Here is a 72,089-nt window from a genome sequence, read left to right on the forward strand (position 1 = left end):
GTTACAGATTTTTTTGAGTTAATCTTGTATCCTGCCACTTTGCTGAAGGTCTCTATCAGCTGTAGGAGTTCCCTGGTAGAGTTTTTTTCTGATCACATATGTAAACAATCATGTCATCTGCAAATATTGAGAGTTTGACTTCTTCCTTTCTGATTTGTATTCCCTTGATCTCCCTTTGTTGTCTTATTGCTCTAGCTAGAACTTCAAGTACAATATTGAAGAGGTATGGAGAGAGTGGACAGCCTTGTCTTGTCCCTGATTTCAGAGGAATTGCATTGAGTTTCTCTCCATTTAATTTGTTGTTGGCTGTTGGCTTGCTGTCTATTGCTTTTATTATGTTGGGGTATGTTCCTGTTATCCCCGATTTCTCCAAGACCTTTATCATGAAAGGGTGTTGGATTTTGTCAAAGGCTTTTTTGGCATGTAGTGAGATGATCATGTGGTTTTTTCCCTCAGTCTCTTTATATGGTGGATTGCATTGATGGATTTTTGTATGTTGAATCATCCTTGTATCCCTGGGATGAAGCCTACTTGATCATGGTGGATGATTTCTCTGATATGTCTTGGATTTGATTTGCCAGGATTATATTGAGAATTTTTGCATTAGTGTTCATGAGGGATATTGGTCTGTAGTTATCTTTCATAGTTGTGTCTTTGTGTGGCTTGGGTATCAAGATTATTGAAGCCTCATAAAAAGAGTTTGGCAATGACCCTTCTACTTCTATTGTGTGGAATGCTTTGAGGAGAATTGGTATTAGCTGTTCCTTGAATTTCTGGTAGAATTCTGCACTGAAGCCATCTGGCCCTGGACTTTTATTGGTTGAGAGACTTCCGATGACTGCTTCAATTTCATTAGAGGTTATAGGTCTATTTAAGTTGCTTATCTGTTCTTGATTAAATTTTGGTAAGTGAAATCTATCCAGAAAATTGTCCATTTCCTTTAGATTTTCAAAATTTGAGGAATATAGGTTTTTGAAGTATGACCTGATGATTCTCTGATTTCTTCTGTGTCTGTTGTTATGTCCCCGTTTTCATTCCTGATTTTATTAATTTGCATGTTCACTCTCTGCTGTTTGGTAAATTTGGATAAAGGTTTGTCTATCTTGTTGATTTTCTCGAAGAACCAACTCTTCATTATATTGATTCTTTATAATGTTCTAGTTTCCATTTTATTGATTTCAGCCCTCAATTTGATTATTTCCTGGCATCTGCTCCTCTGTGGTGTATTGGCTTCTTTGTTTTCTAAAGCTTTCAGTTTTGCTGTTAACTCTCTAGTGTTATTATTCTCCTGTTTCTTCATGTGGGCACTTAGTGCTATGAACTTTCCTTTTAGCACTGCTTTGAAAGTGTTCCATAGTTTTGGATATGTTGAGTCTGCATTCTCATTGAATTCTAGGAAATCTTTAATTTCTTTTTTATTTTTTCCTGGACCCATGAATTGTGCAATTGGGTGTTAATTAATTTCCATGAGTTTGTAGGTTTTCTGTAATTCGTGTTGTTGTTGAACTCTAACTTTAAAGCATGGTGGTTTGATACTATACAGGGGTTATTTCAATTTTTTTGTACCTGTTGAGGTTTGCTATGTTGCCAAGTATGTGGTTGATTTTAGAGAAGGTTCCATGAAGCGCTGAAAATAAGGTAAATTGTTTTGTATTTGGATGGAATGTTCTATAGACATCTGTTAAGTCCAATTGGGCCATAAGTTCGATTAGTTCCTTTGTTTCTTTGTTAAGTTTCTGTCCAGTGGTGAGAGTGGGGTGTTGAAATCTCCCACTTAAGTGTGTGGGGTTTTATGTGTGATTTGAGTCTTAGTAATATTTCTGTTACAAACGTGGATGCCTTTGTATTGGGGGCATAAATGTTCAGAATTGAGACTTCATCCTGATGGATTTCTCCTGTGATGAGTAAGAAGTGACCTCCTTCATCTCTTTTGATTGATTTTAGTTTAAAGTCCAATTTGTTGGATATTAGGATTGCTACTCCCATTTGTTTCTTGGGTCCATTTGGTAGGAAAATTTTTCCCCAACTTTTAATTCTAAGGTACCGTCTGTCGTTGAAGTTGAGGTGTGTTTCTTGTATGCAGCAGAAGGATGGATTCTTCTTATCCATTCTGCTAATCTGTGTCTTTTTATAGGCGAGTTTAAGACCATTAATGTTGATGGATATTAATGACCATTGATGTTTATTCTTGTTTGTTTTTGATTTGGTGATGGTGGAGAAATTATGTGTGGGATTCTATCCCCCTTTCCTTTTGGCTGTTGGTAAAGTGGGAATATCTATTGCCTTTTTTTCTGGTTGTAGTTAACTTCTTTGGGTTGCAGATTTCCTTCCAGAACTTTCTGTAGGGCTGGATTGGTGGATATGTATTGTTTGAACTTGGTTTTTCATGGAATATCTTGTTTTCTCCATTTATATTGATTGAAATCTTTTCTGGATATAGTAGTCTGGGCTGGCATCCTTGGTCTCTTATTGTAGGTAGAATATCTATTCAGGACCTTCTGGTTTTCAGAGATTCCATGGAAAAGTCAGGTGTGATTCTGATAGGTTTGACTTTATAAGTTACTTGACCTTTTTCCTTTGCTGCTCTTAATATTTTCTCTTTGTTCTGTATGTTTGGTGTTTTGATTATTATGTGGCGAGGAGACCTTTTTGTTTTTGTTCCATCTATTTGGTGTTCTGCAGGCTTCTTGTATTTTCATTGGCATGTCTTTCTTTAGGTTGGGAAAGTTTTCTTCTATGATTTTGTTGAACATGTTTTCTGCACCTTTGAGTTGGATTTCTTCACCTTCTTCTATACCTATTATTCTTAGGTTTGGTCTTTTCATGGTATCCCATATTTCCTGGATATTTTGTGATAGGGATTTGTTGGACTTAAGATTTTCTTTGGTTGATGAATCTATTTCTGCTAGTGTGTCTTCAACTCCTGAGATTCTCTCTTCCATCTCTTGTATTCTGTTGGTTATGCTTACATCTGTAGTTCCTGATCGTTTACCCAGCTTTTCTATTTCCAGAATTCCCTCAGATTGTGCTTTCTTTATTATCTCTATTTCAGCTTTTAGGTCTTGACCTGTTTCCTTGAGAGATTTTGAAATCTTGTATTTTTTTTTTGGTTTGTTTTTTCTTCCATTTTTTTAAGGGATTTTCTCCTGTCCTCTTTGAGGTCCTCTATCATTTTCATGAAGATGTTTTTAAGGTCATTTTCTTCTGCTTCATCTGCATTGTGTTGTTCAGGTCTTGCTGGTGTATGGTTCCTAGTCTCCGTTGGTGTCATATTGGGTTTTCTATTGTTGAATGTGCTTTTACCTTACTTAGGAAAACACACACACACACACACACACACACACACACACACACACACACACTAAACAAAAAAAAAACACCTGATAAATCTTACTCTGGAGTCTGTCAAGGGGTAGATAGATTTCCTTCCTTTTATGCTGTATGAGCCTGCTCTACTCCATAAGGGAAGTAGTCACACCTTACAAGACTATGTTTGGTAGACCTCCTCACTGCTTCCCTGACTTTTGTGTTTGCATAGAATGTTCTATAGATATCTGTTAAAACCAGTTGGGTCATAACTTCTGTCAGATCCTGTCACGTCCACCCTTGACCAGCAAGAACGACGCAACACCAAGGAATCTTCTTCAACACAGTTTAATCGGGAACTTTGCTTTACAGTGAAATGGTGGCCCCGGGTAGAGGAAGACGGGGCCTGATATAGTCTACATCTACCAATCACCTAACCCTACGTGGTGCACCGGATTGGTTGTCTCCAAGCAGAATTAAGAGGATACATGACCTTTACCAAATTAGGAGTTGTTTACCACAGAGAGCACTCGCTGGCGGAGGGCAGAAACCGGCGCCATCTTTTGGGCGCAGTACTTTGCAGCTCCCAACAAGATCCTTTGTTTCTTTGTTAAGTTTCTGTCTGGCAGTCCTGTCTAGTAGTGAAAGAAGGGTGTTGAAGTCTCCTACTCTAAGTGTGTGTGTGTTTTATGTGTGGTTTGAGCTTTAGTAATGTTTCTTTAGTAATGTTTCTTTTACAAATGTGGGTGCCTTCGTATTTGGGGCATAGATGTTCAGGATTGAGACTCCATCTTGATGGATTTTTCCTGTAATGAATATGAAATGACCTTCTTCATCTCTTTTGATTGATTTTAGTTTGAAGTCTAACTTGTTAGATACTAGGATAGCTACCCCAGCTTGTTTTTTGGGTCCATTTGATTGGAATATCTTATCCCAACCCTTCTTCTCAGCACCACATGGCACCTTCTCTAAAACTGACCACATAGTTGGCAACAAAGCAAACCTCCACAGATATAAAAGAATTGAAATAACCCCCTGTATCTTATCAGATCACCGTGCTTTAAAGCTAAAATTCAACAAATTGCAGAAAACCTACAAACTCGTGGTAATTGAATAACACCCAATTGGACCATTCCTGGGTTTAGGAAGAAAAAAAAGAAATTAAAGACTTCCTAGAATTTAATGAGAATGTAGACACAACATACCCAAACTTATGGGACACTTTGAAAGCAGTGCTAAGAGGAAAGTTCATAGCATTAAGTGCTCACATGAAGAAACTGGAGAATAGATGCACTAGAGAATTGACAGAACAACTGAAAGCTTTAGAGCAAAAAGAAGCAAACACACCAAGGAAGAGTAGATGCCAGGAAATAATCAACCTGAGGGCTGAAATCAATAAAGTAGAAACTAGGAAAACAGTACAAAGAATCAATGAAACAAAGAGTTGATTCTTTGAGAAGATCATCAAGATGGACAAACCTCTATCAAAACTAACCAAAAAGGCAGAGAAAGAGAGCATGCTAATTAACAAAATCAGAAATAGAAAGGGGTATATAACAACAGACACCGAGGAAATCCAGAGAATCCTCAGGTCATACTTTGAAAACCTGTACTCCACAAAATTCGAAAATCTAAAGGAAATGGACAGTTTCCTGGATAGACATCACTTACCAAAATTAAACCAAGAACAGATAAGCAGTTTAAATCGACCTATAACCCCTAATGAAATAGAAGCAGTCATCAAAAGCCTTCCAACCAAAAAAAGCCCATGGCCAGATGGCTTCACTGCAGAATTCTATCAGAAATTCAAACAAGACCTAATACCGTACTGCACAAGTTGTTCCACACAATAGAAGCAGAAGGGATATTACCAAACTCTTTTTACTAGGCTACAATCACTTTGATACCCAGGCCACGAAAAGATACAACTAAAGAAGAGAACTACAGACCAATATCCCTCATGAACATTGCTGCAAAAATAATCAACAAAATATAGGCAAATCGAATCCAAGAACATATCAGAAAAATCATCCATTGTGATCAAGTAGGCTTCATTCCAGGGATGCAAGGATGGTTCAACATATGAAAATCCATCAATGTAATCCACCATATAAACAAACTGAAAAAGAAAAACCACATGATCATCTCACTAGATGCTAAAAAAGCCTTTGACAAAATCCAACATCCCTTCATGATAAAGATCTTGGAGAGAACAGGAATAACAGGAACATATCTAAACATGATAAAAGCAATAAACACCAAACTAACAGCCAACATCAAACTAAATGGAGAGAAACTCAAAGTGATTCCTCTAAAATCAGGAACAAGACAAGACTGTCCACTCTCTCCATATCTCGTCAGTATTGTACTTAAAGTTCTAGCTAGACCAATAAGACAAGAAAAGGGGATCAAAGGGATACAAATCGGAAAGGAAGAGGTCAAACTCTCACTATTTGCAGATGATATGATAGTCTACATAAGTGACCCGAAAAAACTTTACCAGGGAACTCCGACAGCTGATAAACACCTTCAGCAAAGTAGCAGGATACAAAATTAACTTAAAAAACTCAGTACAGTTTTTTAAAACTCAGTACTAGTATATACAGTTGATAAATGCAATGAGAAAGAAATCAGAGAAACATCACCCTTCACAATATCCACAAGCAACATAAAATATCTTGGGGTAACACTAACTAAAAATGTGAAAGACCTGTACAGTAAGAACTTTGAGTCTTTAAAGAAAGAAATTAAAGAAGATACCAGGAAATGGAAAGATTTCCCATGCTCTTGGATAGGTAGAATAAACATAGTAAAAATGGCAATCTTGCCAAAAGTAATCTACAGATTCAATGCAATCCCCATCAAAATCCCAACATAGTTCTTCACAGACCTTGAAAGAACAATACTCAACTTTATATGGAAAAACAAAAAGCCCAGAATAGCCAAAACAACGCTGTACAATAAAGGATCTTCTGGTGGCATCACCATCCTGACTTCAAGCTCTATTATAGATTCATAGTTCTGAAAACAGCTTGGTATTGGCACAAAAATAGACAGATAGACCAATGGAATCAAATTGAAAACCCTGATATTAACCCACACACCTATGAACACCTGATTTTTGACAAATATGCTAAATCTATACAATGGAAGAAAGATAGCATCTTCAACAAATGGTGCTGGCACAACTGGATACAGACACGCAGAAGATTGCAGATAGATCCATATCTGTCACCACGCACAAAACTTAAGTGCAAATGGATCAAAGATCTCACCATAAATCCAGCCACACTGAAACTTCTACAAGAGAAAGTGGGAGATAACCTTGAATGAATTGGCACAGAAGGCTGCTTCCTGAACATTACACCAGTAGCACAGACATTGAGATCTTTAATTAATAAATGGGACCTCCTGAAACTGAGAAGCTTCTGTAAGGCAAAGGACACAGTCAGTAAGACAAAATAACAGCCCACACAATGAGAAAAGATTTTTAGCAACCCCACATCTGGCAGAGGGCTGATATCCAAAATATAAAATGAACTCAAAAAGCTAGCCACCAAAACACCAAACAATGAAATTAAAAAGTGGGGTGCAGAACTAGAGAATTCTCAACAGAGGAATCTGAAATGGCTCAAAGACACTTGAGAAAGTGCTCAAAACCCTTGGCCATCAGAGAAATGTAACTTGAAACAACTCTGAGATACCATCTTAGACTGGCCAGAATGGCTAAAATAAAAAATACCAATGACAATCTATGCTGGAGAGGATGTGGAGAAAAAGGAACACTCCTCCATTGCTGGTGGGAGTGTGAACTTGTAAGACCACTCTGGAAATCAGTATGGTGGTTGCTCAGAAAAATGGGAATCAGTCTACCTCAAGATCCAGCAATTCCTCTCTTGGGCATATACCCAAATAGTGCATGTTCATACAACAAGGGCATATGTTCAATCATGTTCATAGCAGCATTGTTTGCAATAGCCAGAACCTGGAAGAAACCTAGATGCCCTTCAACTGAAGAATGGATAGAGAAAATGTGGTACATTTATACAATGGAGTACTATCCAGCAGAAAAAAGCAATGGAATCTTGAAATTCACAGGCAAATGTATGGAACTAGAAGAAACCATCCTGAGTGAGGTAACCCAATCACAAAAAGACAAACATGGTATGTACTCACTCATATATGAATTTTTAGACATAGTGCTAAGGAATACCAGCCTACAATTCTCTTCCCCAAAGAAACTAGGAAACATGATGGACTCTAGGGGATAAATGCATGGACCCCAGGAATGGGAAGGGGCAGGAACTCCTGAGCTAATTGGGAGCATGAGTGTAGGGGACAGGGAGCTGACAGAATGAGAGGAGGAGAAGAGGAGAGGAGAGGAGGAAATGGAGAAGCAGAAATATTGAGTTGGGGGAAGAATAGATGAGAGCAGGATGAGAGATACCATATTAGAGAGAGCCATTATAGGTCCCAGGAGAGATCTGGCACTAGGGAGATTTCCAGAGACCTACAAGGATGACAGGAACTGACAATCCAGGCAATGGTGGAGAGGAAAACCTAAACACCCTTCCTTAAAATGAGATTGATGACTACTTTTTATGCCATCCTAGAGCCCTCATCCAGTGCTGATGGAAGCAGAGGCAGACATCCACAGATATACACTGAACTCAACTCTGGAACTTAGTTGCAGAGAGGGAAGAATGACAATCAAATGGGTCGGTACCAGGCTGGTGAAACCCACAGAAACAGCTGGCCTGAACAGGGGGAACACATCGATCCCAGATGCTGTTTGGGAGGCCAGTACAGGACTTATCCAGACCCCTGAACATGGATGTCAATGAGGAGGCCTCTGCACTCCAGGGGCCCCTAGTAGTGGATTATTATTTTTGCCTGGTGTAAGAAGGGACTTTGAGAGCCCATCCCATGTGAAGGGATGCACTCTTGGCCTGGACACATGGGATAGGGCCTAGGCCCAGCCCAGGATGATGTGGTGGACTTTGCGGAGCCCCCATTGAGGGCCCTACCCTGCCTGGGGAGTGGAGGGTGGATGGGGTGGGGAGTACATCAGGGGTGGGCGAGGAGGGATGAGGGTGAGTGGAGGGAGAGGGAGAAGGGATTGACATGTGAAACAAGCTTGTTCCTAATTTGAACTCATAAAAAATTTTAAAAATTATTATATTTAAACTCACAGATTGATTTCAAAACACATATACATATGCACACATGGATAATGGATGATTTCAATATCTCATTATTATAAACAGGCAGGTCATCTCTAAAAAATGAAATAAATTATGGATTGTAGTCTAGTTATCCTTTGCTTTACATCTAGTACCCACTTATGAATGAGTGCATACTGTATTTGTCTTTCTGGGTCTGGATAATTTCACTCAGGATAGTTCTGTCCATTTGCTTGCAAATGCCAGTTTTTCAGTTGAGTAATATTCCATTGTGTAAATGTACCACATTTTCTTTATCCATTATTTGATTGAGGGGCATCTAGTTTGTTTCCAGGTTCAGGCTATTGCAAATAATGCTGCAATGAACATAGTACTCTTATGGTATAATTGAGTAACCTTTGGGTATGTGCCCAAAAGTAGAAATGCTGAGTATTGAGGTAGATTGATTTCAAGTTTTCTTAGAAACTGCCATACTGATTTCAAAAGCGGCTGTACAAGTTTGCACTCCCACCAGCAGTGGAGGAGTGTTCCCTACTCCATATCTTCTCCAACATGGGCTGTCATCAGTGTTTTTGATCTTAGCCATTCTGACAGGTATGGATGGTATTTTAGAGTTGTTTTGAGTTGCATTTCCTTGATGACTAAGGATGTTGAGCAATTCCTTAAATGTCTTTCAGCTTTTGAGATTCTAGACTACAATCCACAGCTCCAGAGAGACTAGGTAACAAGGAGGACCCTAAGACGAATGCAGAGCTCGCCCTGGGAAGGGGAAACAGACGAGATATCCTGGGTAAACTGGGAATGGGGAAAAGGGGATGGGGGTAGAGGAACATGAGGGAATGGTCGAGTTGGGGGAAGGACAGAGGGGGAGAGCAATGAAATAGATATCTTGATAGAGGGAGACGTTATGGGGTTAGGGAGAAACCTGGTGTTAGAGAAATTCCCAGCAACCCATGGGATGACTCCAGCTAAGACTCCTAGCAATATTGGAGGGGTGCCTGAACTGGCCTTCCCCTGTATTCAGATTGAAGCAGATACAGAGATCAACAGCCAAGCACCAGGCCAAGCTCTGGGAGTCCAGGGGAAGAGAGGGAGGAAGGATTATATGAACAAGGTGGGGATCAAGATCATGATGGGGAAACCCACAAAGACAGCTGACTCAAAGTCATGGGCCCTCAAAGACTCTAGACCAACAGCTGGGAGCCTGCATGGGACATCACTAGACCCTCTGCATGTGGGTGACAGTTTGATCTGTTTGAGGGGCCCCAGGCAGTGGGACCAGGATCTATCCCTGGTGTATGAGCTGGCCTTATGGAATCCATTTCCTGTGGTGGGATGCTCAGCCTTGATATGGGGGGAGGGGAGTGTCTTGGTCCTGCTTCAACTTAATGTCCAGGCTTTGTTGACTCTCCATGGGAGGCCTTACCCTTTCTGAGGAGTGGATGGGGGTTGGGTTGGGAGGAGGTTGGGGGAGTGGGAAAAGGGGAGGAAGGGGGAACTGTGGCTGGTATATAAATGAATAAAAAATTTTAAATAAAAAAGAAGTTGAAAAAAGAAATTCTGGAGTTAAATGACATATAAATCAATTCTACCTCTACACGGAACACACACTAGGTACTTCTGAACATCTGGATAGGTTACATATTTCCAGTAAGGATTTTTGTTCACTAGGTACACAATAGTCTTCAATAAACTGCTCACACAAGACAATGATTTTAAAATCTCTTCAAAATCTGATCATTCTGAATAAACTATAATGTCCCCATTTTTGAGAAGACAGTCATTCTTAGGAATTTTAATACAAAATGTAGAAAATGGATTAGTCTACTTCTGTCACACACTGGCAATCTATTTCACATATAGAGGCCAGGTGATGTATATTATGACTCCTTGTCTATTATATACACTTTGGACATAGCAAAGAAAAACAACATGAAACATTGGTCCCCTTCTTCACTGGGAGCACAAGGGCTTAGAGTCTACATTTCTTTCACCTGTGAATGACCTAGGGCATAAACCCAATTTGGAGAACTTGAGAGGAATCTGCACTGTAGCTAAATATTATTGCTATTCATTTTTACAAAATGTGCTATTTTACTGCTTCTAATTACAAAGTGTATCTGACTCCTAAGAGCATCTAGAAAGTCTGGATATTTCAATAATGTAATTCATCTAACTAGCTCTAGCTACCTTGGATCTTTCTATGTAGGCTTGGCATTGAGCTCAGAGAGATCTGCCTCTCTCTACCCCCTAAATGCTGGTATTTCAGGCAAGATCCACCAACCCCTCAAGATACCTGTTTTTTTGTTTGTTTGTTTGTTTGTTTGTTTTTGTTTTTGTTTTTTAACAGTCAAGATTTTATTTTCCAGTTTTATTTCACTTGGGACCCCCTAGGATAATTTCCCTAAAATGAACTCTGATAGCCAGGAAAGATCTGTGTTGGGCTTCTGGACTTTCCTGCATTGGTCCTGAGACTCTTAGACTGCACTAGTGCTTCTAGCAGGCTTGACATGAAGAGCCACTGTCCACCGAAACAAGCTCTTAATCTATTCTAACTCTGTACTCAATCTACTTTTAACTTAAAAGGCAGGCCTTAAAATAATAGGTTGCTCTAAGAATGTTCTTACCTTTGTTCAATTTTTGGTAGAGATATGAATCTACAAGGCTCAACCTGTAGCTTCTGGCCTACAGTGTTCAGAGAGAGAGAGAGAGAGAGAGAGAGAGAGAGAGAGAGAGAGAGAGAGAGAGAGAGAGAGAGAGAGAGAGAGAGAGAGAGAGAGAGAACATGACCTCTGGGAAGGGAGCAGCCCGTATTTCTGTTGGAGGATGGCTGTAGTGTTTTCCAGGGCACAGCCTGGGCAAATAATGGTAAACTTTCCAGGCACAGATAAGTCAACCACAGTAGAGCCGAGGCGGCACTCAGGGCTCTGACTATTCCCAATCGGTCCACCATCAATGACCAGGGACAAGTGAGGCCAGAGGTCTTGAAACTCCTCAACACTCAAAGAACTGGTCTGGGAGCTGAGGTTGGCACTGGTCAGTGCAAGTGGTCCCTCAAACATTTGGGCCAAGTCCTGCATGAAGGCGTGATTAGGAATCCGGATGCCAACAAGAGGCGTAAAGGGGTTCAGGTCTTTGTTGAGTTCCTCGGAGCGCTGCATCACCAGGGTCACTGGTCCTGGCAACAGGTCCTCCAGGAGCTCCTTGGGTCCTCTCACCTCACAGTACCTGTAGACGTCGGCCACGCGGCCCAGGCACACGGCCAGCGACTTGGCCTCGCTGCGGCCCTTGAGGCGATACACGCAGTCCAGAGCCGCCGAGCAGCTCGCCGAGCGGGCCAGACCCTACAGCGTGTCAGTTGGGACCGCCAACACGGCGCCGGCGCGCAGCTCGGCCACGGCGGCCCGCAGCGCCTCGGTCCAACCGGAGCGCTCGGGGCTGGCGACCTGCACGGCCCCGCTCTCAGGGAGCCGCAACAGCCGGGCCTCCGGCATCGCCGGGGCGGGCGCGGGCGGGCGCAGAAGGCGGCATCTGAGGCCAGAGGCCGCTGGCCCGTCGCTCAGCCCCATGCCGGCCGCCACCGCGGCCCTCAGCTCCGCACATGGACGCGCAGTCAAGATACCTGTTTTTGATAACATGGTACACTATAAAATGTACAATCAATATGTCATTGGAAATTTAAAATGAGGAAGACTATTACATACTGTAATTTCATAATTGCACATTTGTACATATGATTATCATCCTTTATACAAAAATAGATACAGATATAATAATGTTTAATATATTCTAATGTTGGCTCTATTTTTATGAACACATAGAAGCATTACTGTGAAATCTGGCAATGTGAATAAAACTGGAAGAAAGTGCTTTTTCTGAAAAGTATAATTTTGAGAAGTAATTATGAATAATATTTTAGGTAGGGTGAAAATGGTACCAGAATAAACAAATTTGGTAGTAGGAAAGGATAGGGGACTTAGATACATCCTGTGTGTATTTCCAAATGTTGCCTATTCTGTATTCTTGTCACTCAAAAGCAGAAAATGCATAATAAACTACTCTGGTTCCTAACTAAAATTAATGAAGATAAAGCACTATATAATTTGACATTTATTTAAACTCATGATTTTCATGAGCAATTAAATCCTGTGAGTCCAAATTATTACTAAAGTTGCATGTTATAATATAATTGATATGACTTTTTCTATAATTGTTGGTTTGACCGCATGATAAGAAAGAAGACTAAGAAAAAAGGTTGACTGACTTTTGTACAAGTGAAATTTAATATTATTTTACATGCTTAATACAAAATGTCAGTGTTTAAAGTAAACATCATAAGATATCTTCAAACAACTGTGACCATGTATCTAAGACCTTTATTGTAAAATATGCATAAAAAGAAAATATATACAGTAAAAAGAAAAATATTAAAATCTAAGTTACCAATGAATATATTCTTCTAATACATGAATTGTGCTCATGTTATTAACATATAAATGCAATATAATTGATGCAAAACAAAATTTTACGTATATAGAGTCAGCCATACTTTTGCATAAGCTTTGAAGTAAAGTATTCCCATACACAGGCAAGAGAATTATCAGTAATTATTTTTGTAGATGAATGTTAGCTACCCTGAATAAAAGACTTTAACATGTGCATAAGCATGAACCAAGCCATGTGCTTTGGTAAATTAACTTGTTGTAATCTGACAATTGATAAGGTATTTTTTATATTTTGAACCCACCAAATTTGAATTTACCATCCTTCTACTTATGACGATACCAAAGTAAAATCCACTTAGAAAACTGGATCACAGAAAAAAATGTAATTGAAGACAATGTTGACCCACAGATTATGATATTTTGTAGTTGTGGTAATGAAAATAAATATAGTCGAACAACTAGAATTTGAGGATATTTAACTGGAAAGTGAAAGAAAAATCTTTTCAAAATTCACCTCACACCTATGTAAAGATTTAATCAAAAGAATGAGAATAGTTTTTGAGTCATAAAGAATATATGCCTTTATGTGCCCCATTTCTATGAAAATATGTTCCATTGATCAGTTACATTAATTTAATCTTTTATAAACAAAACAAAGCTTTTCCTTGTCATAAATGTATTACCTTTCATTTCTTACTTTATAACATGTTAGATTGTCCTAAAAGATTGTTATCTGCTTATACATATTAGCCCAGGTGGACACTGAAATCTCATGCAATTACAAGTGTGTCCTTTGTAGGCATAGGTTTCCACAATCTGGAGTGAGACTCAGGCTGATGTACACTAGTGCTTGACTTGTGAATATGGGAGAGCATAGGAAAGGGGGAGTAGCAGGGACATCACCCGGTGGAACAGTCTACTTCCGGTATGCAAGGTGCAAACATCTGCTAGAACACAGGAGATGACTTTGTAATCTTACTTGAAGTAAAACATGATCCCTCGGGCCAATCAATTCTCTTAGGATACATTCTAACTAGATGTTAAATTTTGGATTTATATGCTCATATTGGATATGTCAATTTAAGGTCAGCTGTCTTAATACATCCTTAATATTGAATGGCATTACACACCTGGCCATTTCCCCTCATCCACAGTCTCTGAACTGATGACTTTCCCATAAAGAAGTATCAGCAAAGACACAGTAATGCCACCTACATAATAATTCATCATCACTCCTATGTTTCTTTTTATTAATTTCCCATCCCTTGTCTCCAACTTGAGCCATTAACATATATTTCCTTTTTCCCTTGTTGTGTTCATAACTGAGGATGGGCTGTATCTTCTGATTCTTATTACATTGGTTCCTACAGCCATGTGAATATTTGCACAGTTTAAAAGACACCTGACTGAGTTTATAAACTAGCATACATGATTAATTTCCTTTATCATAATCAAAGAAAATTATTCCTTAATCTTGCAGACTTGAGAATGTCCAGAAACATCCCTTAGAGTCTACCATGACAATCAATGTGTACAGATGACCACATTTATGAGAAATGTGAAAATGCATGCTGGAACCATGAAACAAGCATGTAAATGTGGTTAAATGAACTGAGAATAAAAGTGCTAGAAAACAAACACATACAAAAACACTAGACAAGTGAGTACTTGGTAGAGCAGAGATTAGGTCCAAATTTGTAAAGCCAACGTTTATGCTCCCAAATCCACATTAGCTAATACAGACAGCACATGCCATTTCCAGCTCACATAGGAAAATTCCTGGTCACTAGTTTCAGTGCATCATTCTTCCTCATAGAAACACAGCTTACTTCTAGAATTTACTCAAATACTTCATCAGTCTTATTGTGTAATCATTCTCCTGCAGATCTGAAATTGAAAGCACAAAGATCCCAAGGAGTTACAGGCATAGCAGAAAGGATGGGCAAATTCCCAGTATCAAATGTGGAAAATAAAATGAATGAACCTCAGGTAAGTAAGTAAGCAAGTAACTAATAAGTAAGCAAATCACTAATTATATTCTGTAATTTAGTAAGACTATATTGCAGAAGAGATCTAGGAATGAAAAAGGAAAACCAGAATGAGTTAAAGAGGGAATAATGATGTTTGAACCCATATTCCCACCAAATATATCAATGCTAATTTGGAAAAGGAATAAATGGAGAGTGCAACTTACTGGACCATAAAATCTCTGACAAATTTTTGCATACTCCAATCAGCTGTTTTGTTGAGTGGGTAGATGGCATAAGCAGGGAAAAAACCAGCAATCATCACCTTTCCTTCATGGTGCAAACGGTAATCATTTCTGACTAAGCACTCACAGCTGCCTTGTGAGGACACAAGAAAGGGAATCCTCAGGAGGTAGGAGATAAAAATCCAAGACAACATATTAACAGCCCTGTGAAGCCACGAGGCTTGTGGAGGTTGATTATTTATATAGATATGCATATATATTGTGTTTGTGTATAATTTTATTGATGACTGAAGTCATTACTCAACTCATTTAATTTCTTTCTGATCTGACTTGTCACTCCCAGTGGAATTTTGGGACACTTTCTTCCCGTAGGCTCTACCTTCAGCCCTGGATTCAAAGTTAAAAAAAAGCTGAAAAACATGTTTGTAGAACTCCACAGGCAGCATGATTACATCCAAGATCACAGAGAACTAGTCTGGGGGAAATGAAACCCTCCTAGTGGATTTGGCCACAGGTATGGATGAAAAAATTGCTTATGCAAAACCATTTAGGATAATGCAAACATGTGTTACACCAGAAGTTGCAGTGCTCGGTGATGAGAGACAACACTCAAGCCACTCATGGCCTTGTCATGACAGCAGAGCACCACACTGCCTAGAATGGAAGACAGTTAATGTCAGTTTTACTTGCTAGGGTTTCCCAAAATCATAGAATATTTCTTTTTCTATTCAGGCATGTCAATATAACCAATATTATGTCTATGCTAAAAGTTTATGTCTTATTTTTGGTCCTGCTAAATTCAGTGCCAAATTAGCAATTTTATTTAAATGCAGAAATTACATTTTCTATTTGCCTCTGAACTTTAAAATTTTGTAATACTCTTAATAGATACAAAGTCATGGTATTTTCCTAGACATAAAGGGTTATTTTCACTTAATACTTTTTTCTGAGAACATGGTGATAGTTAGAAATATAACCACTTATACATACAACTGAGATATAACATATATCTATATGTTTCCATCACACAACACACTGAGGACACTGAGGACAAAGGTCAGGAGAAAAGCTGTGTTTTCAAAAGCACAGGGATGAGCTATATCAAGGACGATACTGTGTGTGACTCTGTAGCCATGACACGTTAGTGTAAATGTGCCCACAATACACAACATGAAATGTTGATCATTGTGAAAATAATGGCCCTTACTTGATAGTGGTGAATCAATATTACTTTGTCCATTTGACATGGGCCCTGATAAGGTAATATGACAATACAGGGGAACGTTTAAGATGGTGTTGGTATGGGACATATTTTAATTATTAGTAAGTTTTAATCAAATATTCTTTAATCCTGATAGGGCTCTGAAAGCCTTTTTGCTTAAGAAGAAACATATTCTAAGTAGTGAGTATTTGAAATGTAGATAATCTTAAAAAAGTAAATAGCTGGAGTGAGTAGGAATTACAAGAGGAGCTGGAAGGATTTATAGGAAAACAAATGTTTACACATCACTCACAATTTCTCTTTTGTTCTATGGTTGATGCCAAGACATTAGATCTGTTTGTTTAATTAACCCATACAGCAAAGATAAACTATGACACTGATCCTAATAAACAATGGAATATTCCCCCAATATATTTCATTGAGTACATGCGAGCAGAGTTTTCTCCCTTCTGAAAACAACTAATTTACTGAGTACATCCAATTTTCTGTATCTTCAGGAAGATTATTGGTGCCTCTTTTATCATTTCTGCCTTTAGACTCTATGGAACTTCTAATCCCCGATACCTACAATTCCCATTTAGAAATAGTCACTTGAAATAAAATCAAGATAAACCAATTGTGGTAGAGCCCAAGATGACTGGAATACTGTATGTTGACAACTGCCCATGTCATGGTCAAGATAATGAATGAAGTACTGCACAACAACCCAGTCATTCTTGAGACATTTCAGAGTGTGAATGGCTCCATAAACTGTCATCACTGACTTTCTCTGTTCTAGAATGTCTGGTATTTTAAGGCATACATTTTTGATTGTTTGATACATCGATACTAGCCCAAACCTTCAAGTATATAGATGAGTGCCTTGTAGGACACATTTAGGAATAATATGCTCTCCTGTAGTCCACAATGAAACATAGAATTACTTCTGTATAATTCACATATCTTTTGTTTTGTTTTCACTTACTAGTTTGTGTCTGAAACTGGTTATTTCATATTAGCTCTGAAAATGTCAATGGGTGTAGCTTCTCACTTGAATAGGATACAAAAGCTCACAGCAAATTCCCTGATCCTCTGGTTCATGTAGTCTTTCTGCTCCATCTTTCTTTTTTCATTTTTTTATTTATTGATTTTATTTTACATTCCAACCACAGTTCTTCCTTCTATCTCTCTTCCTACCCCACCTTACTTACTCCCACCTTCCCTCACCTTCCCCTAGCCCACTGCCAGTCAGCTCCTCATTATGGGTAAGGGCTCCCATGAGGAGTCAACATAGTTTTGGCACAATTGGTTGGGGCAGGGCCAGGCCCCTCTCCCATGTATTGAGACTGAGCATGGCATCCCCACATAGGGAATGGACTTCTACAAGCTATCTCATGTACTGGGGTTATATTGTGGTACTATTGCCACTGAGCATGGCATCGCACCCTAAGGAATGGGCTCCAGCAAGCTACCTCATGACCAGGTTTGTATCATGGTCTTAGGGCCCCCTCTGATAGTCCAAGCTTCACAACTGTCTCTTGCATATGGAGGGCCTAGTTCGGTCCCCTGGAGTCTACACAATTGTAGGTCTAGAGTTCATGAGTTTCCAGGAGCTTGGTTCAGCTGTCTCTGTAGATTTCTCCATCATGATTTTGACCTCCCTTGCTCAAATATTCCATCCTCCCTCTCTTTGACTGGATTCCTAGAGCTTGGCCTGGTCTTTGGTTGTGGTCCCATCATTACTGGATGAGGGCTCTATGATGATATTTGGGGTATTCATCAATCTGATTACATGGTTAGGCCAGTTAAGTCATACTCTCTACTATTGCTAGGAATCTTAGTTGGGGTCCTCCTTGTGGATCTTGGGAGTTACCCTAGCATCAGGTTTCTCCCTAAGCCCATAGTGGCTTTCTCTATTAAGATACCTCTTTCATTGTTCTTCCACTGTACCCTTCCCTTCCTAGGCCATCTCATTCCCTCCTGTTCTCATCCTCCTTCCCTACCCCTTACCACACCCCACTCCAGTTTTCTCCATAGATATCTAATTTCTCTCCCATGAGTCCCTCTGAGGGTTCCCCTTGTTACCTAGCTTCTCCGGAGCTGTGGATTTTAGTCTGGTTATCCTTTGCTTTACATCTAATATCCTCTTATGTGTGAATACATTCCGTGTTTGTCTTTCTGAGTCTGAGTTACTTCACTCAGGATGTTTTTTCCTAGTTCCTTCCATTTGCCTGAAAATTTCATGAGATCATCATTTTTACCACTGAGTAGTACTACATTGTGTAAATGTACCACATTTTCCTTACCCATTCTTCATTTAAGGGGCATCTAGGTCGTTTCCAGGTTCTGGTTATTACAAATAATGCTGTTACAAACATTGTTGAGCAAATGTCCTTGTGGTATGACTGAGCATCCTTTGGGTAAATTTCCAAGAGTGGTATCACTGTGTCTTGACATAGACTGATTCCCAATTTTCTTAGAAACCACCATACTGATTTCCAAAGTGGCTGTACAAGTTGGCACTCCCACCAGCAGTGGAGGAGTGTTCCCTTTACTCTACTTCCTTTCCAACATAAGCTGTCTTCAGTATTTTTGATCTTAACCATCCTGACAGGTGTAAGATGGTATCTCAGAGTCATTTTGATTTGCATTTCCCTGATGATTAAGGATGTTGAGCAGTTCCTTAAATGTCTTTTGGCCATTTGAGATACTTTCTGTGAGAATTCTCTGTTTAGCATTGTACCTCATTTTTCAATTGGGTTATTTTGATGACTAGTTTGAGTTTTTGTTTTCTTATAAATTTTGGAGATCAGCCCTCTGTCAGATATGTGGTTGTGAAGACCTTTGCACATTCTATAGGCTATTGTTTTATCTTATTGATAGTGTCTTTTGTATTACAAAAGCTTTTCAGTATCAGGGGGTCCCATTTAATGATTGTTGCTTTCAGTGTCTGTGCTTCTGTTGTTATATTTAGGAAATGGTTTCCTGTGCCAATGCATTCCAGGCTACTTCCCACTTTCTCTTCTATCAGGTTCAATGTAGCTGGATTTATGTTGATGTCCTTGATGCACCTGGATTTGAGTTTTGTGCATGGTGATAGATACGGGTCTATTAGCAATCTTCTGTATGTTAATATCCAGTTATGCCATTCCCATTTGTTAAAGAGGTTTCTCTTTTTCCATTATACCATTTTGTCTTCTTTGTAAAAAATCAGATAATCATAGGCGTATGTATTGATATCAGGGTCTTCAAATCAATTCCATTGATCCATCTGTCTGTTTTTATGCCAATACCACACTGTTTTATTACTATAGCTCTATAACATAGTTTGAAGTCAGGGATGGTGATGCCTCTGGAAGGTCCTTTATTGTATGGGATTCTCTCAGCTATTCTGGTGTTATTGTTTTTCCATATGAAGTTGAGTATTGTTCTTTCAAGTACTGTGAAGAATTGTGTTGGAATTTTGATGGGGATTGCATGGAATCTGTAGATTACTTTTGCTAGGATTGCCATTTTTATTATGTTAGTCCTACCTATTCAAGAACATGGGAGATCTTTCCATTTTCTGATATCTTCTTCAATTTCTTTCATTAGGGACTTAAAGTTCTTGTAGTACAGGTCATTCACCTGTTTGGTTAGTGTTACCCCAAGATATTTATATTTGTGGCTATTGTAAAGGGCAATGTTTCTCTGATTTCTTTCTCAGCCCCTTTATCATTTGTATATAGAAGGACTATGGATTTTTTTAGTTAATCTTGTATCCTGCCACATTACTGAAGGTATTTATCAGTTGTAGGAGTTCCTGGGTAGAGGTTTTGGGGTCACTTATATATACTATCATATCATCTGTGAATAGTCATAGTTTGACTTCTTCCTTCCAATTTGTATCCCCCTGACCTCCTTTTATTGTCTTATTGCTCTAGCTAGAACTTTGAGTACTATATTGAATAGATACATAGAGAGTGGACAGCCTTGCCTTGTTTCTGATTTTAGTGAAATTTCTTTGAGTTTATCTCCATTTAATTTGATGTTGGCTGTTGGCTTGCTATATATTGCCTTTATTATGTTTAGGTAATTGTATCCCTGATCTCTCCAAGGCCTTTATCATGAAGGGGTGTTGGATTTTGTCCAAGGCTTTTTCAATATCTAATGAGATGATCATGTGTTTTTTTCCCTTTCAGTTTGTTTATGTTGTGGATTACATTGACACATTTTCATTTGTCGAACTATCCCTGCATCTCTGGGATGAAGCCTACTTAGTCATGATGAATGATTCTTTTGAATTCGATTTGCCAGTATTTTATTGAGTATTTTTGCATCAATATTCATGAGGGAGATTGGTCTATAGTTCTCTTTCTTTATTTCATCTTTCTGTGGTTTGGGTATCAGGGTTGCTGTAGCCTCATAAAGGGAGTTTGGCAATGTTTCTTCTGTTTCTATTGTGTGGGGCAGTGTGAGGAGTATTGGTATTAGCTCTTCTTTGAAGTTCTGGTAAAATTCTGCTCTGAAGCCATCCATCCCTGAGGTCTTTTTTTTTTCCCCCGCTGGGAGGTTTCTAATTCCTTAAGGGTTATAGGTCTATTTATTTTGTTTATATGGTCTTGATCATTCACTTGTTTTAGATTTCCCAATTTTATGGAGTACAGTTTTTCTGAGTATGTCATGATGATTCTTTGGATTTCCTCAGTGTCTGTTGTTATGTTCCCCTTTTTATTTATGATTTTGTTACTTTGCATATTCTCTCCCTACCGTTTAGTTAGTCTATTTTGTTGATTTTCTCAAAGAACCAACTCTTTGTTTTATTGATTCTTTCTATTGTTCTCTTTGTTTCTATTTTATTGTTTTCAGCCATCAATTTGATTATTTGTTGGCATCTACTCCTCCTGGGTGAGTTTGCTTCTATTTGTTCTAGAGATTTCATATGTTTTGTTAATTCACTAGTGTTGGATTTCTGTAACTTTTTAAAAACAGGCATTTAGTGCTATGGATTTTCCTTTTATCACTGCTTTCATTGTATCCCATAAGTTTTTGGTATGTTGCACATTCATTCGTCATTGAATTCTAGGAAATTCTTAATTTCTTTATTTCTTCCTTGACCCAGAGGTGATTAAGTTAAACATTATTCAGTTTCCATCAGTTTGTAGGCTTTCTGCAATTTGTGTTGTTGAATTGAGTATGTGGTAAAGAACTATCTATTCGTCCTGTGAGAGATTGTCTTCCACTTCTACTGGGAACGACCAGACCTTTCTCAATTTGAGGCCCCCTTCAGGATTTCCTGACATTAACAGGTTTCCTTGCATGTCCCTGGTCGATCTAAATTCATTGGTCCAGTGCCTGCCTTTACCACATCTTCTACACAATCCAGAAGGCAGTGACCTTCCATATGAGGCATTGTTAGAATTTGTTTGTCTACAATTTCTCTTGATATGTCCCATTCTACCACAGCTGAAACATCTAGGTTCCTGGCACCTTCGTAGTCTCCTGAGGAAGGCTCTTCCTACCCAAGGTTCTGGTTCATAGTAGTAGTAACCTCTAGCCTCTTGGTACCTATGTTGACCTCTGTAAGGTGCTTCTCTTTCCCAAGCCCTTGCGTCCTCACCTCTAGAACTTTTAATTTCCTGTTGCCTTTTTAAACCTTTGGAGATGGCTTCTCCTACCCAATCCCCAGTATCTTGCACATTATAATCAATGTTGGCTGCATGCAAAACCCATTCTTCTAGCGGAGCTGATCTGATCTTTAAAGGCAAAAGTATTCTTTGCTATGGAGACCATATGAGACAACTGATTCTTTAATATTCTTAAGATCCTTCAGTTATATAGGTTGCTATACATAAGCCATCTGTCCCTGAGGGTGTTTCTTAAAAGCTGGCTTTTCTACCATGGTAGCTGGGTAGACTAATGTTTTATGAGTAACAATCTTAGAAGAATAGTCATGATACCTGGGTGGAGTAGGTGCCTCGGATTGGAGTGCTTCTACCTCTGAGGCATCCCAATGATCTTTAAGCCTAGTAATGATATCCTCATGAAAAGTTTCAATCTCCTTAATCATAAAAGATTCCAAGCATGTTAGTGAATCTGTAAATTGCTCTAACTGCTCCTCTACATGTTTTTCTAGGTCTTTAATACAGTTATCCTTAGACAGCATCTGGATGGTATGGGAACTGCCTTCTATGTATTAGTGTCTAGATTTGAGGTCATGATTTGCTGATTTTGAGTCCTCAGCAATCGACCGTATGGACCTATCTAATCTGTCAGCCCTGTACTGTAAATTATCTTCCAAACATTCAAATCTAGACTCAAATTTGTGATCTGCTACCTTAGATGCTTCAATAATTGATTGAATGGCATTGTCCAATTCTTCAAGCCTATCCTGGGTATTTTGCACCTTTGCATCTAGTTTCTGGGTCACCGAGCCTATCTGAGTTTCTAGCTGGCTACAGATATTCTTTAGTTCATCACAGTCCTCTGACAGCCTAGCCTCTAACGCCTCAGACATGGAGGATCTCTCTGTGTTTTTCCTATCATAAATACGCTGCATCTCATCTTGGGTAACAGACAGCTCTGCCTTTAGTGTATTAGACACAGAGCCAAGCTTATCATCCAATTTCTGTTCCACTTGCTGCACAATTGTGCTCTGACATAATCTGTTCTCCAAACCTCATTGCATAAAGCTGTTTTTCCTGCAAGCAGGTGGTGAGGTTATCTTTGTCTCTGTTCCTGGGGATTCTGGCTAGTAATATTATTTGTACCAGCAAGCTAACTGCCATTATGGTATATAGGCCAATAATTGGCAGATTAGTGTCCTCTTCAAACATTGAATTCATGTAATAAGCAAAAATATTACCAATTTTAGCAAATGATAAATATTCCGCTATGATTTTACCTGATATTTACTGTTTGACCAGCAGGTGGCACAGGCGTTCAGTTAGTCGGTGCGGCGTTTGGCAGTGGTCAGTCAGGCAAGATGGTGGCAGCAGTGGAGAGAGGTCACAAAGATGGCTGCACTTAGTTTAGAGAGTATACAGCCTTGCAGCCACAACCACTAAAAGAGATGTGGCTTTACCGCAGCAGGGGCAAGGGGAAGCGACAGACCCTGCTGAAAGCTGAGGCCTACTTCTGAGGCCTCTCGGCTAAGAGCAGGAGGCCTCTGGGCACCGGTAGGCTGCAGTCGGATCTGGTCCCATGCCAGCAGCTGGAAACTGCAACAGTAACCACAGGGAAGTCTGTGGAAGTCTCCCAGCTGGGCGGATGGTTCTGAGTGGTTCAACTGCAGCCGGAACGTGCTTGTGTGGTGCACCGGGTCAGCTGTGAGCTGAGAGCACCTGTGGAGAGAGGGCGCTTTCCTGGCCTAGGCCACCATCCCGGTGGAACCCACAGGCTGTCCCAAATGGGCCTAGCTTTACAAGATCCCATTCCTGACAACCAGATAATGTGGGAAATTACCAACTCAGAGCCAGGTAGAAATACAAGGGTATTTAATAGGGAAAAGCCTTACTTACAGAGCCACCTAGCCAGCCAGCACGGCAGCAGTCTGTACAGAAAGCTAAAAGCGAAACTGAAAGCAGCCCACCACGTAAGTGTCCCTCACTCTTTTTCTCCTGACCACGCACTCAAGGTATGGTCAGGCACACCTGTAGCCAGCCCCTAAGCAGGCGTGGCTATAGCATCCCCTACACTGTTACTGGTGAGAGTGGGGTGTTAACGTCTCCCACTGTTAGTGTGTGGGATTTGATGTGTGATTTATGCTTTAGTAAAGATTCTTTTATGAATGTGGGTGCCCTTGTATTTGCTGCATATATGTTCAGGATTGAGACTTCTTCTGCTGGGTTTTTCCACTCATGAATATGAAATGTCCTTCATCATCTCTTTTGATTACCTCTCTTTTGAAGTCTATTTGTTAGATATTAGGATAGCTACACCAGCTTGCTTCTTAGGTTCATTTGATTGGAAAGTCTTTCCTAATCCCTTTACTCTGAAGAAATGTCTGTCTTTGAAGTTAAGGTGGGTTTCTTGTATGCAGGAGAAGGATGGATCCTCTTTTTGTGTACTTTCAATTAGCCTGTGTCTTTTTATAGGCCAGTTGAGTTCATTGATATTAAAGGATACCAACAGTGATTGTTGATTATTATTTTTTGGTGGTGGCGGTGGTGGTGGTTGTATGTGTTTGTGTGTGTGTGTGTGTGTGTGTGTGTGTGTGTGTGTGTGTGTGTCCATGTTTCCTTTCTTTAGGATTTGCTGGTGTGGGATTATTTATTGCTCATGCTTTCCTGGGGAAGTCTAACATCCTTGGGTTGGAATTTTCCTTCCAGTGCTTTCTCTAGGGCTGGATTTGTGGATAGGTATTGTTTAAATCTGCTTTTGTCATGTAATATCTTGTTTTCTCCATCTATGGTAATTGAAGATTTTGCTTAATATAGTAGTCTGGGTTGGAATGCATGGTCTCTTAGAGTCTGCATAGTATCTGTCTAGGACCTTCTGCCTTTGAGAGTCTCCATTGAGAAGTTGGGTGTTATTCTGATAGGTAGCCTTTATATGCTACTTGAACTTTTTCCATTGCAGCTCTTAATAGTTTTTGTTTATTCTGTATAGTTTGTGTTTTGATTATTATGTGGCAAGAGGACTTTTATTTGTCCAGTCTATTTGGTGTTCTGTAAGCTTCTTGTGTCTTCATAGGCATTTCCTTCTTTAGGTTGGGAAAGTTTTCTTTTATTATTTCATTGAATATATTTTCTGTGCCTTTGAGCTGGTATTCTTCTCCTTCTTCTATCCCTGCTATAGGAATGATAAAAACTGTATAGTCACAAGAAAATTGCAAATAGCTCACCAGCACCAATCAGTGACAGAGGAGGTGTTGAGACTTGATAGATTCTGGGGTATAGCAAGTCAGTTTTCTTTCAGGGTATAGCCCCTTGTAGATCAACAACTCGCTAGGTGATGTTCCCAGAGATGTGAGTATATGGTAGTGCAAACAGGACTTAGTAGACTATATAAAAAAGGAAAAAAGACAGAATGTTGTGATGAAGTAGGGGTAAACAGATCTGGGAGGATATAGGAGGGGTAGTGTGAGTAACCATGTTCAAAGAACACTAAAGGAATTGTGGTTTGTATGAGAGTGGCCTCCATACGCTCATATTTTGAATGCTTGGTCCTCAATTAATGGGACTGTTTGGGAAGAATTAGGTGGCATAACCTTGTTGGAGGAAGTATGGCATTGTTGGAGAATGTGTGTCATTGGGGATGGGATTTGAGTTTTACAAACCCCAGGCCAGGTTCCCAGTCTCTCTCTCTCTCTCTCTCTCTCTCTCTCTCTCTCTCTCACACACACACACACACACACACACACACACACACACACACTGGGCCAGAAAGCAAGCTCTCAGTCCCATTCCTGCTATCCTGGCTACTGCCATGCCCTTCGCAATGATGATAACAGACTAACCTGCTGAAACTGTAAGACACAAGTGAATATTATGTCCCAAATTTCTGATTTCCAAAGGAGCTGTACAAGTTGGCACTCCCATTAGCAAGGGAGGAATGTTCGTTTCCCTTTCTCCACATCCTCTTCAGCATAAGCTGTCATTGGTGTTTGCGATTTTAGCCATTCTGACAGGTGTAATGTGGTATCTCAGAGTTGTTTTGATTTGCATTTCCCTGGATGGTTTGGGGCTCTCTCTAGGTCTCTTGGGATTCAGTGGGCAGATTGGGGCAACATGCTCTGGTCAAGGACTCCCAAAGGAGGTAGGGGGAAGGCACTCACCTCTCCCCATGGGGGTGGGGCCAATGCTATGATAGTGGCAGATGGGGTCCTGGATGGTTTGGGACTCTCGCTGCCCCCCCCAGGTCTCTCTGTCTTTTCCTCCATTTCTTTAAGTGGATTTTTAATTTCCTCTTTAAGGAACTCAATCTTCTTTAAAGGTTATTTTTTAATGTTGTTTTCTTCTGCTCCATCTGCATTTGGATGTTCAGATCCTGTTTCTGTAGAACCACTAGTTCCTAGTATTGCTGTATTGCATTTTGTGTTGTTCAGTGTATTCTTACCTTGTTTTCTGCTCATCTCTTTCTCCAATCAGAACCATGCCATGAGTCACATAATTAGAGCTGTAAAAGATCAAAGCCTTAAATGAGTTCTAAATGTGATTGCAATATGTTTTTAAAACCATGAAAAGTCATTACTTAAAACAGTGTGTATTCAAGTCCATGATGAAATGAAGTTTTCTAGTCTGGTGTGGAAAGAGTGCCTTTTTGTAGGCAGCAATGCCTACAATGGATCAAGAACATAAAGATTTGAGGTAATGTCTGTCTTTGAAGTTGAGGTGTGTTTCTTGTATGAAGCAGAAGAATGGATTTAAGGGGAAAAGAGGAGGGGTGAGAAGGACATAAGGGAGCAGGAAGTTTGTGTAAGGGGAATAATAGAGGAGAGCAAAATAAGAGATACCATAAGAGAGGGAGACATTATAGGTTTAAAGAGAAATCAGGCACTAGGGAAATTTCCAGAGATCTACAAGGATGACACCAACTAACCATCTAAGCAATGGTGGAGAGGCTACCTTAAATGCCCTCCCTGATAATGAGATTGATGACTACCTTATATGCCATCCTAGAGCCTTCATCCAGCAGCTGGTGGAAGTAGAAGCAGATACCCACAGCTAATCACTGAACTGAACTGGAACCTAGTTGCAGAGAAGGAGGAGTGATGAGCAAAGGGGTCAAGACCAGGCTGGTGAAACCCACAGAAACAGCTGACCTGAATAAGGGGGTGCTCTTGGTCCCCAGACTGATCACTGGGAAACCAACTTGGAACTGATCCATACCCCATAAATGTGGGTGTCAGTGAGGAGGCCTCAGAAATCTATGGGGCCTCTTGTAGTAGATCAGTACTTATCCCTAGCATAGGAATGGTCTTTGGAAGCCCATCCCACATAGAGGGATACTCCCTCAGCCTAGACACATGGGGTGGGACTTGGCCCTATCCCAAAGGATATGACAGACTCTGAAGACCACCCCCATGGAAGGCCTAACCATCCCTGGGGAGTAGAAAGGGAATGAGATAGGGAGTTAGTGTGGGGGCAGGGGAGGAGGGGAGGGAGAGGGAACTGGGATTGACATGTAAAAACAATATTGTTTCTAATTTCAATAAAAAATGGAGAAAAAACTCACAATTATTACTTAAACATTACAGATGATGTTATCATGTTTTAGATAATATATGGTTTCAATAAAGTGGGTGAATAATAAAAAATAAAATAAAATAAAATAAAAAATAAAAAGAACATAAAGCAAGTATGAATTTCAGTGTTAAGACTGTGTAACTACCTTAAGGGATTTTAAGGTTTTATTTTTGATTTATATATAATGGTGTTTGTAATTTATTTGATTTATATGTAATGTAATGTGTGGGAATATGTCGGTGTCAGTGTCCCAAAGGCAAGAAGATGGTGTTAGCTACAGATTGCTGTGAGTCACTGTGCTCAGTTCTTCTGCAGGAGCACAATGTGCTGTTAACCTACAAGCTATTTCTCCAGCCCCAGGTACAGGGTTTGATATGAATGTTTTAATTATTTAAGTTTTTATTGTTATAAGTAATATATACTTTAGTCATGTTCTTTCCTTTCCCCAAGTCCCTTCCAGATGTTAAAAGAAACAAAAACCAAAATCAAACAAAAAGAAAAAAAAAAGACATATCCCCATTCAAAAAACACAACACAACACAACAAAACAAAACAAAACAAAACAGTTCACTTTGGGTTGACCAACTATTCCTATGTTGCACATGCAGTCTGATATGGAATGCAATTGAACTTCTAAAAAAAATGGAAAAAGAGCATCTTCAGAAAATGGTGCTGGCATAACTGGATGCTGGCATGTAGAAGACTGGAGGTAGATCCATGTCTATTACCATGCAAAAACTTAAGTCCAAACGGATCAAAGACCTCAACATAAATCCAGCCATACTGAACCTCTTAGAAGAGAAAGTGGGAAGTACTCCCGAATGAATTGTTATAGGAGACAGCTTCCTGAACATTACACCTGTAGCACAGACACTGAAATTGACAATTAATAAATGGGACCTCCTGAAACTGAGAAGCTTCTGTAAGGGAAAGGACACAGTCAACAAGACAAAAGGCAGCCCACAGACTGGGAAAAGATATTCACCAACCCCACATCTGACAGAGGTCTGATCTCCAAATTCTATAAAGAACTCAAGAAGCTAGTCTCTAAAACAACCAATAATCCAATTAAAAAGTGGGAAATAGAACTAAATAGACAATTCTCAATAGAGGAATCTAAAATGACTGAAAGACACTTAAGAAAGTGTTCAACATCCTTAGCCATCAGGGAAATGCAAATCAAAACAACTCTGAGATACCATCTAACTCCTGTCAGAATGGCTAAAATCAAAAACACCAATGACAGTTTATGCTGGAGAGGATGTGGAGAAAGGGAAACACTCTTCCACTGTTGGTGGGAGTGCCAACTTGTACAGCCATTTTGGAAATCGGTATGGAGATTCCTCAGGAAAATGGGAATCAAGCAATTCCACTCCTAGGCATATACTCAAAAGACACACATTCATACAATAAGGTCATCAGTTCAACTATGTTCATAGCAGCATTACTTGTAAATAGCCAGAACCTGGAAGCAACCTAGATGCCTCTCAACTGAAGAATGGATAGAAAAAATGTTGGGTACATTTACACAATGGAATACTACTCAGCAGAAAAAAAAACAATGGAATCTTGAAATTTGCAGGCAAATGGATGGCACTAGAAGAAACCATCCTGAGTGAGGAAACACAGTCACAAAAAGACAAACATGGTATGTACTCACTCATATATGGATTTTAGAGATGGGACAGGGGATTGCCAACCTACAACCCCACCACCAGAGAGTCTGGGAAACAGGGAGAACCCTAAGAAAGACATGTATGGTACCCCTGAGAAGAGGGAATGGGACAGGATTTGCTGAGCAAATTGGAAGCATAGGGGAGGGGAGAGGGAGCAAGGAGAAAGAGAGGGGGGGAGAGGGCATGGGAGAGCAGGGAGATCAAGTCAGGGGAAGAATAGAGGAAAGCAGAATAAGAGACATCATAATTTAGGGAGCCATTATAGTTTTAAAGAGAAATCTGGTGCTAGGGAGATTTCCAGAGATCTACAGGGATGACACCAACTGGCAATCTAAGCAATAGTGGAGAGGCTACCTTAAATGCCCTTCCCCGATAATGAGATTGATGACCACCATGTATGCCATCCTAGAGCCTTCATGCAGTGGCTGATGGAAGCCAAAGCAGACACCCACAGCTAAACACTGAACTCCTGTAACCCAGTTGCAGAGAGAGAAGAGTGATGAGCAAAGGGGTCAAGCCCTGGCTGGTGAAACCCACAGAAACAGCTGACCCGAAGAAGGGGGAGCTCATGGACACCAGACTGATGGCTGAGAGGCCATCCTGGGACTGATCCAGACCCCCTGAATGTTGGTGTCAGTGAAGAGGCCTTGGCAATCTATGGGTCCTTGGGTAGTAGATCAGTATTTATTCCTGGTCCAGGAATGGACTTTGGGAGCCCATTCCACATGGAGGGATGCTTTCTCAGCCTGGACACATGGGGGAGGGCCTAGGCCCTGCCTGGGATGATATGACAGACTTTGGAGATCCCCATGGAGGGCCTCAACCTCCCTGGGGAGCGGAGGGAGGATGGGGTGGGGAGTTAGGGGGCGTGGTGGAGGGAGAGGAAGCTGGTATTGACATGTGAAGCAAGCTTGTTACTAATTTAAATAGAAATTATTACATTTATTTGAAAAAATAACTTTTGTATTATGGAGTGCTATATAAGAACATTTTCATGCAAGCATAAAATGTGTGTTGAGTGTATTGATCAATGCCTCATTTTCCTCCAGATTGTAGTCACGTCACCTCCCATAAGCCCTATTTGTTCCTCCAACTGTTAGAATTTCATGTCCTCTTTACAAATAGGGTTTTCTGTATTCATACTTGAGACTTACAAATGATATAGAACATAAAATACTCATTTTTTTCTGGGACTGGCATAGTTCATCTCTTTCCAGCAGCCTCTATTTCCCTGTAAATGACATAACTTCATTTTATTAGTTTTTTTCATAGTTTCATGGAACGGATTTTGACCATATTCTCCTCCTTTTCTAAGTCTTCATAGATTTTCTCTTGTCTGCTCACCAAATTTTGTTTCCTCTTTTTGCTTTTCAAATGCTTCAAGAACTATTTTCATTGCCTTTAGACTCTTGGACGTATGGCCTTCCACTGGAGCGTGGTTGATCTACCAGGCAATACAACCTTAACCAAATATGGTTCTCCTCCAGAGTAGCTGATCTCACTAGCCAAGAGGTCCTTAGTTAGGGTGTGGGTTCATGTTTAACTTCCCTGTGCATACTAGGATTGTCTCTGCTATTGAATGTGAATGCTGCAATGAGTACTTTGAGTTTATATGAGCAGCTGCAATGCTGAATCCAGAAATGTTGTTTTCTCATAGTCATTCATTGCTTTTGGTTCTTAGAATCTTTCTGCATTAAGACCTGAGCCTTGAGAGGATGGACTGTGATATAATATTCCATTTATGACTAAAAAATTCATACTCTTATATTTTTTGTACCTTCCAAGTTGTATTTTTCTGTGTTAATTACCATCTACTGTTATTTAAGATTTATTAAAAGATAAGAATTTAGAGATGCACTGCTCTATGGATATTAAGATAAGTCATGTGGAGTTGATTTAATAAAATATTCATTTAGCAGAATGATAGTAGATCCTTTCCTAGGGATCCTAACTTGTTTCATTATAGGTTCTTAGCCCTTTGGCTGTATAACACTGTCAATTATGTTTTCCCTGTCATGGAGCTGACCTTAAATTGAGCAAGAATGTGGTTGTAGCATTATTGCAATACTGGCACAATTCTCATGGTTGTAATCAACTGCTTTCTGATTGGATTTTAGGCCTGTTACACAAGAGGGAATTCATGCCTAGTACAGAAAACCCAGTCAAAAGAGCAAGTCTGACAAGTTCCTAGGAAGACATATTAACACTATATTTTAGGTAATTCCATGGACCCAGACTTCCTTCTAAATATATATGTTTATAACCATAGACAAATGATACTCCTAGCTAATTACAGATGCATACCTGGCAGCTCAAAGTACTGAAGTAAGTGACAGTTGAGAGCTTGGTCCTAAACAGGACTTTTATATGTCTCTTCCCAACCCCAGTCATGGTTATGTGGTACCACACAGCCACACATGCTAATTTCTGAGCATGACAAAGGCACTACAGCTATGACATCACAGTGTCTGAATTAGGGAAATAATGGTGTGTGGTGGCATCCCCACTGGGTTACAACTGGCCTGGCTTCAGAGTGGCACCGAGTGATAGGTGGAATGTCCTTTTGTATGTTGTGAATGTATGTTTCTCTTATTGCTTTAATAAAACACTGATTGGCCAGTAGCCAGGCAGGAAGTATAAGCGGGGCTACCAGACTAGGAGAATGCTGGGAAGAGGAAGGTAGTGAGTGGGTCACCAGGCAGACACCATGTAGCTACTGGGAAGATAGGATGCCAGGCATTCTCTAGTAAGCCATGACCACATGGAAACACATAGATTAATAGAAATGGGAAATTGGTTAATAATTAAGAGAGACCTAGCCAATAAGACTGGGCCATGGGCCAAACAGTTTAGAATTAATATAAGCCTCTGTGGGTTTATTTGGAACTAAATGACTGTGGGACCAAGCAGGACAGAAACTCCATCTTCAACCTAGCCCTAATCCATCCTTTGTTTAGCAGACACCTTTTGTCGCCCTATGTGAATCTTGTCTGAGAGTTTCCCAAGGACACAAAGTCTATGCAAAACTTGGTTCACAAAACTAAAAAAACTGTGGGACCTGATGAATCGAGAATTTGCACTTGGCATTGTAATTTTTGGAAGCTCCATTCAAATTGTTTTGAACATATGGAAATCAACTGGCTAAAGTATAAATATTGAAAACAATGCCCTGGGCAAAGGGAAAGCACTTCAGTCCATAGAGGCTGGACCTCCCTACAGTTGCAGAAGGCTAAGTTCATTTTTCAAGTGTCTCTAAGCCTTCTGTCCATGGAGTTGCATGAACCTACACCCATGCCATGACATCTGTGACAATGGTGCCCCACTTTTCCTATGTCCCGACCTTCAGGACTTCAACCTGGGGCTAGAGAGTCAGGGATAGGGAATGGGGACAAGAGACACAGAAAGAATGACCACAAGACAGGATTCTGATCAAGTGGCAAACTTTACTTTTCTCAGGCTGGCTTATATAGTCAGTAGAGAGGATACAGGGAAGGGGTAGAATGGATTATTTGTGCACCGGGTGTTAGTGTAGGCAGGATATTAGGAAGCCACAAAAAGGATGTTTGGCAAGGTAAAGAGTTCATGAGTAAGGGGTCCAGGAAGGGTTGCCTAGGTGACTGAGCCTGTGGGTGGAGGACTGGGTCAAGTTGTTTCTTTTCTTGAGCTGAGGTTCTAAGGAGCTGCTATGAAAAGGTTAATACATAACTATGTGGCTGGCCAAGAATGGCCCAGGATCTCATGCCAAGCCCTGAGATCTTTGGCTCCCAACATATTCCCCTTTCCTTGTATAAAAAAGAAGTGGCCAAATTTTTCAGCAGAGGGGGATAGAGGCCTGGCCTGCAATTGGAGAATCTATGTGGATTTTATAAAGGACATTTTTCTCTGCGACCCCATTGCACGCAGGCATATTCCTCAGAAGATGAGGTCTCCTTGCAGAACCATCCAGGTCTGCACCTCCGAAGCTGGCCGTGGGGAAGTGGGTTAGAATCGGACCAGGACAGGCTTAGTGGCAGAGGACACTTGTTGCTTGACAAAGACCACAAGTCGATTAAAGGCCCAAGGGCCGAAGGAAAACAATAAGAGGATCCCTATCAGGAGTCTAAGGAGGGGACGGGGGAGGGTGGTTAGTCATGGGGAAGTAGTAGGAATGGGTAGAAGGAGGCAAAAAGGAGTAACAGGAGGTTATTTTCCCATATGAGCGAAGCCAGCCAAGCAGATTGTTGAGTCATTGCCATTGTGGTCATTTTCAGGGGACGTGTAGAATTGGTTGATTGGGACATTTGACAGCAGTGTCAGAGACACAGGACTGTTAGCATGTGTTCAGACATACAGCCATCTTCTCCTGACATTGAAGTTACGTCACAACAGAACGATATTGAAAACACTGTACTTGCTGTAGAGCCAGAAACCAAAACTGCAGCAGCAGAAATAATTACTATAGTGGAAATTCCAGCACTCAGTAAATGTCCCACAAAGTACCCCAAAACAAGGAAGCACTTCCTCAATGAATGGTTAAGTGGGAAGAATGAGAAGACAGGAAAACCTTCAGACAACTTTCAGAAAGGCCTCTGTGCATAACTACAGATCCAGAGGTGTTAGCTACACAGCTCAATTCTTTGCCAGGTCTCACAGCCCCCATGTATACTCTACTCCTAAGTATTATATTAGATTTACATCACCATTCCTTTCGGAAAAAAAAGAGAAGAAAAGAAACCACTGAAAACATTTCTGGCTCATGCAAAAGTGAAAGTGGAAACACCAAGAGCGGCAATTTGGACAGGGTTTTTTTTTTTTTTTTTTTTCAGGCCTAAAAGTCTCATAATAGGAATCCCTCCTGACATCCATGTCTCCTTACCCTCCTGTATTGTACAGCCAGCTTAGTATCATTGTCAACTTTAACCTCTGTAATTCCGTGACTTCATTTGCAACTTCCCAGTATTCCCCAGGAATTGACAAGGAGAACGTTGAACTCTCCCCCACCATTGGCCACTGTAACAGTGGACAAACTCACCATGGATCTGCAAGCCAGGCACAGAAGCAAAGAAGCACTGGCAGTTTCAAATGTAATAACATTAAGAAGCTTTCTTTCTTTTACTTTTCAAACCAACCTAGCATGGGCTTCTCACTAGTGACCCTTCCCTAACCTGGCTCCATCCCACACTGTACTGAAGCACTTCATGTCTTACGAACCCATCTGGTCTGCCATGTTGTCAGACGGTCAACTCTTGGAGGCAGTTGCCAACTCTAGCCCATTTCTTTTCATTAATGGTTCCTTCCTGGGGGAACCAGGGACAAAACCAGGTTTTATTTGGGGGGTCCCCAATAAAAAGGAAGAACTTTTTTTTTAATTGTTTCTTTTTAACTCAAGTTTCTCAAGCTTTGAGGGATTCTTTGATCCCAGAAAGAAAGAAATCTTCCTTGCTAAGTGCTTGTCCCATTACTTACCTTTTCCACACAGGTGGTGCTCATGAACCAAAAGTCCCAAGCGCTGGGCAGGCTGCTAGGTCTTTCTCCGACCGAGGCTCACAATTGACCTTGTTGTGGATGCCTCACTGCATGGACAGGCCTGTCCCACTAGTGAACACTGAAGTTCCCAGATCCCCAATTCTATGGAGCAGCACGTTGGGTGACAGTTGTCCTGACCTGGGGCAAGAGAGTCAGGGATAGGGAATGGGGACAAGAGACACAGAAAGAATGACCACAAGACAGGATTCTGATCAAGTGGCAAACTTTACTTTTCTCAGACTAGCTTATATAGTCAGTAGAGCAGGATACAGGGAGGGGTAGAACGGATTATTTGTGCACCAGGTGTTAGTGTAGGCAGGATATTAGGAAGCCACAAAGAGGATGTTTGGCAGGGTAAAGAGTTCATGAGTAAGAGGTCCAGGAAGGGTTGCCTAGGTGACTGAGCCTGTGGGTGGAGGACTGGGTTAAGTTGTTTCTTTTCTTGAGCTGAGGTTCTAAGGAGCTGCTATGTAAAGGTTAATACATAACTATGTGGCTGGCCAAGAATGGCCTAGGATCTCATGCCAAGCCCTGAGATCTTTGGCTCCCAACACTTCTAGATGAACTATTGGCTACTAAGATTTCTGTTGATGGACAGTCATTCCCTTTAGTTTTGAAACCCTTGAGGACACAACTGGCCTTCAATGGTTAGAACTCATGGGCAACAAGAAGACACTTTTTAATCTCAGTGGGTCTGAAAAATAACAATACAAGAAGGGAAGCAACTTGTAGGGAGGAGGCAGAGCAGGAATAATAATAGGAGGGAGTTAGGATTGATTTATGAAAATCAGAATATCTGTGACACTTGTACTAAATTTTCAACAAGCAAGCTCAATAAAAGTTAAAGGAGGAGTTGAAAAGATGGAGCAGTGGTTGGCAGCATTTGCTGCCATGCATACAAGCCGGATTTTGTTCCAAGAACACATGTGGTAGCTCACAGCCATGTTTAACTCCACTTCCACAGGATCCAATCACCTTTTCTGGCCCCTAAATACACTGTATACACACTGCAAACACGATTTTTGAGATCAGATGTGGTGATGGTTTTCTGAAGTTTCAGGGTTTTTTTCCATCTGCTGATCAATAATTTCAAGATCCCTGAGCTTGACCGAAGGGAGGCCATCCTGCATTAGGCTTCAAGGAAGGAAAGTTGTTAGGAGGCCAGACCCCTGGAGAGGAGTTAAGTTAATGGAGAAGAGGTAACCAAAAGTCACTGGTCTACTGCGAATCAGCACAATGAAATTCTTCTCTTTCTGGCCTGCCTCCCAGAGGGCAATCAGGTGGTTAACAGCTGATGATGTAAGAAGAGGGAAATGTGCCCAATGAGGAGATGTAGAAAGCTTCAACTTCCTCCTCTGATGACCCTCAGAGGGTACAGTCTTGGGCAGGAGTAGAGAAGGTGTGTTCATTGCTTCCGAGATATTTCATGTGTTCAGTTCTTTGTTCTGTGTGGTCTGGTTCACAGCTTCAGCCTCCACGCAAGCAGAAGCCTGAGCTGCTTGCGATACAGGGACATTCCTCAAAGTCAGTGTTCAGGTGAGTGTCTGGCTCTTTAACTGACACAGGCTTGTTCCTCTGAGGTCACTGGAGATCCAGTCTCTGTTAGGGTGGTGGGATTGCTCTAAGTGCTTACCATATCAATCACTTTTTATTCAGGATGTTATATTGAGGCATGAATATTAAAGTAATTGATTCTAGTTTTACTGCTTACAAGAAATGACAGAAACAGAATTCCAAATGGAAGCAGGGACTGGGGGAGAGGCAGAGGTTTACCTGCAGTGCAAGAACTAGTCAAGAGTCTTGACCGTTAAAGGCAGCCGGGGAATGCAGGACTGTGATGCAGAGAAGTAAGGAAATTTTTCTATCAGGTGAGACTTACTGTACTGTTTTTGTGATGATGAGAGAGATCAGAGAAAGGCATTCTTAAAAGTCTCATCTTTCAAGAGATTTGTTGGGAAATGCTTTCCAAAACATCACCCTCATTCTGGGCACACACACACACAGACACACAGTCACACAGACACACAGACACACAGACAGACAGACAGACAGACACACACACACACACACACACACACACACACACACACACACGCACACAGACACACAGTCACACACAAACACACACACACAGACACACAGATACACAGACACACAGACACACATGCACACACACAGACACAGACACAGACACAGACACAGACACACACACACACACACACACACACACACACACACACACTTTGTAGTTATTCCAATCTCTAAGAAACTAAATGTTTCTATGAGGTTGTTGGTTGTTTCCTTTGTCTACTGAAAATGCCCATTGTATTCTATTGTGGGAACATTTATATTCCCAGTGTCTAATGCATGGTTCCAGCATATTAGAATTCTCTCATTTTCTTTTTTTCACAAATTGCCTGCTTGCCACTTATTCCTTTCTTATTTCCAGACATGTGCTTGTAGTAATGTGTGAAAGTTTTTTTGTGTGTGCATGAATCTATTAATCAGTCATACTTGTGTCCAACTTGCTTCTTGCTTTTCAGAAATAATTCAGCAATATGCCATTTATTTGTATGTCCTGTATTACCATCATTGTACTTGATTACAGTGTTTTTTATCTTTGTTATTCCTTATTTTGTCATTGGCATTTCTGTCATGAGATGCTTTCCCAAAGGAGGGAAGCATCACCTTCATCCATTACTTACAGAGCACTTATTTTCCTCCTGATGTAAGTGATGTTCATGTATTTGATTCGAGCATACTCAGACACACAGCTCTATGAGATAATTAGGTTTTAATAAAGATGTCTCCACACATTTGAAAATGTTTTTAAGATCATATTTTATTATTCACAAGTTTTCAGAAGTTTGACTTTAAGCTACTTACTCTTGTGATATCATCAAATGATTGTTCTTTTACATATTTGTTTCACATTGAAACACACTAATCAAAAATTAAAACTGAATGTTACATAAAGTAGAAGCAGTCTCCGGCATCTAGTAAAGAAAGGAGGAGAGGACACAGTGAGATTTAAGCAGCTACCAAATAAGGCTTTATGGGTGCAGAAGGCCTCATGATCTTCAGTATGTCAAGGTGATCACAGTTTGAAACTGGCTATATGTACTTCCATGTCTACCCTTTATTTCATAAGAAACAAATAAAACATTATTTCAGCTGGGTGTTGGTGGCACATGCCTTTAATCCCATCACCCAGGAGGCAGAGGCAGGCAGATCTCTGTGAGTTCAAGGCCAAGCCTGGTCTCCAGAGTGAGTTCCAGGACAGACTCCAAAGATACACAGAGAAACCCTGTCTCAAAAAACAAAACAAACAAAGAAAGAAAACAACAAAAAACCAAAACCCCATAATTTCAAAAACCCTGTGCTTGTGTTTCATTACTTGGTTTTTAAACCAAACACTAGACAATAGGAATATGAACCATTTCAACACAAAGAGGCAATGTGTGTTGGAAGAAAGGGCAGCACTAAGTTGCTTGCTGTGATCATTACATGCTGTGTACCTGTGTGGAATTGCCCTTCTGTATCTCATGCAGATGAGAAGTTACTAGGGATAAAGTAAAAACCAAAATCAATGGCAACCCAAAGCAACACTGCCTGACATCATAATTACCCTTCCTTTCACTTTCCTATGCTTCCCCACCGTTACCCACACTACAGAAAATGAGTAATACTTGCATTTGTGAGACTCTGGACATGGCAGTTCAAACAGGGAGAGAAAGGGCATGTGAGAAAATGTAGTCGAGGAGGGAATATGGCTCATATACTCTATGTGAATTAGGGAAATGTCACAGTGAGCCACAGCATTTTGAATAAGTAAAAAAACTGATGATACTAAAAACAATTAGATATAATAAAACTGAAAACAACCTCACTGTATTAAGGTTAAAAACAACGTAATTAACACTGCCCTTTTCTGCTTCAGGATCCTTAGTATACCTTAAAGTGTCTCTCTACGTATTATGTGTGCATAGTTTCTCAGTAATTGTTTATAAAATGCTCAGTAGGATGCTAGGCCTGTCACAATGCAATGTGTGTGTGTGTGTGTGTGTGTGTGTGTGTGTGTGTGTGTGTGTGTGTGTGCGCGCGCGCGCGCGCGCGCACATGTGTGCATGTATGCCAATGTTATTTTCTAGTTCTATGCTCACCTTCTTTCTAAATGACAGCCATAGACACCTGAAAGTGAATGTTTATATTGAGGGTAAGCTGTGTCACATCATGTTATATAATGGGCCCTCTGGCCCAATTATGATGGATTTTTGTATTCTTTTTCATGAATTTATAATTATACCAGTACTGAAATAACATATTTTTTGCTATTAGGTCAAACTGTGGTTCACATTACGAAGCAATTTTGTTTCTGGTGAACATTAAGCAGTGTCTGGGAACACGTAGCTGTCATACAGGGAGGCCTCATTAGAGGCTGGGTTGCTGATAAGCATCCCATGAGACATATAGCATCCCACTACACAGAATGATCTGGTCAGAATGTCACCTTCTTAGTAAGCTGGAAGTCCTGAGTGCAGTTCCCCTAAAATACATAAACCTTCCCACAGGCACACACAAGCACACAGAGAAACACATAGAAAGACAATTCCTTTCTTCCCTTCCGATTACACCTGCTTTAATTTTCTTCATTGCATCTTCACTCTTTGTCATGTCATGTTATAATTGCTTTAAAACAGTTCTATTTGTTGTTATATATGTACATGGTCACATATATTAAAAGTATGAAATCTGGCGAGTCTGTGCATAGGCAAATATATGTCATACCATCACTCTAAAAGGAAGTGGATATGATTTCTTTGTTTTCCTATATTCTTTTGATTCATTTGCATGAAGTTTTTTTGTTACCAACCTCTATAAAATCCCTGAACATTGACCTGAACATTGTGACACTATGTGTTCACAATAATTTCTCATTAAAATTGTAGAATGCATGTCCTTTGATGGAAAGGCTCAGATGGTAAGAGGAATGTCTCTCAAAATTAGCATCAGGGACTCCCTAAGAGGACCAGTTCAATGGCCACAATTCAGAAGCTAATGTGTTGAAAATGTAAAGTGTGGCATATTATCTATATCAGTAGCATGAGAATAAGAGTCATTCTGCTCTTATCTTGCCTCATAGACATATGACTCATGGAATCAGAGAACAGCACAAGAAGAATTTCAAAATTTCTTCTTCTTGGATTTTCAGAAAGCCCAGACCTTCAATTCCTCATTTTTGCACTCTTCTTGTCCATGTACCTGATCACAGTGCTTGGGAACCTGCTCATCATCACGGCCATCATCTCACAGTCTCACCTGCACACACCCATGTACTTCTTCCTCTCTAACCTGTCCTTTGTGGACATCTGCTTCACCTCCACCACAGTCCCAAAGATGCTGGTGAACATCCAGGCACAGAGCAAGGCCATCACCTATGAAGACTGCATCACCCAGATGAGTTTCTTCTTGGTTTTTGCAGAATTGGACAACTTGCTTCTGGGTGTGATGGCCTATGACCGATATGTGGCCATCTGTCACCCTCTGCATTACACAGTCATAATGAACCCCCAGCTGTGCATGCTGCTGGTTCTGCTGTCCTGGGTCTTTAGTGTCCTGCATGCCTCGTTACAGAGCTTAATGGTGCTGCAATTATCCTTCTGCACAGATGTAGAAATCCCCCATTTCTTCTGTGAGCTTAATCAGCTGGCCCAGCTGACCTGCTCAAACAACTTTGCAAGCCACCTCATGATGCATCTTGCACCTGTTCTATTGGCAGCCACTTCCCTCAGTGCAATACTTTACTCTTACTCCAAGATAGTGTCCTCTATCTGTGCAATCTCCTCAGCTCAGGGGAAGTACAAGGCGTTTTCCACCTGTGCATCTCACCTCTCCATCGTCTCCTTGTTTTATAGCACAGGCCTAGGAGTGTACCTCAGTTCTGCTGTGACCCAAAGCTCACACTTTGCTGCAAGAGTCTCCGTGATGTACACTGTGGTCACACCCATGTTGAACCCCTTCATTTATAGTCTACGGAATAAAGATGTGAAGAAAGCCCTGGAAAGACTCTTAGAAGGAAAACTAAATTGTCCCATTGCACTGAGCTGAAGAAGTCTCTGGGTTGCAATGGGTGAAGCTACAGAGAATGGGACAGATCATGAATGGAAAAGGTACATCTCAATATGTTGTGGAGAGTCTGGAGAGATTGTTCAAAGGTGAAGAGCACTTGCTGCTCTTGGAGAGGATCAGAATTTAGTTTCCAGAACCCATGTTGGAAGTTCATGACTGCCTGTAACCACACCCCCAAGGGATGCAACACCCTCTTCTGACCTTTCTAGATACCTACACTAATAGTCATAATACCACCTACACAATGCATAAATAAGAATTAAATAGATCTTATAAATATAAACAAATATTTTCTGGAACCTCCATTACTCTTATTCCTGTTGTCTAACATACACAAGCCACATTGCTAAGATTTTTCTTCTCTCTGTTATGCAACATCTTTTTCATCTATGGTAGTCCTGGCTTCCCAAAGTTATTCCAAACACAAGACTGAAAGTATATGGATATTGCCACTTATCTAACCAGTCAACAACACTTCAAAATAATTTATTTACATGTGATGCATATTACATGCAGTCATATAAAAATAAAGAAATATATTTAATTTTATTTTGTTTTGCTAAAATAGAAGCAATCATGGCCTTCAAGGGGAAAACCAGGCTTGGCAACCTATGCAGTATTCACTGTGGTTGCAGAAAAATCTAAAGGTTGAGTTTTGGTTTTTGTGCTTGGCGTTCTCTGCATAACCGTCTTAAGTTTTTTGATACTAGTGTGCTTTTAACTGCTGTTAGAGTTTTAAATATTGCATTAATTTTTCTTTTCATATTTGAACACATAGATTAACTTCTGTATTATATTTTAATTCATGTACATGGCCAATTCAGGGTAATGAGCTTGCACATCAAATTGCAATGTAAACAATCTTTAATATCAATTTATTCAAGTCTTCTAACAATTTTGAGATACACAATGCTTTATTGTTGTGCTGCCATACTTTACAACTTGAAAATTTATGTATTTAGTCTATAAAAACATTGTTGCTACCTTTATTTATATCTAAAATTTATTATTATCATCATCATTATTATTGTGTATGTGTGTTTGTATCTGTGTGGATTTGTGTCTCTGGGTAGTGTATGTCACAGTGCATGTTAGGAGGTCACAGGACAACCTTGAACAATCAGTTCTATCATTCTAACGTTATGTGGGATCCAGAATCAAATTCAGTTCCACAGGCTTGCTCAGAAATCATTTCATTGGAATCTACACCATCATTTTCTGGGGTGATTGTTCATAGTCTAGATAACATTTTCAGCTATCATACACAAAATCCATGTGATGAAAATGCATAAATGATGACTGGTTAAGAGTTACTTTGAAAATAGGCCTGGGGAATAAGGGAGGCTGATGTGGCCTTAAAGGACAACGCTAGTGATATTGGGATATGAAACAGTTCTGTGTTTTGACCGGTGCAGTTGCTACCATTCTGGGTGTGATAGCATACTATAGTTCTGTGTTGCATTATCATCAGGGAAATAAAAGAAAGGATGCATGGAAGCCTGCCTGTCGTTTCTCACATATTCATTACAATCTACAACTGTCACCATATAAAAGCATAATTAAATGCAAAATGTTAAAAATAACAGCAAAAGCTTGTGTTTAAGAACTTAAATTCTATTTCTACATTCTGGAGACATGGCTCAGTGGTTAATAGCACTTAAAGCTTTAGCAGAGGATGTGCTTGACAAACTAAGCAACCATGTGACTGCTCACAACAGTCTATAACTCAGTTTCAAGGGTTTGACATCCTATTCTGGTCTATATATATACAGGCAAAACATTCATACACATAGATAAAAATAATTTTTTTAATTTAAAGGAGAAAAATGTGTTGAAACTCTGATTTCTCCCTTTTCTTCAATCTTACTACTCTCTACACAGAATCATGTGCTACTATATATATCTAAACTTATTTCCCTTTAAATCTTAATCTTCACCTATTTTCTTTTAAAACTTTTAATACTTAGTTAGAACATAATTACATCATTTCTCCTCACCCTCCATACCCCTTAGTACCCAAAATTCATGGTCTTCTCTTCCTTAACCATTGTTATCACCAATACTTGAATGAATAAACACAAATGCAAACTGCCCAGTCCTTCACCGTTGCCAGTACATATGAGTTTCTAGGGCTGGCCACTCACTCTCAGGTGACCAATCAGGGGACTCATCCCTGGAGAAGATAAAAATTCTCCCCTTCTCAGATTTCCACATATACATTGTAATGTCTGCTGGTTTTGAAAATAATCAGTTCTTGTTTAGACAGTTATGTTGTTGAGATTTCATGAGTTAGTTTCCTTGTCATTGCTAAAATTAACCTATTTTATTTAAATGAAAACATGTATGTAGGAGGCATACAGTGGAGCCATTCATCATAGGCCATGTACCACAAGGTGGCCTGGCTCCCAGATGAGGTAAATGCCCCTGAGTGGGGCTGTCTTGGAGCAGAGATGGGGAGCTGGCTGCCTTCCAGGACCCCATCATGAGCACATTTCTCTCGTGTAGTGGCATAAGTATCTATGGATATCTTTACCAGGGCATTTCCCCTGTTTAATGAGTGACCAACTTGAGATCTAGGGTGAAACACTACCTGGGCAATGGAAAAAGGAAGGCGGAGTTAGCCCCTCTCCTATCACACTGTCTGTGTTTCTGCATGGTACTAGGCTGTGTCCGCCAGAAGTAGCAGATCCTGTGGTCACTGTCACCCTTAGACTCTCCTTGTCCCCAGGCTTTAAAGCTCTGGGGGATCTTCAACCTTTGCAGCAGTAACTCAGTCCCATATCACTTCTAATATTTTAGAAGGCACAAGAAGCAACTAAACTCCTGAAAGTGTGTTCACAAGGTTGGAGGACATGTAAAAATGAAGTATAACTTGTAATTTTAAGCTGAAATGAGCCTCTTTCTCCACTACATTCCTTTTTTTCAGGATATTTAATCTCAGCAACAGAAATGAAACTGGAACACATGCATAAAGAATATATACATTCAAAGTTAGGAAAAAGACTAAGGAAAAGAAGATCAATAAAGTGTATTAAACACAAAAACTGCATCCAAATAATACATTTGTTACCCAATAGTGCATAGTTAGCATTAGAAACACATACACACAGTCTACACAGGAGGAACTTATATAACTATGTATGAAAAATAATAATCGAATAAGATGTGTGTGTCAACTTAAGAGTGGAGAGAGCCATGGGAGGGGCTGGAGGGATTATAGGAAGGGGAAATTAATATAATTCTATTGCAATTAAAATATATTACATAAATGATACTGATAAATAAATGAGTACGGTCATCTTTACGATGTTCTTCTAGACAGTGTGGGGACAGTTACATCTCTAAGGAAACTTGGTTTTCACACCACTGTGGGAAGTATTAGGTAATTACGGTTAAGACAATTATAACATTTTTGGCACCTGACAATCCACTGCTTATCCCTGGGGAGATTAAAGGACTCAGCGTGCAGGTGAAAAACCTGAGTAGACTTGAGCCTTGCCTGTCTCATTTCTTAGGTGACATTCTAATTTTTGAGACAACATGGCAGCAAAGGCATCCAAGTGCTTGCCTGAGGTGGATGAGTTCTGGATTGTCCTGGCTTAGGATATAAGATATTGCCACTGTATGGAAATCCCGTTTGAACTAAATTTTGCACCAATTCTCCCTTTCTCTGGACAAATTCAGCAGTCTTACAGAAGTGAGAGAATAAACAGAAATCTAAAATTTTCTCCTACTGGGGTTTGCAGAGAATCAGCTATTTAGTCCTCTCCTTTGAAGTGTTTCTCTACACATACCCACTCACAAGTACTGTGTACAGTGATAGCCATTGTATTATTTTGGGTTTTCTAAAAGAATAGAATTGTAATAGCTCAATGCACAAGGCTATATGTCTCAGCATTTCCTATGTGGTGGTGAAGGCCTGAAGTATTCCTAGACAGCTGCTGGTCTTCAGTCCAGTTTGAAAGACAGTAGAAGCTGGGTTCCAATACCAGGGAAGGGTGGCAGCAGTGGTAATAACAGAGTAGATGCCTTCACCAACAAGGGCGGAAGGTGGGCCAGTAAAAACAAGAGGTTTACTCTCATTCTCCTTATATCTGAGCTTCCAGGAGAAAATACATCCACTCTGGGTAAGGGTCTTCCCTCAGTTAACTATTCACAGAAATGATTTCACCCACCCCAAGTCATGCCTCCTAGTTTTCTCTAGGCCCTAACTATTGGACAGCCAGGATTAAGCATCACAGTGTATCCACTTGTGAGCCTGACACAATCAATCACTTATCCTCCTCCTATGATATTTAATGTCAAAATGTAGGCAAACAAGGTTGGGATTCTTCCTAACATGATATAACTATCCAGCATTGAACTTAAAACACACTGCTCTTGAAAAAGTAAGAGAGAAACACACATAGCGATTACAAACCTCTTTTCTGTAACTTATCACATGGTCTTCAGTGCTGTTCAGACCCTCTTTCCTCTACTACCCATTCTGTATTCCCTCCATGTTCAACGAGCATCCCAGCAGGTCTTCTTCTTTACCTGGAGACAGTCCTAACACATTTCTTCCTGAATGCTTTGGGCCCTTTATCATCTTGTTGTGCCATTTGTGTAGCCCTCCTCTTCTCCACATGATGATGGAATCATTACCCTTCATTTGCTCTTTGGTGAACATCCAGACAAAGAAAGTAATATCACATTTGAAGCCTGCTTCAGACAGAGGCTCATAAGGTCCTTCCACTTACTGCTGACCTATTGGGATGTAACCAAATATGGGAATGGAGGAGACATACTTACCCACTTTGAGCTCACTAGACTCTGGAGGTTAGTTCCAAACTCAGGATCACATAGGTGACCCTAGTTAAACTCTGGAAGAAACACAAGTAATAAACATAAAATAGATTTTTAAGGAAAAGGGGACAGAAGTGGAAGGGAAATAAAAGACAGTGGTGGAAGAGTATACAGGAAACACTATATTCATGTATAAAATTTTCATAGTTTATTGATAAAAACTATAAAAACAAAGAGTTAAGAATCTTGCAGATTTCTGGATGAGATGATGGACTGTAAATTGCCTTATTGTGGCTCAGTGGATCAGAATAAGGAAAAGAAAACATTATATTCCAGTGAGAAAAGCTTTGGAAATTCACAAAGGTAGAGCAGCTAAGAACAATAGAGAAAGGAAGGTGGGGAAACAAAAAACAATAAAACAAATCAAACAGGACCAGTGCATGGCTCCCATGTGGGAAAAGGAGAAGCAGAAGCTTCATTCTTTCCCAGTCTTCTTCTTCTTTTACTTAACCTTGATTTTGCTCCTTTCCCTGATTCCCTATTTTACCTAATTCATTTATCACTTCTACTTTTACCTTAAATGAGTTTTAAGTTTATACCAAGTAGATTTATAATTTTCTGTTTTGTAGCAGTTGTTGATATAATTTTTTATGTTTTATTATTTTTAATTACTCATATTTACATATCCATCCCCCATTCCCTTGCCCTTCCACCCTCCCATGTTCCCCACCCAGCCCACCCCAATCCACCCCCTCCAACTCCTCTCCAGGGATAGTGAGGCCCTCTACCAAGGACCTACAAAGTCTGTCATATTGTTTGGGGGAGTGTCCAGACCCTCCTTGCTGTATCTGGGCTGCAATAATATCCCTCCAAAGGTAATGGGCTCCCAAAGTCCATTTTTACTATAGGGATAAAGACTGGCTCCGATGTTGAGGACCCATGGACTGTCTTGGACTCCTTGCTGGTACCCATATTCAGAGGGTTTGGTCCAATGCTGTTTCCCAGCTTTATGACTAGGGTCTCCATTCTATCAGTAGGTCAGGTCCACTGTTTCTGCAGGTCTCTCCAACCCCGTCTTGGCTCCTTTGCTCAACCCTTCTCCCTCTCCACAACTGAGTTCCAGTAATATGGTTCTGGAGTATGATTTAATTGGCCTTTAGTATATTTCTATATATTTTTTATAGTTTGATGTTATTTCTGTGATGGTACAATTTTCCCTCTAAGTGGGTCTGGGGTTTGAAAAATGGAAAGATTTAGGCTGCCCAATAAAAGTATTCTCATCCCTCAATAATGGAATCCAAAGGCAAAAGAAGAAAAAGTTCCAGATGAAGATTTCAAAAGATTAGTGGCTAAAATGATCCATGACCTCAAAAGGGAAACAAGCATATAAACTCACTCTAGGGTCTTCAGAGGGAAGCGTGCAACAAAAGAGCAAAAGATATATGGGGAATAAGCAGTATAGATAAAAACAACATGAAAGAAAAATTCAGCAAAGAAATTAAAATATTGAAAAACATGTATGTGTTTATTATGGGAAAACTCAATACAAGGAATACAGAACACAAAGGAAAGCCTGTCCAACAGGTTTGAATATGCATAGAAAGACTATCAGGAGTAGAGAATAAGGCTGAGGAAATACTATTTACAAACATTAGTAAAGACAAAAAATAGGACAAGCCCAGTTCCCAAGAACTGTCATACACAATCTTTTTTCTTTTGATTTGTCTATTGATTAAGTGGCAAACTCTAAGTATTACTGAGAGAGGAAGGTTCTGGGAGAAACACAAAAGCCGTGGAGAAGGTATTTGATGAATCACAGAAGGATGTTTTCAAAGTTCAGAGAGAGAAGCAGACATGCAAGTGAGTAAGTAGTACATTGAGAACTTTAAATATGCATGACCAGAGATAGACAACTCCACAGATATGGCTTCTGGGCATGGGACCTGGACAATATCAATCCAATCCAATCCAATCCAATCCAATCCAATCCAATTCAATCCAATCAAATCCAAACTCCAGTGTAAAGAGTGCAAAGACTCAGGAGATCCAAGTCCTAGCTGAGGGGATACTAGATACTGGGGAAGCTTGAAAGTCAGTTTTCCTCAGTGGGAAGGTCTATGGTAGGTTGTCTATACTCCAACTGATAGTGTCCTATGCCCGTGAATTTTGCAGAGAAAGCAGGAAGAGGCCCAGGCAGATTTAGAGAGGATGAGTAGGGGAAGATATGATGAAAAATAATGTATTTATGTATAAATTGCCAAAGACTAAATAAAAAATTAAAGGTTAGATGGAAAAAGGCAGTAAAATCCATAAAGGCAGTAAAATCAAAATAACATCAGATATCTCAGCAACACTAAAAGACAGAAACACGTAGAATGATGTGTTTTGAGTCCTGGTGGTATATAATCAAGAATACCATATGCAATAAAGTTATTAAAATCTTTTGAGGTAAAAGAACATTTTAAGCACAAGCTAAGAGAGTTCATGACCACCAATACTGAATGCAGATGATAATAATTATAAATCTATGTGAAGGGGTTGGGAAAGGCATATGAATAATGAGAGTAGAGGAAAGAATAAATTTCTCAAGAAAAACACATAAAGGGGTGTGTGTGAAAGAATCCATTATGTGCAACATGCTAAACCAGCAAAGTTTGATACTAATAGGAAGAAAATAAATAATAGATAGTAAACCAAACAGAAGAACAGCTAACGAAATTACCAGTATTAGCAAACATCTCTCATTAACCTTAAATGTAAACAACCTAAACTCATCAATAGAGAATCAGACTAGCTGCCTGGGTTAACAAAAATGATCCAGGCCAACAAGGTGACTCAGCAGTGAAACTTCCTGATGCCAAGCATGACAAACTAAGTTTTATCCTAGGAACATAGATGGTTGAAGGAGAGAACTAAATCCAAAAGTCATCCTCAACATACATATCCTGGTATGAGCATAAGCACATACATAGCCACCTACACCCACAAACACAAAAAATAACAAAGAAAATATAATAAAAAACTTTAAAAACTAGATCTGAGTTGCTTTTTGTAAATAACACACATATAAAGATACCTACAGGCTGAGCATCAAAGTGTGGAAGTCACTCCCTCAAACAATGAAAGCTAGTCTAAATAAAGTTGGTCTAGAAATTCTAACATTTGATAAAGTAGACTTCATTGTTTCATTCTTTATCTTATAATTACAAGTATTTGCTTGCATGTGTATCTGTGCACCACTGTTGTTGGGGTTTTCTTTTGCAGCCTGGTCCTACTGTCCCTCATCCCCAAATAAGCACACAAATACTGTATTAACTATAAATCTCTTCACCAATGGCTAGAGCTTCTATTTGGCTGGCTCTGTCTTAACTGTTAATTATCTATGTAATTATACATGGCCTTATCTTACCAGAGAATGCCTGATGTGTCCTGTCTTCCTGGTCTCTACATGATATATCTTCATGGAGCCTCTCTGCCTACCTTTCCCAGAATTCTCCTCATCTCCTAGTCCTGTCTATCTTCTGCTTCTATTGGTCAAACTGTTTTATTCATCAACCAATAAGAGAAACATATATACAGAAGGACATCCCCCATCACATCACATGCCTGGTGCCCACAGAAGCCAGAAGAGGTCTATTGGATTAAGGTCTCTTTATTTCAGAGGACAACAGGGTGAAACACCGGCCAGAGCTAGGTTAAGAACCCAGCCAGCGCGGCCAGAACAAAAGGGGGCCCGCGTCCCCACGTGCAGCCCCTTAAGAAGCTCCCTTACGTCATCCCGGCTTTCCTTCACCACGCTCTTATGGGCGAGTCCCCAGGTCCACCTGGTACCTGCCCCAGGACTATTGGGCGGGGCTAGGGTGACTCCCTACAATTCCCCTTTTAGTCTAATAGAGGATTAAAACTTAATAGTGTAAAATACCCAAAACTAACAATCATAAGGGTGGAATACAAGAAGATACAATAATCTGCTATGATACATCCTATGTCTATTCTAGCTAAGTCTTAAAGTCATGTGGAAAAAGTGTCTAACTTGAACACCTTCTTCCAATCCCAACTCTAAGCAATAAGAAGGTCATTCTTAACTAGGCTTACACTACCCTAATACACAATAATGGGGAACGGGGGCGTAGCATCTTCTAGGTTACTTCCTGCTGAAATGGGACGATGATGGTCATGTGGGGGCCCTGTGGAAAAAAAAAATGACAGTACAGGGAAAGTCTCTAATGAGTTAAGTCTAGTTCATGTTATATGAGATTTGTTTGATTGAAGATCTACGTTGAAATCCTCAACTTGATTGAAGTCGTTACTCGAAGTTCTGGTTGGAGTGTCAGTCGAAACAGAGGTCATCAGATCCTCTGGGACTGAAGTCATCAGTTGTGAGCCATCAAGTGAGAGATTGAACCTGGGCCCTCTGCAAGAACACTAATTGCTCTTAACCATTGAGCCATCTCCAGAGTCTAATAAAGTAGATATTAAACCAAAATTAGATAGACAAGATAAATAAGGTTGCTACTAGGACTGGCAAAGCAGGTCAGTAGTTAAGAGCACTTGTTGCTCTTACAGAGGACCAGAGTTTCAATCTTAGCATCTACTTAACAGGACTCAACAACCCCCTGTAATTCCAGCTCAAATAGGATTGATTCCCTTTTCAGGACTCTGAAGACACTGGCACACCTGTGCACATACTCATCCTCACTAACAAACATGAATAAACATAAACCCTAACAAAGAAGGTCTTTATGTATTAATGAAAGGAGCGATTCATTAAGAAGATTTAATATTCCTTTCTTGTTGCCATATCCCAGCTCCCAACTCCTGCTCAAGCAGAGCACACCCTGGCCACAAGAACTCTTTTTTATTATCTTAAATTACTTTTTATTTTAATTAGAAAGAAAACTATTTTACATGTCAATCCCAGGTCCCTTTCCCTCCCCTCTCCCCTGCCCCCCCCCAACTAACACCCTACCTATCCCATACTCTTTCTGCTCCCCAGGGAGGGTGAGGCCTTCCATAGGGGTATCTTCAAAGTTTGTCTTATTTTTTGGGATAGGGCCTAGGCCAACCCCTTTGTGTCTTGGCTCAGGGAGTATCCCTCCATGTGGGATGGGCTCCCAAAGTCCATTCCTATGCTAGGGATAAGTACTGATCCACTACAAGAGGTCCCATAGATTTCCGAGGTCTCCTCACTGGCACCCACATTCATGGGGTCTGGATCAGTTCCATTCTGGTTTCCCAGCTATCAGTCTGGGGACCAAGAGCTCTCCTTGTTCAGGTCAGCTGTTTCTGTGGGTTTCACCAGCCTGGTGTGGACCCCTTTGCTCATCAGTCCTCCTTCTCTGCAACTGGATTCCAGTTCAGTTCAAGGTTTAGCTGTGGGTGTCTGTTTCTACTTCCACCACTACTGGATGAAGGCTATACGATGTCATATGAATTAGTCATCAATCTCATTATCAGGAGAGGTCATTTAAGATAGCCTCTCCTCTGTTGCTTAGATTGTTAGTTGGTGTCATCTTTGTAGTTCTCCAGACATTTCCCTAGTGTCTGATTTCTCTTTAAACCTATAATGTCTCCCTCTATTATATTATCTCTTATCTTGCTTTCTTCTGTTCTTCCCTCAACTCAACCTCCCTGCCCCATCATGTCTTCCTCATCTTGCCTCTTCTCCCTTCTCATTCTCCTAGTTCCCTCTCCCCTTGCCCCACCCCTGTGCTCCGAATTTGCTTAAGAGATCTTGTCCCTTTCTGCTTCTCCAGGGGACCATGTATGTCTCTATTAGTGTCCTCTTTGTCCACTAGCTTCTCTGGCAGTGTGGATGGTAGTTTGCTAATCCTTTACTCTATGTCTAAAATCCACATAAGGGTGAGTATATACCATGTTTGTCTTTTGTGATTGGGTTCTCTTGCTCAGAATGGTTTCTTCTTAGACTCTGATGACACCCAATGGAAGGCCTCACCATCCAGGGGTAGCAGAAAGGATATGTGATAGGTAGGGTTTTAGTGTGTGGGGGGGAGTAGTAGGGGAGGAGGGGAGGGAGAGGGAACTGGGATTGTCATGTGGAACAATCTTGCTTGTAATTCAAATAAAAAAGTCAACAACAACAACAAAAGAATGGTTTCTTCTAGTTCCATCCATTTGCCTGCAAATTTCAAGATTCCATTGTTTATTTTTTCTGCTGAGTAACACTCCATTGTGTAAATGTATCACATTTTCTCTATCCATTCTTCAGTTGAGGAGCATCTAGGTTGTTTCCAGGTTCTGGCTATTACAAATAATGCTGCGATGAACATTGTTGAACAGATGTCCTTGTTGTTTGAATGTGCTTCTTTTGGGCATATGCCTAAGAGTGGAATTGCTGGATCTTGTGGTAGACTGATTCCCATTTTCTTGAGAAATCACCATACAGATTTCCAAAGTTGCTGTACTATTTGGCACTCCCACCAGCAATGGAGGAGCATTCCCCTTTCTCCACATCCTCTCCAGCATAAACTGTCATTGGTGTTTTTGATTTTAGCCATTCTGACAGGTGTGAGATGGTATCTCAGAGTTGTTTTGATTTGCATTTCCCTGATGGCTAAGGAAGTTGAACTCTTTCTTATGTGTCTTTCAGCCATTTTAGATTCCTCTATTGAGAATTCTCTATTTAGTTCTCTATCCTGCTTTTTAATTGGATTATTTGGTGTTTTAGTGACTAGCTTCTTGAGTTCTTTGTAAATTTTGGAGATCAGACCTCTGTCAGATGGGGTTGGTGAAGATGTTTTCCCATTCTGTGGGCTGTCATTTTGTCTTATTAATTGCAGATCTCAATGTCTGTGCTACTGGTGTAATGTTCAGGAAGCGGTCTCCTGTGCCAATTTGTTCAAGGGTACCTCCCACTTTCTCTTCTAGAATATTCAGTGTGGTTGGATTTATGTTGAGATCTTTGATCCATTTGCACTTAGGTTTTGTGCGTGGTAATAGATATGGATCTATCTGCAATCTTCTGCATGTTGGACTTAAGTTTTGTGCATGGTGATAGACTTGGATCTATCTGCAGTCTTCTACATGTCAGTATCCAGTTATGCCAGCATTATTTGTTAAAGATGTTCTCTTTATTCCATCACATAAATTTGAATTGTTTGTCAAAAATCAGGTGTCATAGGTGTGTGGATTAATATCAGGATTTTCAACTCTATTCCATTGGTATACCTGTCTATTTTTGTGCCAATACCAAGCTGTTTTCAGGACTATAGCTCTATAATAGAGCTTGAAATCAGGGATGGTGATGCCTCTGGAAGTTCTGTTATTGTACATGGTTGTTTTGGCTATCCTGGGTTTTTTGTTTTTCCATATAAAATTGAGAGTTGTTTATTCAAGGTCTGTGAAGAATTGTGTTGGGATTTTGATGGGGATTGCATTGAATCTGTAGACTGCTTTTGGCAAGATTGCCATTTTTACTAAGTTGATCCTACCTATCCAACAACATGAGAGATCTTTCCATTTTCTTGTATCTTCTTTAATTTCTTTCTTTAAAGACTCAAAATTCTTATGATACTGGTCTTTCACTTTTTTGATTAGCATTACCCCAAGGTGTGTGTTTGTGGCAATTGTAAAGTGTGAAGTTTCTTTTATTTCTTTCTCAGTAAATTTATCTTCCATATATAGTAGGGATGCTGATTTTTTTTCGAGTTAATCTTGTATCCTGCCACTTTGCTGAAGGTGCTTATCAGCTGTAGGAATTCCCTGGTAGAGTTTTTTGGCTCACTCATGTAGACTATCATATCACCTTCAAACAGTGAAAGCTTTGACTTCTTCCTTTCCAATTTGTATCCCCTTGATCTCCTTTTTTTTGTTATTGCTCTAGCTAGAACTACAAGGACAATATTGAAGAGATATGGAGAGAGTGGACAGTCTTGTCTTGTTCCTGATTTTAGAGGAATAGCTTTGAGTTTCTCTCCATTCAGTTTGATGATGGATGTTGGCTTACTGTGTATTCTTTTATTATGTTTAAGCTTGTTCCTGTTATTCCTGATCTCTCCAGGACCTTTATCATGAAGGGGTGTTGGATTTTGTCAAAGGCTTTTTCAGCATCTAGTGAGGTGATTATGTGGTTTTTCTTCTTCAGTTGGTTTATATGGTGGATTACATTGATAGATTTTCGAATGTTGAACCAACCCTGCAACCCAGGGATAAAGCCTACTTGATCATGGTGGATGATTTTTCTGATATGTTCTTGGATTCAGTTTGCCAGTATTATATTGAGAATTTTTGCATCAATGTTCATGAGGGATATTGGTATGTAGTTCTTTTTCTTAGTTGTGTCTTTGTGTGGCTTGGGTACCAAGGTAATTGAAGCCTCGTAAAAAGAGTTTGGCAATGAACCTTCTTCTTCTATTGTGTGGAACAATTTGAGGAGTATTGGTATTAGCTCTTCTTTGAATTTCTGGTAGAATTCTGCAGTGAATCCATCTAGCCCTGGACTTTCTTTTTTGTTTGGGAGACTTTTGATGACTGCTTCTATTTCATTAGGAGTTACAGGTCTATTTAAATTGTTTATCTGTTCTTTATTTAATTTTGGTAAGTGATATCTATCCAGAAAATTTCCTTATAATTTTTTAATTTTGTGGAGTATAGGTTTTCAATGTATGACTTGAAGATTCTCTGGATTTCCTCATGTCCATTGTTATGTCCCCCTTTTCATTTCTGATTTTGTTAATTTGCATGTTCTCTCTCTGCCTTTTGGTTAGTTTGGATAAAGGTTTGTCTATCTTGTTGATTTTCTCAAAGAACCAACTCTTTGTTACATTGATTCTTTGAATTGTCTTCTTTGTTTCCCCTTTATTGATTTCTGCCCTCAGTTTGATTATTTCCTGGCATCTATACTCCGGGGTGAATTTGCTTCCATTTGTTCTGGCGCTTTCAGCTGAATTGTCAACTCTCTGGTGTGACTATTCTCTAGTTTCTTCATGTAAGCACTTAGAGCTATGAACTTTCCTCTTAGTACTGCTTTCAAAGTGTCCCATAAGTTTGTGTATGTTGTGTCTTCATTTTCATTGAATTCTAGGAAGTCTTTACTTTCTTTATTTCTTCCTTGACCCAGGAATGGTGCAATTGTGTGTTGTTCAATTTCCATGAGTTGGTAAGTTTTCTGCAATTTGTGTTGCTTTTGAATTCTAAGTTTAAGGCATGGTAGTCTGATAAGACACAGGGGATTATTCCAATTTTTTGTACCTGTTGAGGTTTGCTATGTTGCAGAGTATGTGGCTGATTTTAGAGAAGGTTCCATGTGATGCTGAAAAGAAGGTATATTTTTATGTGTTTGGATAGAAAGTTCTATAGATGTCTGTTAATCCCAGTTGGGTCATAACTTCTATTAGTTCCTTTGTCTCTTTGTTAAGTTTCTGTCTGGTAGTCCTGTCCAGTGGTGAGAGTGGGTTGTTGAAGTCTCCCACTATAACTGTGTGAGGCCTTATTTGTGATTTGAGTTTTTATAATGTTTCTTTTATGAACGTTGGTGCCTTTGCATTTGGGGCATAGATGTTTAGAATTGAGACTTCTTCTTGTTGGATTTTTCCTGTGATGAATATGAAATGACCTTCTTTATCTCTTTTGATTGATTTTAGTTTGAAGTGTAATTTGTTAGATAGTGGATAGCTACCCCAGCTTGTTTCTTGGGTCCATTTGATTGGAATATCTTATTCCAACCTTTTACTCCGAGGTAATGTCTGTCTTTGAAGTTGAGGTGTGTTTCTTGTATCCAGCAGAAAGATGGATTTTGTCTTTGTATACAACCTATTAGCCTGTGTCTCTTTATGGGTGAGTTAAGACCATTCATATTGGGGGAGATTAAGGACTATTGAGTGCTTATTCTTGTTTATTTTGGATTTGTTGTTGGTAGTGGTATTGTATGTGGATTTACCCTGCTTTTTCTTTTGGGTTTTTGTAAAGTGGGATTATGTATTGCCTATGTTTTTGTGAGTTCAGTTAATTTCCTAAGGTTGGAGTTTTCCTTCCAATACTTTCTGTAGGGGTGGATTATTGGTTTCATATTGTTTAAATCTGGTTTTGTCATGGAATATCTTGTTTTCTCCACTTATAGTGATTGAAATCTTTGCTGGGTATAGTATGTTCTCTTAGAGTTGGTAGAATATCTATCCAGGTCCTTCTGGCTTTCAGAGTTTCCATGGAGAAGTCTGGTGTTATTCTGAAAGGTTTGCTTTTATATGTTACTTGGCCTCTTTCCTTTGCTGCTCTTAATATTCTTTCTTTATTCTGTACGTTTGGTGTTTTAATTATTATGTGACTAGGGGATTTTACTTTGTTGTCCACTCTATTTGGTGTTCTGTATGCTTCTTGTACTTTCATTGGCATGGTTTTCTTTAGGTTGGGAAAGTTTTCTTCTATGATTTTGTTGAATATGTTTTCTGCACCTTTGGGTTGGGTTTCTTCACCTTCTTCTATACCTGTTATCCCTATGTTTGGTCTTTTTCACGGTGTCCCATATTTCCTGGATATTTTGTATTAAGGATTTGTTGGACTTAAGATTTTCTTTGATTGATGAATTTATTTCCTCTAGTTTAGCTTCAACATCTGAGATTCTGTCTTCCATCTCTTGCATTCTGTTGGATATGCTTTCATCTGTGATTCCTGATTGTTTATTCAGCTTTTCCACTTCCAGAATTCCCTCAGTTTGTGTTTTCTTTATTGTCTCTATTTCAGTTTTTAGGTCCTGAACTGTTTCCTTCAGTTGTTTAGTTGTGTTTCCTTGGCTTTCCTTGATTTCTTGCATCTTTTGGTTTGTCTTTTCTTCCATTTCTCTTAAGGATTTTTTTATTTCCTCTCTTAGGGTCTCTATCATCTGCATGAAGTTGTTTTTAAGGTTGCTCTCTTCTGCTTCACCTGTGTTTGGATGTTCAGGTCTTGCTGGTGTAGAGTCCCTAGACTCTGGTGGTGTCATATTGGTTTTCCTGTTGTTGGATGTGTTCTTATATTGTCATCTTCCCATCTCTTCTTCCAGTGGGTGCAGGTGGTGTCTCTTCTTTTCCTCATGTGTATGGGTCCAAGGTTCTCTTCTGGTGGGTCAAATTGGCTCCAATAGTCTGATGGGTCTCAAGGTGGGTGCAGGCTGGTCTGGGGCACTCGCTCTCCAGGTGGGTGAGAACAGGACTAGTGATGAGATGTCAGCAGACCTTGGGTTGCTTGTTCCTCAGGGTCCAAGTCGACCTGCCTGCAGACCTCAGGTCAGGAGTTTCCAGAGTGGGCAGGTGGAAGTTGGGCCCAAGTCAGGGGCCAAAGCAGCTCACCTCTGCACTCTGCATTCTGCACTCTGTACTCTGCACTCTGCACTGCATGAGGGGCAATAGCCCAGTGGTCTCAGCAGAGTCAGGATAGCTTGGTCCTCAGGGGCCCAGTCGACCTGCCTGCAGACCCCAGGGCAGGAGTTCCCAGAGTGGGCAGGCAGAAGTTGGGTCCAAGTCCCACAAGAACTCTTGATAGGCCACCCACTTGCAGACCTCTGCCTCTCTCTCAGTGCCCACAGAACTATTCTGGATTCCACCTCTACTACTTGACAGTGTATTCCAGCCCTTAACTTGGGCAGAGACTCCATGCTTGACCAGAGGCTAACACCAGAAATTCAGGTAGTCCACCTGCCCAATGGCCTCCTGACTATCTCAGTGCCCCTGAAACTACCCCAAATCCTCCTCTCTTAATCTGAAAGCAATTCTATTAAAATCAGGAACAAGACATGGCTCTATATCTATTCAGTATAATACTTGAAGTTCCAAATAGAGCAATAAGACAATAGAAGCTGTCAAGGGGGGTTTAAATTGGAGAAGAAGTTAGAATATCATTATTTGCAGATGATGTGACAATACACAAGAGTGACCCTAAATATTCTATCAGGAAACTCCTATAGCTGATAAACACCTTCAGCAATGTGAAAGGACACAAGATTAACTCAAATCGGTAGCCTTGCTTTATACAAATTACAAATAAATCCGGGAAACAGCATCTTTTGCAATAGCCTCAATGATGTAAATTATTGTTGGGTAACTCTGACATAGCAAGTGAAAGATGTGTGACAAAAACTTCAAGAATTTAAAGAAAGAAATTGAAGAAGATATCATAAGATGGAAAGACCTCCTTTGCTCAAGGGATAGGTGGGATTAACATAGTAAAAATGGCCATCCTACCAAAAGCAGTCCACAGATTCAATATGATCCCCATTAAAATTCCAACACAATGTTTACAGACCTCGAAAGGACAATACTCAACTTCATATGGGAAAACAAAAAACCCAGGATAAAATCCTGAACAATAAAAGAATGTCCAGAAGTATCACCATTCCTAAATTTAAGGTGCACTAGAGAGCTATAGTAATAAAACAGTGCGGCATTGGCATAAAAAAGACCCATTGATCAATGGAACTGAAATGAAGACAGATATAAATCTATACACCTATGAACACCTGATTTTTTCTAAAGAAATCAGAAACACACAATAGACAAAAGAAAGCACCCTCAACAAATGGTTCTGGTCTAACTGGATGTCTGCATGTAGAAGAATGCAAATTGATCCATATTTATCACCCTGCACAAAACTCAAGTCTAAGTGGATCAAGACCTCAACCTTAAACCAGAAACACCAAACTTGATAAAAGGGAAAGTGGGGAATAGCCTTGAATTTCCAGGGAAAGACTCTCTGAATAGAATACTTATAGCATAGGCACTAAGATCATCAACTAATAAATGGATTTCATGAGATGGAGAAGCTTCTCTAAGGCAAAGGGCAGCATCAATAGGACAAACGTTGACCTATGGAATGGGAAAAGAGTCAACTCCACATCTGATAGAGGGTTAATATCCAAAATAGATAAAGAGCTCAAGAAAATAGACATCAACAAACCAAACAATTCAATTAAAATATGAGGTACAGAGAATTCTCAACAGAAGAATCTCAAATGGCTGAGAAACATGGAAAGAAATGTTCAACATCCTTATCCATGAAAATTCAATTCAAAACAACTCTGAAATTCAATCTTACACCTTCGAGAATAGATAAGGTCAATAACAAAAGTGGTAGTTCACACTGGTGAGGGTGTTCATCAAGGGGAATACTCTACTATTGCTGGTGGGAGTGCAAACTTGTATATCCACTATGGAAAGCAATATGGTGTTTCCTCATAAAATTGGGAATCTATCTCAAAACCCAGATATACTACTCTTGAGAAGATACCCAAAGGATGCTCCATCCTACCACAAGAACACTTGTTCAATTATGTACAAATCTGCTTTATTCATAATATCCAGAAACTAGAAACAAACTACATGTCCCTTAATCAAAGAATGGATAAAGAAAATGTGGCACATTTATACAATGGAGTATTATTACTCAGCAGTTAAAAAATGTGACGTTCACTTCCTTTGGATTCATGCTTTTTGGGTTCTTCTTCATTAAAAAGAAAATTTTGTAACTACATCTTATGGAGTGATTACATCTTTCCCTTGGTGCAGGGTTGATTGAAATTTGCTTATGTAAAGTTGCAAAGTTTGGCTAGGTAATGCCATTCAAAATTCCAAGGCTGTTTTATAAAAGGTGACATCATGGCATTTTCAGGCAAATGAATTCAAGTAGGAAAAAGTCACCCCGAGTGAGGTAACCCAGACCTAGAAAGGCAAACATTGCATGTACTCATTTATAAGTGAATATTAGCTGTTAAGTAAAGGATAATAATACTACAATCCACAGACCCAGAGAGGCTAAGTCTAGATGTCACAGTTACGAAGAGTAAAGGTAACCTGGCTGTCAGAAGCCAGGCTATACCTATAGATTGGAAATGAAAGGTGTCCTGGCAGTTTGAAACCAGGCTATACCTGTAAGTGTTACAGCTCTGCTAGGTAAGGTATCCTGGCTGTGGGAAGCCAGGACATACCTATAGCTGTGAAGGAAAAGGTCAGGCTATACCTACAGCTGTGTTCCACTGGAGGATGTAGCAATCTTGCTTCTCTCTGAGAGAGCCATTACAGCCCAGCTGTGTTCCACTCTTCTAAGAGAGTTTCCTGGCAGAGATGTCCATTGTTTCTCTGCTCCAGGTAAAGTTGTAAATTCTCTGCTCCACTCTGCTAAGGGGCAAATTCCTTTGGCTGGCCTTTTTACTCTAAGTTTAAGTAACACAGAGGGCTCATGGGGGTGGGGACACACAAGGATCTCCTGGAAAAGTAAAATAGAATATATTCTGCAGGTGGGCTGGGGGCAGGTGGGGATGAGAATGGAAAGAATTAGGTAGGGGAGGGGTGATGATGAGAGAGAGTACAGGGAGAGGCAACTAGAATTGGAGGACATTGCAGGGAGGGGCAATGTGGATACCCAATACAGCGAAACTATTGAAATCTATGAGGATGGTATCTTTGTGGGACTCCTGACAGTGGGAGTGTGGGTGTCTCTGACCCCTCCAATTAATTTTGGGACTCTTATTTACCTCCTGGGTTCCCTTGCCCAACCTTAATGTCAGGGTTTGTGCCTGGTCTTATTGTATCTTGCTGTGCCATGTTCAGTTGACATCTTTGGGGGGCCTGCTATTTTCTGGGAGAAGATGGGGGTTAAGGAAGGTGGGGCAGAATTGGGTGGAGTTCAGGGAGGGAATGATACAGTCTGGCTGTATTTTATGAGAGAAGAATACTTTAAAAAACAAAGATTTAACATTTATAAATGTATATGTTGAATATTGGGTCTCCCAATTTCATTAAACAAATAATAAAATACAAGAAAGGTCAGAAGGACCATAATATAATAATTGGGAGAAAAGATGCTAGAAGGTTAGATTTCTAAAATTCAAAATAGTTTTAAATTTAAAAACAGGAGAAATTTTTTAAAAATTCATGGATTACAACTGTTCTATTGGGAATGGAATCAACATGCTAAAACTCCACGTTCCAGGCCAGTGTCCCACAGGGAATTCAGGTGGCTAGAGGATGATGTAAGGAGAGAAGAATGTTCCTAATGAGCAGATATAGGGATCTACCACAGCCTCTCTGATGATCCTTCAGCTGAGCAGTATTGGGATATAAAGCATGTAAGGTTTCTCTTGAGGTCCTAAGTCTCCTTAGAGAACAAACACTTGACTCTTTCCCACTGTCATGTGTGAGGCAGAGCTTCGGTTTCCATCCTCAGCCATCAGGGAAGACTCCGACCTTCACAGGGAGAGCTTCCTCTCCAGCCTTGGGTCCAGGTGAGTCTGAGAGCTCAGTGGATACTGCAGGGAAGTAGAAGAAAGTGGAACCTGAGGACACTTACCTTAGGTCAACTGAGAGCCAGACCCCTAGGCCAGAATGAGATTGCTGGGCTTGTCTGCTTTGTGATTCATTATTTGTTTATAAGATTTCATTTATTCGTTGTTCTTCATGTATTCATTGTATTTGGAAAAGAAATGTGTGTTCAGCTGATTGAAGCAGGGTGCATTGCCAACAATGGAAAGGTAATAATAGAGGCACAAATATAAGAGGAAACCAGGCACTAGGGAGATAGACCCATAGTTAAAGTGCTTGCACAGAAGCATGCATGTAAGTTTTGGATCTTCAGAGCATGTATAAACAGCAGGTGACCAAGGCTGTTATCAGCCTCAGAAGACAGAGATGGCAGGTTCCAGAGCAAGCTGGCTAGCAAGATTAGTCATATCAATGAGTTATGGTTTTGACTGAGAGACCCTGCCTCAAGCATTAATATGGAAGAGTGATATAGGGTGGTTCCAGAGGCTAATCTGAGACCTCCAGCTGCACACGATACATGTGCTCCCACAGACATGTTTGCAACTATGCATACTCATTCTCTTTCTCTCTCTCTCTCTCTCTCTCTCTCTCTCTCTCTCTCTCTCTGTCTCTCTGTCTCTGTCTCTCTGTCCCTCTGTCTCTCTGTCTCTCTGTCTCTCTGTCTCTCTGTCTCTGTCTGTCTCTCTGTCTCTCTGTCTCTCTCTCCTCTCTCTCTCTCTCACACACACACACACACACACACACACACACACACACACACACACACACGGAGAAAGGGAAAACTGAGAGGTCCAGAAACACAAATTGCTTCAATAAAAGAACACAAGCTCAAGAGTTTACAGGGTGTTATTTATGGAGGGAAATGCAGTGAAATTAAGCTATTTTTGTGTTTTAGATCATATGTATTTCACTGTGTTTCTGTGTTGATGAGAAAGACCAGTACAAGAGTTTTTTCCAAAACTTATCTCATGATATAATTTCATAAGATAAGCTTTTTAAAGTATCGTCTTTCCTTCTAGTTATTAACACTGAAGGAAATTATATAACAGATAGTTCAATATAGGTCTTAAAGCCTTATGTTGCACTTGCTGTTATACCTCTGAGGCTGGTCACATTGGAGAGTGTGTTAGTCATTTCCTTTCTTTTCCACGATGGTCCTGTGCAAGCTCTTTCCATTCACAGCCAGTGGGGTATCATATTCTTGCTTTCCAATGCAGTATTTCCAGGAAAGTGTTGGGATTATTTTTTATACAAACTTCTCTCTTGTCATTTAGTTATTTCATGCACACAGAAATTCCAAGAGATGTGTGAAAGAGAGAACTGACATGAGCACAAACACTAAAATAAACTGTCGTTTTAAAAATAGGGAAATAAAAGTGGTATGGAATTAAGTGAATATTTTTCACCACGAATCACTAATTGCTTAAGAAGATAATGTTCTTTTCATAAATGTTCATTCAAGGGCAAAAAACGTCAAGAGCCATTATATTGATTGAAAGTAGACATTTTTAACAATAAAAAGGTTACTCTAATAGTACTGTCAAAAATGTGGCTTAGTGACAAGCAATAGGGAGACAGTCTGCAGGTATTATGAATAACAGAAGCCCAGACCTTCTGTAATTCAAGGCCATGCCATGCTTGGTGTAGGACTGCATTACACTACATGCATGGAACATTTGACATCCCACTCCCCTGTGTGGCAGAGAAAGCCAAGGCTCAGTGCCCTTTGGAAAATCAAGTCACTCCTGGCTGAGAACTAGCCTTCAAAATTAATTGTTTTAACAGAGTGATATACTAGTAAATTAATATGAAAGACCATCAAAAGTGTGGCATGTATCTATTAGAAAATGCCATGCTTTCTTTGAAATAGATTAGCTGCTTTATAATACTTTATTTCCAGGGTTCATAGATAATTGTTGTGTGAAAAGGAGAGAAAGAAAACTACCAATCACACAGCAATACATAAGGAAGGTGTTTGCTGGGGGCTTGGCACACTGTTATGAATACTGATGATTAATGCACCCATATGAGAGATGTGAGGTATGAATATGGACATAATATGAAAAAGAAAATTTAATGCAAACTATGACCATATGCTATAGGCATTTCCAGCATTCATATTCATGACACTGCGTTTTTCTTTAAGGCAAGATATATATGAGCTTTCAAATTTTAAAAGTTCTGCTTTATTAAGGCATTATCATGTTCATTTTACAAATGTTGACATTTCCATCCAAGCATATGCTGATTTTGTTTGTAGTCACCCATTCTACTACTTTTCCCACTTCACACATTACACACACACACACACACACACACACACACACACACACACACACATATATATGGAGTGAGTCTCTCATGTATTGGATTTGGGGGCACACGGACATGAAAATAAAAGGGAAGCAATTAGTATTGTTTTAAAAAATTATCTCTGTAGTCACAGTGATCTTTGGTATGGTGTCTAGCTGTCATCACTGTACAGGATCACTATGTGGGATACAGTGAGAATGTTTGGCATGTGTGTATAATGTGTAATAATCAAATCCCACCATTCAGCATGTCTAGCTCATGATATATGCATCATTACATTGTGCTGGGATTCTTCAAATTCCTTTTTTTCTAAATTTTAAAACATATTATAAGACGATATGTGTTTGGTTAGAGTATTCAACTACATTTGTTTCTTTTTTTTTTTGGTTTTTCAAGACAGGGTTTCTCTGTGTAGCTTTGGAGCCTATCCTGGCACTCGCTCTGGAGGCCAGGCTGACCTCAAACTCACAGAGATCCACCTGCCTCTGCCTCCCGAATTCTGGGATTAAAGGCGTGTGCCACCAACGCTGGGCCATTTGTTTCTTATGATTATAAAATTATATACATAAAGGCATGTGTATGAGTTACAGTTGCCTTACTGTGCTTCAGGACATTAAAATTTATTCTGCCTATGTAAAAGTAGTTGGTACCCACTCTATAGTCTCTTTCTATAACCGTTCTTCTCAGCTTAGCCTCTAGTCATCACTATTTAAATCTTTCCTATACTGATTTTAAAAGATATTTTCAATTTTTTGATTCACAGATATTCAGTGCACATATTAAAGACATTCAGTATATTCTAGCACATTTACACAGCTGTGTAAAACAAAACTGAATGGAAATCTAAAGAGATTTAAAAAGATACAAAATACCAATGATTTGGTGATATCATCATGAGTTATGAACTCAAGATTAAATTGACAAGGTGTTTTCTAAAAGTTCAGAGCAAGGAATTCATCAAGACGTAATCTGACTCATATAAAGATCTGGTCATGCAGGTAACCACAACAAAGATGAAGTGAGTTTAACCGAGTTGCAAGAAGAATGGAGGCCTTCCACTCAATGGTGGAGGGTAATATCTCTTTCAATATATTCCTAAAGGACTTTCAGTCAATATAACAAGGAGATGTTTTGTCATCAGAGTTTATGGCTGCGTTATTTAAAATAGCCAAGTTCTAGAATCAGCCTAAGTGTCTGTAAACAAGAAAATGGATAAGGAAAGCCTGGCATGTGTACCCAATGGAGTTTCAGTCAGCAGTAAAGTAGGATAATGTTGGGAACTGGAGAGGTGGTTTGGTGGTTTAGAGCAGATAATGCTCTTGGGGAATGCCTGAATTCAGTTTATTTTCCATGGGTAGTTTACAAAATGGAAATCTGGGGTCAACGTCTACATTAGGGCAAAGACGCTCAGTCCATTTTGGCTTGTAAATTTATTTTCAGAATTCTTACTTGTGATATAAGACATTCACAGCACTGGCTCTCATGAAATATCTGATGAAAGCATGAACGTCTTTGACTTTGACCAAGCTGCAGTAGTCCAGGATTGCTAACTGTCTTTACAAGTAGGCTGCACCACACCCTGAGAATATGTAAGCAGAAAAATGCCTATTTATATAGATTCTATGTTTTGGAATACCTATGCAAATCTGGTTTGTGTGCACATGCACTTTTCAGTGGTTTTGCAGAAGCCATCATTTTTTTTTTACAGTTTAAGTTCCTGATTATCCTTATTGCATAAGTATTTTCCACTCTGCTCTCTTGCTTTCATTTTAATGTTATTTCTATTGGAAGGACATAATTTAATTAATCAGCCTCTTATGGTGGAATATATTTGTTGTTTCCACATTTTAACAAAATAGTGCTTCAATAAACATGTTACAAAACAAAGTTCAAATCATTGAAAGTTTTGGGCAAATTCTCCTGGATTTTGTGGATTAATCAGTGAGGTTAGATGGTGAGGAAGGCTTAGTGGAAACAGATTCAGAAGGCCATGGTGGGCCATGTATTTTTGTAAACAAGCATTTCTCAGTGCAAAGGTACTATACTCCTCTATGGAAGAGTTATTCTTATAATGGAAGAAGATCCCAAACATCAATAGTAGTTAGTAGGGCATCCATTTCGATTCATAGCATGCCTCTTCAAGAAACTGACATGCAAGAAAAACATGGTGTGAATGAGCCTCTCTCTGTCTTGCAGTTTAACAACATTCAGACTACTTTATTGCCCAGCTTTCTCTGAACCTGCACCCATCTCCCCTTGTCTTTCTCATTGTCTCACTGGTGACTTCAAACATCTGAAACAAACTCCTATCTCTGGGTTTGGCACTAGCAGGGTGGGATTTCTGAAATCAAGCTACTGGCTACCTGAAGTCTCTGTTTCAATGTTATCTTCCCTACTGTTCTTGTCCTGACATTTATAAAATTTGCATCCTCCATAGTTGAAGGCAGAGGTAAGGAATGGTGAGTTTAATAAGCACAAACCTGAGGTTTGATCTTCAGGCACACTTGTGAGCACACACACACACACACACACACACACACACACACACACACACACACACACCACGCACACACACCACGTGCGCGCGCACACGCAGTTACACTGGCATACACACACCCTTCCTTGGGATGTAAGTCTCCTTTTCTTTTTAAAGCACTATTTTATAGTTCTTCTTTGAAATTTTCATACATGTACATAATGTAGTTTGATCATATCACCCCAATTCCCTGTTCTGTCTTCTCCAGGATCCAGCACATCTCCTTCCCAACATTCATAGCCTGTTTTTAAAAATAACCCATTAAGTTCAATTGGAATTTCCCATGTGTGCATGGGTATAGGACCATCATCTGGGATGTGAACAATCTGATAAGTGGTCACGACCTGGCATCCATAAACTGCCAATACCTCCTTTGCTGGGAGGAGGCCCGGTAGCCCCTCCCTAGTCCATGCTGGAATTTTTAATTGGCCTGATCTTGTATAGGCCTCCTCTAGGTAACAGTCATATCATATCATGTCATGTCCCGCAGCCAGCATTTCCCAGATCTCCTCTGCAACCTCTAGTTCTTTGTTCCTTTTAGCCTATCATCTTTGATGTTCTCCGAGCCTTGGATGGTTGGAGGTTGATACCTCATCTGCATCTCACGGTCATTTATTCTCAGTGTTTCCACCAGTTTATAAAGCTCTGCATTAACCACTACCCACAGCCATGAGAGTCTTCTCTGATCCAGTGTGAGAGCAGTGCATATACGTTTAGAAGGCAGTTTCACAAAACAATCATTTAGAGGAGTAACATCAGTGTGTTCTCTACTAGGAACTGTAACTCCCATAGCCAGGTTTATACATCAATTTCACAGTCTTTCCCATGATTTCCTTCCTGTGGAGCAGGCCTTCAATCCTAACTTTTAATACCAAGTCTCACACAGTTGTAACCTGTGTTAGTATTGCACTCATAGCAATCTTCTTGCTTCAGCCACCAAAGTGTCTGGATTACAGGTATAAGACACTTAGCAACAGCTTCTAATTGTTTGGTGTCTGGAATATGGTCAGTCCTTCCTATATATCACTAAGCTGTGAAAAGAAAGTTCTTATTAAATCTGTAATATACATAACCTCTCAAGGAAAAGGGCTCAAGAGGGACAGGGAGGGATTCACCCTAAAATAATTGTCATAGCACACAACGTCCTAAAAGGAATACATCCGTGACTCAGTGCAGAAATTAAGTTATTTGTTAAAATTATAAATGTGTGTGAGCAATATCTTCTTATGAGGAGAACACCTACGATGTTTTCTCTTTCTAGTGAAATACAACACATGAACTCAAGTAACAAGACAAGAGTTTCAGAATTTCTTCTTCTGGGATTTTTAGAAGACAAAGACTTTCAACCTCTTATTTATGGTATTTTCCTCTCCATGTACCTGGTCACTGTCTTTGGGAATATGCTCATCATCCTGGCCATCCTCTCAGACCCCCGGCTACACACACCCATGTACTTCTTCCTTTCCAACTTGTCATTTGTGGACATTTGTTTCATTTCAACTACTGTCCCAAAGATGCTGGCCAACATCCAGACCCAAAACAAGGTCATCACCTATGCAGGGTGCATCGCCCAGGTCTATTTTTTCCTGCTTTTTGTAGAATTGGATAATTTCTTACTGACTATCATGGCTTATGACCGTTATGTGGCCATCTGTCACCCCATGCACTACACAGTAATCATGAACTACCAACTCTGTGGATTTCTGGTTCTGGTGTGGATTTCTGGTTCTGGTCTTGGATTGTAAGTGTTTTGCATGCTCTGTTTCAAAGCTTAATGATGTTGCAGCTGTCCTTTGGCACACAGCTGAAAATCCCACACTTCTTCTGTGAACCTAACCAGGTGATCCAACTCACCTGTTCTGATACTTTTATTGATGTTCTGGTGATGTATTTTACACTTGTGCTGCTGGCTACTGTTCCTCTTATTGGTATCTTCTATTCCTATTTCAAGATAGTCTCCTCCATACGTGCAATCTCCTCAGTTCAGGGGAAGTACAAAGCATTCTCCACCTGTGCTTCTCACCTCCTGGTCGTCTCTTTATTTTACTGCACAGGGCTAGGAGTGTACCTCAGTTCTGCTACAAACCACAGCTCACAAACAAGTGCAGCAGCCTCGGTTATGTACACTGTGGTCACCCCAATGATGAACCCCTTCATCTACAGTCTTAGGAATAAAGATGTTAAGAGTGCACTGAAAAGACTCTTTGGGAAAAAGTTATAAGGAGTCCCACGTCTCCCCACCTGGTGTCCTTCCTAGATTCACATCATCTCCTTTTTTACTTTTCCTTTTGTTATTAATAACCTTGTGAGGCCAATTAGTGCACTTGGGCATGTGGTCTTCCACTGGGGCATGAGCAATCTACTAGTCACCACATCCCCAAAGGAGGGAGACTCCTGGGACCTGAGACTCGGGTCAGACGGTAGAAGAACTTGTTCCTTCTGTTTGTTTTCTGAAGTTCTCACTACTCAATTTCAACTGCACATAACAAGCAACTCATTTGATTAAGATGTCTGCTTTCTGGTACTGAAACAATTTTCCTGGTGGCCCATCTCAAAGCTATTGCAAAATGACATGAGAACCATTTAGAAATACCCATTAATATAAAGGGCAGGTATACTTTAAAAAACATAACTTATTCCTGCAGGCCTATATTTTTATTGAGGAACATTTCTTTGTTTCACTGTGGATTCCATCATGAGATTAATTATACATACAAAACATTTGTTAAATATGTAATTATGACTAAATAAAATTTTTCTCTTTTGCACCTTTTATTCTTTATCTTATTTATACTTTAAGTTTTCTTTTTCACTCTCTTATTCCCCCTCTCTGTTTGTGTATCTCTGTTTGTGTATGTGAATGTGTTTCTGTATGCATTTGGGCTCACATGTACATAGGTGCATATGGACATTAGTGCATGCACATGTAGAGGCCTGAGGCTGATGCTGGTCATCAGCCTACATTTCTCTTTGACTTTGTTCATTCTCAAAGTTCTGTATCCAGCATGCCCTGGGGACCTCCTAACTCCATCCATCTGAGGATAAAATTAGAAGAAAGCTGTGATGTTCTCACTGCATTGTTTGGGTTCTGACAATTCAAATTTAAGTCCTTACCTTTGCTTGAAAGGCATTTAACTATATCCCCAGGCTTAACTTTTTAATAAATAATTTAATTTTTAAATTATTTTTAGGATTTTATCTATGTACTGCATTTACATGATTCCTACCCATTCTCCCTCCAAATTCTCCTGTGCATTCCATTCCTCAAATTCATGATCTCTTATTCTTTATTATTGTTGTCATACAATATATATGCACACAGATGAGTGTTTCCCACCTATTTAGTTCACTTAGTGTTGTTCATAGGAGTGATCAACCTATTGGGAGATTTGTTCTTTGAGAAGACTAATTCTCCTTCTCTCTATTCATGGGTAATTGGCTAGGTTTAGGGTACCAGATGTGAGTTTCCTCCTATGAATGAGACTTAAGTTCAATAACTATTGGTTACTAAGTGTCACTGTTATGTTTGTGGGTAGGAATTGCCTTTCTGGTCATTGTTGTGGTTCATAGACTTTGCAACTGGGTAGTACTACTGATTGATTTTTGCCCTGGCATCTTCCATGGTTCCTGTAGAAGTAGATGATGTCTTCAGCAATAGAACCTTCCCTTCATAGTCTGGGAGGTAAACAAGGGTGTCATCTATAGCCTTAAGTGTTTTTATGCTCTTGATAAAGAATTCAAAGGGAACTTTTCCACTCCTGACACTTCTCACTAGAAGTCACAGCAACTAGTGAGATCATCCTCACTGCCATGTTGTAATTTCATTTAAATTGAATATATGTAATATATTCAATGTATATATTAATTCACATACACACAAGTGCGTATGTGTGTATGTGTATAGTTTAAGTAAACAGAAAATGATTCCCTAGGACATTTACAAACACCCTTGTTGTTATTTTGTTATTTAGCCTCTCTCTTAGCTCTGTGTTGCCCTCCTCTCTCTCTCTACAGGTAAGTTCCCTGCCTTTTAGTTTTCCCATTTTCCTTTTAAAGTGCCTCTGTCAGAGTAGGTCCCCTCTCTAGAGATCTTTCTCTGCCTTATCTCTGCCATGGCCATTTTTAAGAACTTTTTTTTCTTTTATTGAAAAATAGATTCCTTTCTCATGCAATGTATCTTGATTATAATTTCTGTTCTCTGTACTTCTCCCAGTTCCTCCTCATTTCTCCTCCCCTCTGGATCCACTCCATTTCTGTCTCTCATTAGAAAAGAACATGGTCCTAAGAGACAACAATCAAACATGACAAAATAAAATATAATACAATGAAGCAAAAACCATTTAATTGAAGTTAGACACAACAACTCAACAGAAAGAAAGGAATACCAAGGGCAAGCACAAAAGTCAGAGACCTATCCATTCTCCTAGTCAGGAGTCCCATAAAAACACTAAACTAATAGTTTATACATATACATATATATTCACATACTTAGACACACACACACAGACACACACAGACACACAGACACACAGACACACACACACACACACACACACACACACACACACACACACACACACACACACACATATATATATATATATATATATATATATATATATATATATATCCATGTAGTCCATGTGCTGTGGATTCAGTCTCTGTGAACTCAACTGCACCTGACTTGATTGATTTAGAGAGCCTTGTTTTCCTGATGTCCTCCATACCCTTTGGCTCTTACATTCTTTCTGCTTCCTTTTCCTTGGGGTTTCCTGAGCTCTGAGGGAGAGATTTGATGGAGACCTCCAATTTAGTTCTCTCCATTTAAGGTCTGTCTGTATGTCTTACATTTGTTGCCATCGCTGACAGAGGAAGCCTTTCTGATGATAACCGGATAAGGCACCAATCTATGAGTGTGGCAAAATACCATTTGGAATCATTTTATTGATAATTTTAGAGTAGTGATGTTTGGTTTTACCCTAGGTCTCTGGGCTATCTAGTTTCTAGTTCTTGGTTACCCAAACACTGTTGGGTATGGGTTCCTTCTCATAGAGTGGGCCTTAGGTCGGGTTACAGTTAGGAGGCCTGGGCAGTCTATGGGACCTCTAACAGTGGAGCCAGTGTTTATCCCTAGAGCACAAATGGACAATGAGAGCCCATTCCCTGTGGAGGGATACTATTGCAGCCCAGATACAGGAAGGAGGGCCTGGGCCCTCCCCTAAATGATGTGAAGGACTTTGATGGTCCCCCTGGAGAGCCTCACTATTCTTGGGAAGTGGGTGGGGGTGGGTTGGGAGGGTCAGTGGGGGGGGTATGGGAGGATGGGAGGGCGAGGGAATGGGGGATTGATATGTAAAATAAGAGTGCTTCTAAAACAACAAAAAAAGATATGTTGGCTTCTCCCACAAGTTCTGTGCTACCATTTCCCTAGCATATTATCCAAGCAGGGCAGATTGAACATCAGAGATTTTGTAGCTGGGTTTGTTTCCATGTTTCTTTTTCAGTAGTCTTCAGAGTACCTTTCTGCACCAAAAACTTTAGAATGTGGATATTAAGGGTCCATGTAGACTCACTTTACTTCTCTACATTAAATGAGCACTTTGGGATGCTGATCTTCGGTAACGGGACCCTCTGTCATTTTTCAGAAAGTAACAGCCTAGGTTATTTGGAGATTTCCGTGGGACTTCTTGGCTTAATGGTAATTTTTAATTTTTTTCTGCAGTTACTTCAGGTTATACACTCAAACATAAATATTCATATTTGGGATCCAAAAATAAGAGAAAATATATAGCTTTTGTCTTTCTGTGCTTGGTATAGTATTTTCTAGTTCTATTCATTTGCTGAACATTTCATGATTTCTCTTTACAATGAATAATATTCTGTACTGTGTGTATACCACATTTTCATTACCCATTCACCAATTAAAGAATATTTAGATTATTTCCATTTTTAACTATTGTAAATATAGCAACAATAAACATGGCTGAGCAAATAGCTGTTGAGTAGGATGTTGAGTTCTTATGGCATATACGAAAGAGGATATCTGGGTCTTGTGGTAGATTTACTTTTGACTTTTTGAGAATTCCCCACACTGTACCAGTCTGTAATTTTGGGGGGCTACTTTTAGTACTTTATATAACTATTCTTTGCCTATGTGTCCAGTCTAACATTCTGTGATTAGTTCATGAAAATCATTGACAATGGACTAATTCATCAAAATCCTGGTTTCCACCAACAAAAAGGCTAAGAAGTTATCACATAGCGTTGGAAGCCCATGGCATTAAAAAAAAATCCCCTAATGTTTCTACCAGTGTTTTTGTTTGTTTGTTTGTTTGTTTGTTTCAAGACAGGGTTTCGATGCATTGCTTTGGAGGTTGTCCTGGGA

The 72,089-nt window shown here is 39.9% G+C and overlaps 3 protein-coding genes across 3 annotated transcripts; 2 read left to right on the plus strand and 1 right to left on the minus strand.

Moving 5' to 3' along the window:
- Positions 1-9,225: 9,225 nt before the first annotated feature.
- Positions 9,226-26,423, minus strand: Yrdc (yrdC N6-threonylcarbamoyltransferase domain containing). Its single transcript, XM_027419557.1, is given in 4 exon segments — positions 9,226-9,284; positions 11,275-12,133; positions 23,411-23,546; positions 26,386-26,423. Coding segments are annotated over 4 exon segments (1,092 nt in total).
- A 13,427-nt stretch (positions 26,424-39,850) lies between these two features.
- LOC100750693 (olfactory receptor 8) lies at positions 39,851-40,804 on the plus strand. Its single transcript, XM_027419579.2, has one exon. The coding sequence runs from the start codon at positions 39,851-39,853 to the stop codon at positions 40,802-40,804; it is 954 nt and encodes a 317-aa protein (XP_027275380.1).
- A 26,174-nt stretch (positions 40,805-66,978) lies between these two features.
- LOC100770265 (olfactory receptor 1078-like) lies at positions 66,979-67,925 on the plus strand. The gene is given in 2 exon segments (XM_027419578.2): positions 66,979-67,419; positions 67,422-67,925. Coding segments are annotated over 2 exon segments (945 nt in total).
- Positions 67,926-72,089: the final 4,164 nt, after the last annotated feature.

This window comes from Cricetulus griseus, chromosome 5 (assembly GCF_003668045.3).
Source record: "Cricetulus griseus strain 17A/GY chromosome 5, alternate assembly CriGri-PICRH-1.0, whole genome shotgun sequence".
Classification (NCBI taxonomy): Eukaryota; Metazoa; Chordata; class Mammalia; order Rodentia; family Cricetidae; genus Cricetulus; species Cricetulus griseus.

What these genes read in the sequence shown, in the direction of transcription:
- LOC100750693 (XM_027419579.2), top strand. Translation starts at nt 39,851, where the DNA reads ATGGAATCAGAGAACAGCACAAGAAGAATTTCAAAATTTCTTCTTCTT.